Source organism: Petromyzon marinus, chromosome 31 (genome assembly GCF_048934315.1).
Source record: "Petromyzon marinus isolate PM22_M1 ecotype Great Lakes invasive population chromosome 31, UKy_Petmar_22M1.pri1.0, whole genome shotgun sequence".
NCBI lineage: Eukaryota > Metazoa > Chordata > Hyperoartia > Petromyzontiformes > Petromyzontidae > Petromyzon > Petromyzon marinus.
In genome coordinates this window covers 11,244,156-11,316,244 of record NC_133697.1, presented here as the reverse complement: position 1 = coordinate 11,316,244, position 72,089 = coordinate 11,244,156, and the positions used below count along the sequence as shown (strand labels likewise).

The 72,089-nt window shown below is 48.7% G+C and overlaps 1 protein-coding gene across 1 annotated transcript; it reads right to left on the bottom strand.

Annotated features, from left to right (window-relative positions):
* Nucleotides 1-28,043: 28,043 nt before the first annotated feature.
* Nucleotides 28,044-71,734, bottom strand: LOC116947852 (serine/threonine-protein kinase D3-like). The gene is made up of 18 exons (XM_032964056.2): nt 70,251-71,734; nt 49,694-49,832; nt 48,733-48,864; nt 47,940-48,052; nt 44,706-44,913; nt 44,321-44,398; nt 43,066-43,264; nt 42,719-42,842; nt 41,682-41,759; nt 40,362-40,773; nt 39,371-39,423; nt 38,651-38,723; nt 37,518-37,624; nt 36,286-36,447; nt 34,204-34,302; nt 33,405-33,675; nt 32,733-32,818; nt 28,044-31,771 (listed from the first exon to the last, which is right to left on the bottom strand). The coding sequence occupies exons 1-18, from the start codon at nt 70,611-70,613 to the stop codon at nt 31,559-31,561; spliced, it is 2,910 nt and encodes a 969-aa protein (XP_032819947.2). The 5' UTR covers nt 70,614-71,734; the 3' UTR covers nt 28,044-31,558.
* Nucleotides 71,735-72,089: the final 355 nt, after the last annotated feature.

Sequence of the window (72,089 nt, the reverse complement as noted above, 5' to 3'; positions counted from 1 at the left end):
GAGTGTCTAGAGAGGCAGGTGAGTGTCTAAGAGACAGGTGAGTGTCTAATGAGACAGGTGTCTAGAGAGACAGGTGAGTGTCCAGAGAGACAGGTGAGTGTCTAAAGATGCAGGTGAGTGTCTAAAGAGGCAGGTAAGTGTCTAAGCTGGCAGGTGAGTGTGTAGAGAGGCAGGGGTGAGCATCTAAAGAGGCAGGTGAGAGTCTAGAGAGACAGGTGAATGTCTAAAGAGACAGGTAAGTGTCTAAAGAGACAGGTGAGTGTCTAAGGTGGCAGGTGAGTGTCTAAGGTGGCAGGTGAATGTCTAAGGTGGCAGGTGAGTGTGTAAAGAGGCAGGTGTGAGTGTCTAAAGAGGCAGGTGAGTGTCTAGAGAGACAGGTGAGTGTCTAAGGAGGGTGGTGAGTGTTTGAGGAAGGAGACCAAATCCCCCCGGTGAGGCTCAGGAGTCTGGACCTCGGATCCGGGGGGGCCTCCACGGAGCAGCGGATCGCTCCCGAGGAACAGTGCAGCCCATTGTTCGACTGTGCAGCGCGCGTGGTGGATTGAGTCGCAGCGAACGTCCTGGATGGTGGTGCGAGGAGGAGGGAGGAGGAGGATAGAGGGAGATGGGTGGATGGATGGATGGAAGAGGAGGGTGGATGGAAGAAGAGGGAAGAGGTGGGGGGGGGGGGGTGCGAGTGTGGATGTGGATGGAGAAAGAGGGGAAGAGGAAGGGTGGACAGGTGGGAAGGAGCCAAGATGAATGAATGGGCGACGAGATGGAGGCGCGAGACGGGATGGGTGGCTAGGAAGATGTATGTGTGTGTGTGTAGGAAGATGTGTGTGTGTAGGAAGAGGTGTGTGTATGTGTGTGTAGGATGATGTGTGTGTGTGTAGGAAGAGGTGTGTGTAGGAAGAGGTGTGTGTATGTGTGTGTAGGATGATGTGTGTGTAGGAAGAGGTGTTTGTGTGTAGGATGATGTATGTGTGTGTGTAGGATGATGTGTGTGTGTGTGTGTAGGAAGATGTATGTGTGTGTAGGAAGAGGTGTGTGTGTAGGATGATGTGTGTGTGTAGGATGATGTGTGTGTGTAGGAAGATGTATGTGTGTGTAGGAAGAGGTGTGTGTGTGTAGGAAGATGTATATGTGTGTAGGCAGATGTGTGTGTGTAGGATGATGTGTGTGTGTAGGAAGATGTGTGTGTGTGTGTAGGACGATGTGTGTGTGTTGGATGATGTGTGTGTGTGTAGGAAGAGGTGTGTGTGTGTAGGAAGATGTGTGTGTAGGAAGATGTATGTGTGTGTAGGATGATGTGTGTGTGTAGGAAGATGTATGTATGTGTAGGAATAGTGGGGGGGGGGGGGGGGGGTAAAGAATTGAAGGATGGAGGTGGATGGATGCGAGAATGGAGGTGAGGAGAAGGGGGTGCGTTAGGAGAGAGGGGGGGGGGCTACTACTGTAGCTGCTACTGCTGCTGCTATCGGCCATGGTGCGTGAGATGGGGGGGGGGGGCCCGGTCTGTGTGAATCCGCTATGGTGTTGTCTGCTTCGCCTGCCGAGCTGATGTTGGGACGAGGTTGTGATGGGGTGGTTCGGGGGGGAGGGCGGTGGTGGAGGGGGTGGGGGGTGAGAGTGGGAGGAAGTGGGGGGGGGGGAGACTGGATGAGGAAGGGGAGGAGGTGGGGGGGGAGGAGGTGGGGGGAGCAATTACGCTGTCAAGGATTTCTGAGGCTGCAAGCCTCGCTGAGCGCAGGCCACGCATTGTCCTGAGTGCCCCCCCTCTCTCACCAACCCCCCCAAAGCCCCCCAGCCCCCAGCCCCTCCCCGTCACCCCACCTTGACGCCCGTGTCCACGCCTCGTCCCTGTGAGCACGGGGACAAAGCGCCCCCTCCAATGCTCATTCGCATCCTGCGGTGTATCCGTCTCTCCGCATGAATGATGACAATGGTTGTTGTTGTGTTTGTTGTTGTGTTTGTTGTTGTTGGTGTTGTTGTTGTTGTGGTTGGTGTTGTTGTTGTGGTTGTTGTTGTGTTTGTTGTTGTGTTTGTTGTTGTTGTGGTTGGTGTTGTTGTTGTGTTTGTTGTTGTTGTGTTTGTTGTTGTTGTGGTTGGTGTTGTTGTTGTGGTTGTTGTTGTGTTTGTTGTTGTGTTTGTTGTTGTGTTTGTTGTTGTTGTGGTTGGTGTTGTTGTTGTGTTTGTTGTTGTTGTGTTTGTTGTTGTTTGTTGTTGTGTTTGTTGTTGTTGTGGTTGGTGTTGTTGTTGTTGTGTTTGTTGTTGTGTTTGTTGTTGTTGGTGTTGTTGTTGTTGTGGTTGGTGTTGTTGTTGTGGTTGTTGTTGTGTTTGTTGTTGTTGTTGTGGTTGTTGTTGTATTTGTTGTTGTTGTGGTTGGTGTTGTTGTTGTGGTTGTTGTGTTTGTTGTTGTGTTTGTTGTTGTTGTTGTGGTTGTGTTTGTTGTTGTTGTGGTTGGTGTTGTTGTTGTTGTGGTTGATGTTGTGTTTGTTGTTGTGTTTGTTGTTGTTGTGGTTGGTGTTGTTGTTGTTGTGGTTGGTGTTGTTGTTGTGGTTGGTGTTGTTGATGTTGTTGTGTTTGTTGTTGTTTGTTGTTGTTGTGTTTGTTGTTGTTTATTTAACGCAATGGCCCCACGCACAGCTCCTTCTGGCATATTCATTGCTTCAGTGCAGGCAACGACGACAACCCCCGTACCCGTTTCGTATGCATGGACGCTCTAGCTGTCAAACCACACGGCTTACCCCGCATTCTTGTACAGGGGAATTGAGTTTCCAGGCCCATACGGCGTACAGCCGTTTCAATACGGGCAAAACCTAAGAAATGTCTATTTTCTTTGTGTTTCTCCCTTGTGATGGGACTTTGTAGGATGAACGTTGAGGATTTATTTATAAGCGCACGGGACAAGCGCGGTTCGTGCACTCGCAGCCGGAGATGAGAAATTATTTTTCTCATTAACAAAACTGTTGAGAAAAGGGTTTTCCCATTTTTTTTCTGGCAACAAAACAGTTGCGTTGAGACATATATATTCTTGGTTCTTTCGGTAAAGTCACGTTGAAGGGAAACAATAAAATAAGAAAATATATATAAAACAATTAAAATTCTCACGACGTTTCGACTGCAACACAAGCAGTCCTCGTCACACCTGATGATGACTGCTTGTGTTGCACACCTGATGATGGCTGCTTGTGTTGCAGTCGAAACGTCGTGAGAATTTTATTGTTTTATATATATTTTCTTATTTTATTGTTTCCCTTCAACGTGACTTTACCGAAAGAACCAAGAATATGAATCACTGCAGTCACGAAAGCTTTAAATCAAAATTTAGGCGCTAAGATGTTAAAACACCAAACTGAAACCTTTTACGAGGAATCATCTCTGCATTAACCACAACGCTTGTGGTCAGAATGTAAACAAGAAACATACTCTGATAATATATGTATTGTCGTTGAAACTGATTGGTCCACAACACCTATTTTGTTGCCAGAAAAAAGGTGAAAACCTATTCTCGTATTTTGGCACTGACATTATGTAGCAAAACAATACTGTTATAACGCAAGTTTTTTAAAAAATATGATTATTTCAACGTGAATTCCCCAATGAAGATAACATCTTAAGTTGTTCGCATTACAAACCCGCTGCTGCAACGCCACGGTTTGATTTGTGCTGCCGCGGGGAGGCGTCCTCCGGGTCAGGGTCAGAGACATTTCTCGATTTGAGCTTCCAGCGTTGCGACCCAATGCAGGGCGCCGATGAAGACGCCCGTGGCTGCGATGAGACGATGTCACTACGAATCGAGCAGCTCCACGTGTTGTTTTTTTTTTTTGGCAGCGTCAAAGGGATTTTTTTTTGTTGTTGGTGAGTTGTGCGGCCTTGAGGGTCATGGGGACAGCTTGCGAGTGTTTTTTGTTGTTTTGTTGTCATATCTCCATAAATGTAAAAGGCAAAGTTGTGAATATGTGATGTTTAGCGTACTTTCCCGACCATGCTACAAACTTGAAATTTGCCATGTGGGTACTTTCCAGACTGTACACCATGCGAAAATTATAAAAATACATTTCTTTGATTTTTTTGGGGGGGGGAGGGCTGGGAGCTCAGTAATGTATTTATTTTTTGCACGGCAAGTGAGCTGTGACGTCAAATCTGTCACGTGACCCGCGCACGTGGAAGCGTCACGCATTGTAGTGTAGTGGTTAGCGCGCTGTGTATGTGTCTGTGTGTGTGTCTGTGTGTGTGTCTGTGTGTGTGTCTGTCTGTGTGTGTGTGTCTGTGTGTGTGTGGATGCGTAACGCATTGTAGTGTAGTGGTTAGCGCGCTGCGTTAGGAACCCGGCGACCCGAGTTCGATTCCCGCTCACGGCCACCACCGCTGACGATTATTTCAACCGCTCCTGGGCCTCCCCTAGGTCGACTCAGCCTCAAACGAGTAACTGCTGTGGTGTGTGAACATCGCCGTTGGGGAGACAAAGGCGGCCGGGCGTGGCGAATCCAAGTCCCGGGCGAAGCCGGGGTAGTAGTTACAGCTAGTTGCTGATCAACGTCTAGAGTTGGTAGACGAGACGGTGTTATGTCATCTGTCGCGGGACAGTCAGGAACGTCACGAGGTTTTTATTTATTGACTTAAAGCTTTCGTGACTGCAGGAATTCGCATTCTTTTCGGGGTCTTTCGGTAAAGTCACGGTCGCAACACCAAACGGTCCTCTTCAAGGCCGCTTGTTGTTGCGATCGAAACATCGTAGCTTTTTTGTCGTTATTTTGTTATTGTTGTCTTTGAACCTATCCACGTGACTTTACCGAGAGACCCCCCCCCCCCCCCCCAAGAATGAGGTTTTTATTTCTTCACGAGAACGCCGCCCGTTCACAGGGGTCACGCGCGACTGCCCCATCTGGCACGGGGTGACCCGACAAGGTCTGAATTGGTCTGCAATGAGGTAGGGGGCACTGATTAAGGTCGGAGGGACGTCCATAAATGACGTCACGCGATTTTTGACGATTTTTGATCACCCCCCCCCCGTCACGCGGCGTCACAAAAAGTCAGACCCCCTCCCCCCTCAAATATGACGTCACAAAGCTCAGCCCCCCCCCAAAAAAAATTTCCATTTTGAAAATAAAACATGCTTCAAATTGTAAAGTCACGTTGAAGGGAAACAATAAAATATTAATATATAAAACAATATATAACAATACATTTATTTATTATTTTATTGTTTCCCTTCAACGTGACTTTACCGAAAGAACCAAGAATATGAATCACTGCAGTCACGAAAGCTTTAAATCAAAATGTATGCTTCAAATCGCTTTAAACTATTGTCATTGTATTCTTGGTTCTTTCGGTAAAGTCACCAAGTAGATAGGGAAGCAATAAAATAATAAAAATATGAAACAATAAAATTCTCACGACGTTTCGACTGCAACACGAGCAATCATCATCAGGTGTGAAAACCACAGCAAGAAAATTTGAAATCAAAATTTATTGCCATTGTAGTGCGTATTTAATGTGGCGCTGCACTCTGATGCTGTAGGAGTGTTGTTACAACAATTAGTGTTGTTACAACAATTCTATATTTATTTAAAGTTGCGCATTTTGATGTGACGTCACATTTCTGAATTCCCCCTCCGCCTAGGTGCGTGACGTCATTTATGGACTGCCCCTGAACGTGCGTGTCGTTTAGTTCAGTTTATTTTGGTATAGCCCTGCGAGCCATTCGGCTCTTGAATCGGGTGCAACCGCGCAACAAACAAAAAAAACACGGGCAAGAAAAAAACATCTTAAAGTGATAAATAAAATCTTAAAGTGACTTTGTAGTTGAACTTCTTTCGCGCCGTACGTAGCCAACGGCGCTCGTCGGAGGCGCGGGCGAGGAACTGAAACATAAAACGCGGCTCTAAATCTTTCTCTCTCTCCTCTCTCTCGAGGGTTCCTCGGGGAAACAAAGAGGCGGAGGGGAGTGGAACTCGACGCGAATGATAAGAATAGTTGGAGTGATGGAGATTCGTTACGATTACACGATTCAGCACTGTCAGTGTAACACGTGGTACGCATTGGCGAGCAATATTATCCATAATAGAGGGGGGTTTTGGGGGGGTTTGATCGCGTAACTTTAAATGCGTCGTTAAGATCCCGCCCTGCGCTCGACGCAGATAATTGGCTGTGTGAATATATAAATGTAAATGTGTCCGACACATTTGTATGTACGCGATCTCACAGCCAATTAGCTGTGTCGGGATTAACGACACATTTATATATGTTCACATTTACGCGATCTAACACATTAAAAAAACCCTCTTTTGTGGAGTATAGTACTGGATTAGAAGCAAGTTTTGCTGGCTGGCTGGCACGCAAGGTGTGACGTCACCGCGCAACATCGGCGTGATGACGTCACCCGCGTCGGGGTTCGTGCGTCGCGTGGTGACGTCACGCCCCCCCTCTATCCCCCTCGCCCCCACCCCCGCTAGTGCGGGGACTATAGCATCATGTTATAAAGTGGCCCTAAACAAAATAAAATAAAAACAAGTTAATATTAAAACACATACATTTTTTTTTTACCTGCATAGTAAAGTTATTGTATGTTTTAATTTGCTACACAGCCAGATAATGCGACAAATCGCGAACCTTAAACACCCGGTGGTTCGTAAAAGTTGAAGGCGGTATAGTACTATAGTAATAGAGCAAGTGCAGAATCACTGAACCGGGATTGGTAGCTTGAAAGCGTTTAGCGCGGCGCCCTTGAAAGTGCGGGGCCCGTAGCTACTACATATGTAGTACATACTACAAATGTAGTATGTAGTAGCTACTACATATGTAGTAGTATGTAGTAGCTACTACATATACATATGTAGTAGCTACTACTACATACTGTATATAGCTACTACATACTACACATATAGCTCTCCTCTCTCCTACATACTACATATATAGCTCTACTACATACTATATATACTTTTGCTACGAGGATAATCCGGCAGTGTCACTGACCAGACATTTTGCTCCCCTTCCCCTGCCATATTTCTCTCTCTTTTTTTATTTAAACAACAACACCAACAAAAATCTACATTATTATTATGATGATTTTCTTACACTTCTGGGGAAGGTCATCATTTCAGCAGCAGTCGGCTCAAACGCAAGCGTCACGTGGGCAGGCAGTCAGCTGGGCCTTTGAGTCAACGCTGTCACGTGACGTGGCGTTTTCGACGCGCGCGGGGACAATGGGGCCCCAGACTCTTTGGCGTCTGCGGGAAACATTCACAGTGGCCAGGACGGAGATCCGAGCCGACCTGAACCAGGCGGCAAACCGAGGGTGTTTGCGGGAGCAAGGGCCGCATGCGACCGTTGGTCAAGGAAGCCGATTGATCGACCGCAGGTAGTAATCGATTGTTTGTTACGATCGATTATTACAATCTTTCTGTTGCCCATTAACTCGGTTTACTTTTTTTTTAAATACACCAGCTGCCCCCCCTCCCTCTCCCCAATGTCTGTCTCAAGAAGGCGGGAAACCCCCCCAACCCTTACAAGCCACGCCCAGCGCGACACGCTGGCGCATGTGACGCCGATGGTGTGGCCACGCCCCCGCCTACCGACCTCCCGTCCAGCGGCACACGTGGAACCGCTTAAAACAATCGGAGGTGCTCTGCTCGACACGGCAGTCCGTAATCATGCGAGCAACAAATGTCAACATCATCATCATCAGCAGCAGCCAGCCAGCCAGCACGCAGCAAACGTCAACATATCATCATCATCAGCAACAGCGGGCGGCAGCAATAACACGATCAGTGGCCACACAACAGGCTCTTCATGAAAACACAAATGGCAATTCATGAATAAGTCACTCGCGGCTTTGTGTTTTCTGAAATCGAAGCGGCCGTGTTGACGCTAGCGATATCCGATATTTAATGGGAGAGTTGGTTTGGTGGTGGTGGTGGTGGCGTGGGGGTGGTGTAGGGGTGGTGGTGGCGTGGGGGTGGTGGTGGTGGTGGTAGTGTGGGGGTGGTGGTGATGTGGGGATAGTGGTGGTGTGGGGGTGGTGGTGGTGGTGTGGGGGTGGTGGTGGTGGTGGTGTGGGGGTGGTGGTGGTGGTAGTGGTGGTGTGGGGGTGGTTGTGGTGGTGGTGGTGTGGGGGTGGTAGTGGTGGTGTGGGGGTGGTTGTGGTGGTGGTGGTGTGGGGGTGGGGGTGGTATTGCAATGCCCCCCACTCCTCTACTCCCTTCGAGGGTGGCAAAAATAGCAGCATTAACACCGACGGCGATGTGTGTGTGTGTGATTTGTGTGTAATTTATGTGTGTAATTTGTTTGTGTGTGTGATTTGTGTGTGATTTGTGTGTGTCGGTGATTTGTGTGTGTGCGATTTGTGTGTGTAAATGTGATTTGTGTGTGTGTGAGATTTGTGTGTGTGTGTGATTTGTGTGTGTGTAAATGTGATTTGTGTGTGTGTGAGATTTGTGTGTGTGTATGTGATTTGTGTGTGTGTGTAAATGTGATTTGTGTGTGTGTGTGATTTGCATGTGTGTAAATGTGATTTGTGTGTGATTTGTGTGTGCGTGTGATTTGTGTGTGTGTGTGTAAATGTGATTTGTGTGTGCAGCGGGCGTCGGGGTCGGGATCGAACCCACGAGCCTCCTTGCATACCAGGCGAGGGAGTTCACATCTCCTAAGCACCGCGGCGCCTGTGTGGAGTCACCACCGGCAGTGTCGACCACGGGCAAAACAACAAGGCTTAGCTTAGTGTCGAGTCAAGTGTCTGCTCTAGAGACGCTCGCTGCCTATATCCATTCGCGCAATCAGTTGATGTTTGAAGCCACATTCCATTTTTGTTTTCCTCTACCCGCAAAAACAATGTTCCCCATTAAAACGCGAACGACATTTGCAGCGTGACACGCGACCGCGGTGGTCTTGTGCTATCATACGCACGTGTGTCATCTAGAGTTGCACGGCTTCAGGAAATAAAAATCCTTGTTAGCGTTTGCCTCCCTATAGTGGGGTCCCGATAAGAATCTTTCTGGAGCCATTAGGGGCTTTGAAGGACCGGACCCGTGCCGGGTGTCTATCCCGAACCGTTCAGAGTCCGCGTGGAGTTGCGCTGCCCCCGTGTGGATTTGGAGCGAACTTGCAATCATAATCTTGGTTTCGATTTAAAGCTTTCGTGACTGCAATGATTCCTCTTATTTGGTTCTTTCGGTAAAGTCACGTAGAATGAGAATAAAATAATATTATTGTGTTATTTTATTTTATCAATTTATTATTTTATTCTCATTCTACGTGACTTTACCGAAAGAACCAAAGAAGATAATCTTGGTTCTTTCGGTAAAGTCACCACGTAGAAGGGAAACAATAAAATAATAAATAAAAATATAAAACAATAAAATTATCACGACGTTTCGACTGCAGCACAAGCAATCATCATCATCAGGTGTGAAAACCACAGCAAGAAATGTTTTTTTGTTATTGTTTAATATTTTTATTACTTTATTGTTTCCCTTCTACGTGGTGACTTTACCGAAAGAACCAAGAATATGAATCCCTGCAAGTCACGAAAGCTTGAAATCGAAATTGAACTTGCAATTGTTAAAAGCGCCCTGCACCTCGCGAAGTTTGGAACGGAACGGCATTGATGCACCACGTCCAATAACAGCCGTCATCACTGCCATAGCCGTGTGCCGTGAGCCGTGGTTGGTGTAACGGTGCTATTTCAGGAATATTTTGATGGCTTTTTTTCCTGGATTTTCTGTTTGCAGAGTCACATAGTCACTTTAAGGTTTTTTTTTTCTTGTTCACGTTTTTTTTTTGTTGCGGTTGCACCCGATTCAAGAGCCGAATGGCTCACAGGGCTGTACCAACATAAATAAAAACTATGAAACTGAACTATGAATCCACTGCTGAATGAAGGGCTCCTGGTGGTTCTTCGACAGTACTTGGTTTGGTGCATGGGAGGAGGCATCGACGGAGGAGACAACGCAAAAAAACCGGTTTCGAGATGAGGTGAGCGCTCGCCCACTGGACGTTAGCCGTGGCTGGGAATCGAACTCAGGCGGGCCGGGTTCGTAGCGCAGTTTGCGAACAGTCGCACGTCCGCTCTGCCCTGCTCACGGGCAAGGGGCCGTCCATAAATGACGTCACGCACCTAGAGGGGGGGTGGGGTCAGACATTTATGACGATGTGTGATGAGGGGGGGGGGGGGTTTGAGAAATGTGACGTCACATAAAAATGCACAAATTTAAATTAATATATTGTTATATTCTTGGTTTTAAAGCTTTCGTGACTGCAGTGATTCATATTCTTGGTTCTTTCGGTAAAGTCACATTGAAGGGAAACAATCAAAAATGAAATATATATTTATTATTTTATTGTTTCCCTTCAACGTGACTTTACCGAAAGAACCAAGAATATGAATCACTGCAGTCACGAAAGCTTTAAATACAAATTTTATATAGAATTGTTATAACAACATGAATTGTTATAACAACACTCCTACAACATCAGAGTGCAGCGCCACATTAAATGCGCACTACAATGACAATAGTTTAAAGCGATTTGAAGCATGTTTAATATTTTTTTGGGGGGGGGGCAGAGCTTTGTGACGTCATATTTGAGGGGGGGGGTCTGACTTCTTGTGACGCCGTGTGACGAAGAGAGGGAGGGGTTCAAAAATCGTCCAAGATAGCGTGACGTCATTTACGGACGGTCCTCAATGCTCAAATTTAGATGGAGCAGAGGCTCGCACGGATTGCCGGGGCGAGGTCTGTTAGTTAGCGAGCGCCTATTAAGGTTGCCACGACGCTGGTGCTGTGGCCAGCGACACGCAAGGCCGCCTTTGTCTCGCCAGTGCTGGCCGTTCACACAAGGGACGCATTTGAGGCCGAATCGATCGAGGGGGGAGGGGGAGGGATGTCCAGGACTTGATCAGATTCGCCACCGATGTTGGCCGTGGGCCGGGAATAGAACTTCGTGCTCCAGGTTCGTGGTGGAGTGCCACTACACCACTATGCTACCACCCCCTAACATCCTGATCTGCATACACAAAGATAAAGATTCCCCCCCGTGTAGCCTTAGCGGACTCAATTCTCTTTCCGCAGCTCACGACAGACATTTCACGATTCGCTGTGTTTTCTAAATGAGCTTCTGGTGGTGGTGGTGGTGGTGCTAGTGGTGATGGTCGTGGGGAAGGACTTTTGGGGCAAGTGCTGTTAGCGAGCACCTGCGAAGGTCCGGCACTGTGGCACACGAGGGGGTAGGTGGTCAACACCACGCCCGGCCGCCTTTGTCTCCCCAGTGGCGATGTTTACACACCTCACCAGGTACTCATTTTAGACTGAGCCGACCCAGGCAATGCTCAGGACCGGTTCTGATCATCGTCACCGGTGTTGGCCTTGAGCGGGAATCGAACTCGGTCGCCGTGTTCGTAGCACAGACACACGCACGAACACACAGACATATACACACACAGACACACAGACACACAGACACACACGCATACATATACACACAGACACACAGACACACGCACACGCATACATATACACACGCAGACACACAGACACACAGCCACACACACGCACACGCATCCGTTATTTATTGAATCCAGGTCAAACAGGAATGAGTAAGGTTTCCAAAAGGTCGCTGCTGTATTTGTTCCGCCAATGAAATAGCTTCACCCTGTGTGCTCCTTGAGCTGAATAGCGGAAGTGAGAGGGTGGGGGGGGCACGGAGGAGGAGGGAGGGGGGGGAGGAGGTCAAGGGGTGGGGGTTAATGTTGGGTCAGAGATGCCCCAGGTCAAAGTGCAACAGCAAGTTCATATCCAAAGGGTCACTTTTGCTAGAGACGATAGCCGTGGCTCACGACCAAAACTCCTCCAGTAAAGTAACATCCGGCGATCCGATTAGGGTACTTGCTACGACTTTAGAGTCCCTCGCTCGACTCGTCCGTACGAAAGCCGCTGTATCGAATCTCCCCACTCGTTTTGTCTTGTCCAGTGCCGTACTGAGGTCCACCTCGCTCTGAAAAAGCAAAGCAAGCTTCCCCGTGCGGAAACTTGAAAGCGAATTCGAAAGAAGCTCCCCAAGCACGCAGTTGCGGAACGTCGGACGAATGCCGAACAACGCGCCGTAGTCACGAGCCGCGACCCCCACCGATGTGAACGCTTGGCTACGTGGGGTGCGAAAGAAGTTCAACGTGCATAGAAGCACGCCGGAGAGGTCTGCTGTACACACAGAGGTCAGTTCCAAACGCGCTCCGCTAACGCAATAGACTCAGAATGTTTATTTGTACCGCAGGAGAAATCCGATGAGCTATAAAGCTCTTTTTTTCACAGATATCCAGTCGGGGCACGGGGTCAGGATAGGCCAGACATCCTCTCAGTGTAGCATGGAACCTTTCTTCATGAAGGGAGGTCTTGGGACTCCTTCCTGACTGGGTTTAAAGGGCTTTGCTATTATTATTATTATTTTCTTTTTTTGTATGGATATGATCATCAGTAGCAATGCCCGGTAAAAAAAAATCGCATGTATAAATACAACACTGAAACTGATAAGGGCGCAATAATGATAATTTCAGGACAATTATATTTCGTGGAAGACCAATTCCCGCTCAAGCTGTTCGGAATCGCTGCTGCGAGTCACTGCGTGATAAATGTTCCATCAAATATCCCGAAAACAATTTAGGCGAGAGAATTCCTCGAGAGAGGGGGCGGAGGGAGACATCGCACAAACACATTGCTGGCACCTTCGCTTGAGAAATCCTGCCCAATTTATCACGATCGCCGTTTTTTTTATAACCGCTAGAATGTTAAGACTTTTCTTTTTTTCAATTATTATTTTAACCCCCTATTGTTATATATATTTTTTTTCTTTCAAACCTAAGATTGTAAACATTTATTTTTTGTTTGTTATCACAGGAGGAAAAGTGAACAGCTTAATGGACTGGGTTCGAGGCAAGGGTTTGGATGTCCGGGTGGTCTGCCACTTGTCAGCCTCATTCATCAGAGTCAGAGATGTTCACCTTGGCACAGACAGACAGGCATTAGCAACTGAAGAAGATAGCTGAGCGAGCGGTAGAAGCAACACTACTCCTGAGTAGTAAAACCCCCGAAAGGAAATGGATAACTGAGAAAAAGCCTTTGGAACTAGGCTAAAACATATCAGGGTGCCGCAGTGGTGAGATGTTAACTACCTCGCATGGTATACAGGAGGTCATGGGTTCGATCCCAACCCTGACGCCTGCTGTATATTTGGAGCTTGCGTCTCTCTTTCTCTCTCTCTTTCTTCCCGTGGATTTTTCTCCGGGTCCTACGGTTTTTTTTCTCTCCACATTTAGAATGAACATCACGCGTTTGGAGTGGTTGGCTGCTATCAATGCGCACATGATAAGCCCACTTTGTTGAGCCATCATTACGTGTGGGCCAGGTCGCTTCTGAATAAAGAGCCATCTATAGCTCAGTGGGCTTAGCTGAGCTAGTATCGCTTGCATTGCTCAGCTAACATCACGACCACCCACACCAAACACATACCGCCTCCACTACCACCACTGCCATATATATACACGGGAGTTAAAGTGTGTGTGGGTGTGTGTTGCTGGGGAGCGGTAGTACAGCGGTTAGCGCGCTACGCTACAACCCGAGTTCAATTCCAACACCGGTGACGATTATCTGAACCGGTCCTGGACCTCCTCTAGGTCTACTCAGCCTCAAATTAGTACCTGGTGCGGTGTTTAAACATCGCGACTAGGGAATACAAAGGCGACCGTACGTGTTGCTGGCCACCCACCTCTTGGTGTGCCGTGCCGGCCTTCACAGGTGCTCGCTAACAACCCCCTTGGTCCTTCCTTCCCCACCGTCAGCAGCAGCCTCTCGTTCTGTTTTATTAATCTGCGATTTGTCACCGCATTGCACGCGAGTGGCCGGCGGTGATGCATGGAGTGCGAGGCGAGAAGAAAGGCAAACACTGCCGTGGAGAAACTTCCAGGGTCAAGATTCCTCCCCCTGTCACTTGCCCCCCCCCCCCCGCGCTCCCCCCCCCATACCCCCAGCCTTCTTCATCCCCCCCCCACCCCTCGTAAAAAATGATCTCCGACCCCAGCTGTAACCTCTGGAGTGGCGTTGGGGTCACGGTTGTTGGTGAACCGTGCGCGAGAGATGTTCGGTTCTGTTCCACATGTCGGTGTTAAATTGAGAGTGGTTGCTGGCTTGCCACGCTAGCAGTGGAGAGGAAGGTCGCGAGGTCAAGTGGTGGGTGAAGGGTTCGGCGGTCAATACTACTACTACTACAGTGCTGTGACCAGCGGTCAATACTACTACTAATACTACAGTGCTGTGACCAGCGGTGGATACAACATTAACGATGGGGACAAAACGCAGGCATGGTCATCCTCATCATACGTCGATGCACGTCATCATAACAAACAGGCGTCGTCGCGATAAATCACAATGATATCGATTTAAAGCTTTCGTGACTGCAATGATTCATCCTCTTTGGTTCTTTCGGTAAAGTCACGTAGAATGAGAATAAAATAATAAATTGATAAAATAAAATAACACAATAATATTCTCACGACGTTTCGGCCACAACACAAGCGGCCTTCATCAGGTGAAGGGACGAGACTGTCTGGTAGGACAGCGCGATGCGGCGACGTCTCCTGACGACGTCTCCTGACGACGTCTCCTGCCGGCGTCTCCTGACGACGTCTCGCCGTGCGATCCTCACCGGGGCCCCATTTGGGGCTGGATCCGAAAAAGCAAATTGGGGGGTGTGGGGGGGTGGGAGAGGTGGGGGGGAGAGGTGGGGGGGGGAGAGGTGGGGTGGGAGAGATGGGGGGAGAGGTGGGGGGGGAGGTGGGGGGGAGAGGTGGGGGGGGAGAGGTGGGGGGGGGAGAGGTGGGGGGGGGAGAGGTGGTGTTGCCGATGAGGAAGAATCTTTGATGGCTGCCGAATATGTGTGGGGGCTTAATGCCACATTAGAGGTGATGAAATATATATTCTTTGGTTCTTTCGGTAAAGTCACGTAGATAAAAAAAATGTATATTATTTTCTACCTACCACGTGACTTTACCGAAATAACCAAAGAGTATGGATTCCTGCAGTCACGAAAGCTTCAAATCAAGATTGATGAAATATTTTAATAAATTTTTTTGCACTCTTGATCACATTTGCGATGTCCCCACGCAGACCGGCCCGCTAGACCCTCGGGATGATGGACCGCGCCCCCACCGGGAAGTGGCGCCTCTGTGGCCGTCTGGAACGCTCTTCCTTCCGAGAAGTATTAGGAAGACACTGGAGCTATGCCCCTTTAAATCGAGATTGACAAACTAATTTATTTTAGAACTGTGTTTAGTTTGTTGTCCTTCCCACCCGCACTTCTGATTTGCAAGGTTGGCTACGTACGGTGTAAAATAAGTTCAACATACTTACGTAAGTAATTCATTATATTTTTTGCGCGCATGATTCAATGCATGTATCACTTTTAAATAACCCAGATTTTAAAAACTCATTAAGAACTTTCGATTTAAAGCTTTCGTGACTGCAAAATTCTCTGAGAATTTTATTGTCTTATTTTATTGTATTATTTTGTTATTCTCATTCCACGTGACTTCACCGAAAGAACCAAAGGAATCATTAAGAACTGTTTTTTTTCTGGTTTCGGTTTGTTAGTCCTTCCACCCACCCTCCGCGAACCTCCGATTATCATGGTTGGCTACGTACGGTGCGAAAGAGGTTCAACAATGCACGCCGACATTCTCGCCCCGAGGCCTGCACGGCTGCCTCGGGACAGATTCCCCGGCCGTTATCGAAGCGTCTCATCGGCCCCGGGAAATGAACTGCGGGCGAGTCGACAGTCAACAACACGGAGTCAGTCCACGCGCTCGCACAGCTTGCAAAGACAAAGGTGCCCCCCCCCTAAGTGAGCGCCTCCCCCCTTGTTTTGTATCAGAGCGTCGCGGGCAAAGTGCCGTCGGCGAGTATCATCAGCACCTCCCCTACGGCGCACGATGGGTGGCTGGAACAACCGCGCACGGTCGCCTTCGTCTCCCCGAGTTGCTGATGTTTCACACACGCCACCAGGTCGCGCGTTGAAGGCTGAGCCGGCACATGGGGAGGAGGCCCAGGGACGGTGGGGATAATTCGCCACCGGTATGGCTCGTGAGCGGGAATCGAACTCGGTTGATGTTGGTTCGTAGCGAGGCAGAGCGCAGCGCAGCCACCGGGCAGAAGTTGGCCTGCGTCTTACGACCTGAAACTATTATATTGTTGTTGTTGTTTTTACTTTACCAGGTAAGGCCCACTGAGCCACAGACAGGGTTGGGGTTTTTTTTCAGAAGCGACCTGGCCAAACGTAATGAGAGCAAGACCAAGTGGCTTATCGTAGCGTGGAAATGTGTAGCAGCCAGATACGCGTCAAGAGAATAATCCACGCGGCCACGGGGAGAGAGACACCGCATACTCCAAATATACAGCAGCAGCAGGCATGGTCAGGGTCGGGATCGAACCCACGACCTCCTGTATGCCAGGCGAGGTAGTTAACAGCTCACTACCGTGATGATGATGAGAGAGAGACACCGCAAACTCCAAATATACAGCAGCAGCAGCAGGCATCGTCAGGGTCTGGATCGACCCCACGACCTCCTGTATACCAGGCGAGGTAGTTAACAGCTCACCACCGTGATGATGATGAGAGACACGCAAACTCCAAATATACAGCAGCAGCAGGCGTCGTCAGGGTCGCGATCGAACCCACGACCTCCTGTATACCAGGCGAGGTAGTTGACATTTCGCCATCGCGGCGCGCACAAACATACCCACACGATACACCCGTCAATCACAGCGTGGCCTCAAACGGAGAAAGAAAGATGGAATGGGTCGACGTTTCAGGACAATGACCCTTCTCAAAGAACGTGACCCCCCAATGCTTCATTAATTACACCGTAAACTCCACTGAATAGGCTATTCTTGGGCGACACAATAAATTGATAACACGCAATAACTTAATAACACTAACTTAATAACACAATAACTTAATAACAATAACTTAATAACACACAATAACTTAACACACACAATAACTTAATAACACAATAACTTAATAACACACACAATAACTTCATAACACACACAATAACTTAACACACACAATAACTTAATAACTTAATAACACACAATAACTTCATAACACACAATAACTTAATAACACAATAACTTAATAACACGCACAATAACTTAATTACACACTATAACTTAATAACACACAATAACTTAAATAACACACTAAACTTAATAACACACAATAACTTAATAACACAATAACTTAAAAACACACAATAACTCAATAACACACACAATACATTAATAACACACAATAACTTAATGACACAACAACTTAATAACACACACAATAACTTAATAACACACACAATAACTGAACACAATAACTTAATAACACGCACAATAACTTAATTACACACTATAACTTAATAACACAATAACATAATAACACACAATAACTTAACACAATAACTTAATAACACACACAATAACTTAATAACACACACAATAACTTAATAACACAATAACTTAATAACACACACAATAACTTAATAACACAATAACTTAATAACACAATAACTCAACAACACACACGCGTTGCAAACGTTGGACCGGCTTCGACACTTGGGTATCTCATCAGCAAGGTCTCGGCCCGCCGCACTCCCCTAGACGTCTCATCTGGGCGAGACCCCCGACTCGAGATGTTGAAGCAAAAACGGCGGCGGGGGGAGGGGGGGTCGATAAGTCGCATCAATGGAGATGACTTTACAAACGAGAAGACATTCATTCATTGAGACCACAACAACAGCCTCCACCTGTCCTCCCGACAAAGGGTATAAAGCTCTCATCCCCGTTAAGCCTCCCGGATCGCGTGCGTGTGTGGGTATTGTGTGTGTGTAGTGTGTGTGTGTGGGTATTGTGTGTGTGTGTAGTGTGTGTGGGTAGTGTGTGTAGTGTGTGTGTGGGTATTGTGTGTGTGTGGGTATTGTGTGTGTGTAGTGTGTGTGTGTGGGTATTGTGTGTGTGTGGTGTGTGTGTGTAGTGTGTGTGGGTATTGTGCGTGTGTGGGTATTGTGTGTGGGTATTGTGTGTGTGTAGTGTGTGTGTGGGTATTGTGTGTGTGTAGTGTGTGTGGGCATTGTGTGTGTGTGTGGGTATTGTGTGTGTGTAGTGTGTGTGTGTGGGTATTGTGTGTGGGTATTGTGTGTGGGTATTGTGTGTGTGTAGTGTGTGTGTGTGGGTATTGTGTGTGTGGGTATTGTGTGTGTGTAGTGTGTGTGGGTATTGTGTGTGTGGGTATTGTGTGTGTGGGTATTGTGTGTGTGTAGTGTGTGTGTGTGGGTATTGTGTGTGGGTATTGTGTGTAGTGTGTGTGTGTGTGTGGGTATTGTGTGTGTGGGTATTGTGTGTGTGGGTATTGTGTGTGTGTAGTGTGTGTGGGTATTGTGTGTGTGTGGGTATTGTGTGTGTGTAGTGTGTGTGGGTATTGTGTGTGTGTGTAGTGAGTGTGGGTATTGTGTGTGGGTATTGTGTGTGTGTAGTGCGTGTAGTGTGTGTATTGTGTGTGTGTAGTGTGTGTAGTGTGTGTGTGTAGTGTGTGTGGGTATCGTGTGTGTGTGGGTATTGTGTGTGTAGTGTGTGTGTGTGGGTATTGTGTGTGTAGTGTGCGTGTGTGGGTATTGTGTGTGGGTATTGTGTGTGGGTATTGTGTGTGTGGGTATTGTGTGTGTGTAGTGTGTGTGTGGGTATTGTGTGTGTGGGTATTGTGTGTGTGTAGTGTGTGTGTAGTGTGTGTGTGGTGTGTGTGGGTATTGTGTGTGTGTAGTGTGTGACCTACATCTCTGCTTTATTGACCTGGTCAAGGCCTATGATACCATCAGTAGGCCTGGGCTCTGGGTCGTTCTTCGTGCTTTTTGAGTACCTGACCCTCTGCTCACGATCATTAAGGACCTTCATGATGGTGAGCGGGCCCGGGTAAAACTACGTGGCCGGGAGTCAGAGCCATTCCCTGTACACCTTGGGGTGCGACAGGGATGTCCTCTGGCTCCCACATTATTTAACATCTATTTTGACCACGTAGTTCGTGAAGCCTTCAATAGCTGTACCGGGGGAATCTCCATATGGTACAGATATAATGGGAGGCTAATCGATGCCCGGGTGCGGTCAAGGGATGGCTCCCTATTGCTCAACCACGTTATGTATGCTGATGATTTGGTAATAGCTGCTCAGTCAGAGGAGGAGTTGGAGACGCTGCTGCTGAGACTGGAGCGTGCCACTAAGAGGTGGGGCCTTACCATCAGCCCCACCAAAACTAAGCACCTGCCTGGGTATTTTGTACCATCGGACACTCCACCCCCACAACTCCCAATCGGTGATGGGGCAGTTGTGGAGAGAGTGGAGAGTTTCCCATACCTGGGCAGTGTGCTTATGACTGGCTCCAGTTTAACAGCAGAGGTCTCACTCCGAATCAGTCGAGCGGCAATATCTTTTCATCGGTTGCGTAACGCTGTGTGGAAGCTACCTGGTCTGTCGCTCCGCACTAAGCTTCAGGTCTTCTCGGCCACGGTCATTCCCTCCCTTCTCTACGCTTGCGAAACGTGGACCCCCCTGGTGGAACATCTTCGCCGGTTAGAAACATTTAGGCTGGCCTGCCTACGATCCATCCTGGGTTTAACCAGACTGGATTGTGTGAGGAGCTCACAAATCCTTGAAAGATCTGGGCAGGGTCCCATCGGTGAGCTCCTCCGGCAGGCAAGGCTGCGATGGCTGGGTCATGTAGCCCGCATGCCCAGCCACCGCATGCCGAAACAGCTTTTGTTTGGCCGGATTGAGGGGGCTAAGCGGGCGCGGCACGGGCTAGAGAAGAGATGGAGTGATGTGGTACAGGAGGACGTGGAGCTGAGTGGACTTGCCGATGACTGGTACCAGCGGTGTCAAGATCGGCCTCTGTGGAGGAGGCTCGTGAAGGATGCTACTGGGCAGTTGGAGGCAGTCGCCCTCCAACAACAACGGAGGGCGGAGGAGCGACGCTCACAACAACGAGCGGAACGCCGGGTGGCTAAAGCACAGCAGGTTGGCACAGTAGGGGGCACAGGTGGTGCATCAGCCAGTCATCTCAGTCAGTCGACCCGTGGCACCTGGGTCTGCCCAGTGACCTCCTGCCAGCGGGCGTTCGACACTTCACGTGGCCTCACGGTGCACATAGCCTGGCACAAGCGTCGTGGTGACGTCACCGCCACTTAGTGGCGAATGGCGGTTGTTGGTGTGTGTGGGTATTGTGTGTGTGTAGTGTGTGTGTGTAGTGTGTGTGTAGTGTGTGTGGGTATTGTGTGTGTGTAGTGTGTGTATTGTGTGTGTGTAGTGTGTGTAGTGTGTGTGTGTAGTGTGTGTGTAGTGTGTGTGTAGTGTGTATGTAGTGTGTGTGTGTATTGTGTGTGTGTAGTGTGTGTGTGTAGTGTGTGTAGTGTGTGTAGTATGTGTAGTGTGTGTGTGTGGGTATTGTGTGTGTGTAGTGTGTGGGTATTGTGTGTGGGTATTGTGTGTGTGTGTAGTGTGTGTGTGTAGTGTGTGTGTAGTGTGTGTATTGTGTGTAGTGTGTGTGTAGTGTGTGTGTAGTGTGTGTAGTGTGTGTATTGTGTGTGGGTACTGTGTGTGGGATAATGCGTGTGTGTAGTATGTGTATTGTGTGTGTGGGTATTGTGTGTGTGTAGTGTGTGTGTAGTGTGTGTATTGTGTGTGTGGGTATTGTGTGTGTGTAGTGTGTGTATTGTGTGTGTAGTGTGTGTGGGTACTGTGTGTGGGTATTGTGTGTGTGTAGTGTGTGTGTAGTGTGTGTGTATTGTGTGTATGTGGGTAGTGTGTGTGGGATAATGCGTGTGTGTAGTGTGTGTATTGTGTGTGTGTGTAGTGTGTGTATTGTGTGTGTGTGTAGTGTGTGTATTGTGTGTGTGGGTACTGTGTGATGAGGAGCGGTGGCGCAGTGGTGAAACGCGCACTGCGCTGCGCCCCGAAGCCTGCGACCCGAGCTGGATTCCCGCTCACGGCCACCACCACCACCAACAACGGCGGCGAGGATTTGAACTGGCCCTGAGTCTCCTACCCCCGGTCGACGTCGCCTTACAATGAGTGCCTCATGCGGTGTGTAAGCGTCAGCACTGAGGAGACAAAGGCGGCATTTAGTTTAGATTTATATTTGTATGGCTCTAGATTTATATTTGTATGGCTCTAGATTTATATTTGTTTGGCTCTAGATTTATATTTGTATGGCTCTAGATGTATATTTGTATGGCTCTAGATTTATATTTGTTTGGCTCTAGATATATATTTGTATGGCTCTAGATTTATATTTGTTTGGCTCTAAATTTATATTTGTTTGGCTCTAGATTTATATTTGTTTGGCTCTAGATGTATATTTGTTTGGCTCTAGATTTATATTTGTCTGGCTCTAGATGTATATTTGTATGGCTCTAGATTTATATTTGTTTGGCTCTAGATGTATATTTGTATGGCTCTAGATGTATATTTGTTTGGCTCTAGATTTATATTTGTTTGGCTCTAGATTTATATTTGTTTGGCTCTAGATGTATATTTGTTTAGCTCTAGATTTATATTTGTTTGGCTAATCAATACATTTCCACGCGCTGATAGGGCCAACTTTGGTGAGCTATCATTCGCGATAGCCCATGGTTGCTTCTGAAAAAAAGAGCCGTACAGCTCAGCGGGCCTTACCTGGCAAAACGTTAAAAAGAAAAATCGTTTACTGGTTTAGGTTTTGGATGCTAACCGTGGTCGGTTATCAAACTCAGGTGTGGGAACCTGTCGGGGCCTCGCAGCGCATGAACCAGAGCTGGCCCCGCTATCACCTTCCCACCTCCCCTCCCCCCCACATCCCCTAACCGCGCACGAACGATCCACTCCCCTCCTCCGCAGGGCTCTCGGATGAAATTCAAACAAGCAACGGCACCTGTGAAAACGTGGCGCGCACAAAAGAGGGAAAATAAACAAACCCCGCCTCGTTTGTTTACATCGCACGCAAGACGCCCCCCCCCTCCCCCCGTCAGCAGTAGCCACCACCTCCGCCTCTCACAAAAATTCACCCCCATCCGCCCACTCACTCCCTCGCTCCCTCCCGGTCGCGTGTTTGTCAATAAATATGAGCATCTTCAAGCCACTGCAAAAAGACAAAGATCTCCCGTGTAGCCTTAACAGACTGTTGGGGCAAGTGCTGTTAGCGAGCACCCTACGAAGGCCAGAACGGCACATGAGGGGGTGGGTGGCCGGCACCACGCCCGGCCGCCTTTGTCTCCCCGGTGGCGATGTTTACACACCGCACCAGGTACTCATTTGAGGCTGAGTCGACTTAGGGGATGCCCAGGACCGGTTCAGACATACACACACACACAGACACACAAGGGCCGCTGTGTATTCTGGCGAGCACCTGTGAGGGAATATCGGCAAAACACACGATGGGCTCTCGAGTGCTCACTTAAGTGCTGTGAAGAAGGGCTTTTGCTCGAAACGTCGCCTATTACAAACCCTGTTTTTCTTTGTAAGGCCACGGCGTTATTGACTAAATGAGTTTGTTGTTGTTGTTTGTGCACAACTGTCAGCGCAGTCCGATCAAAATAATATTGCATTTTGTAGCCCAAATCGACTATTGTGGGGGTAGGGTTTGCAGCCAAGTGCCAAGTTAAGACGGGAACTCATTTAAGGCCAAATCGACCTATGGGAGGCCCAGAGAGCAAGTTCCAATATCACTCGGCACCTGGCGATGTAAATTGCGGCCAAGAATCAATTCTCAAGAAGCCTCCTTTGCGAAACGCCGTGCAGTAAATTGAGACTCGTTGTTTGTGGACGGACAGATTTACGAGACACGTGAGGGACGCCGCGATGCCGGGATGTTAACTACCTCGCCTGGTATACAGAAGGTCGTGGGTTCGATCCCAACCCTGACGCCTGCTGCTGTATACTTGGGAGTTTGCGTGTCTCTCTCTCTCTCTCATCATCATCACGGTGACTAGGAGATGTTAACTACCTCGCCTGGTCTACAGGAGGTCGTGGGTTTGATCCCAACCCTGACGCCTGCTGCTGTATATTTGGAGTTTGCGTCTCTCTCATCATCATCACGGTGACTAGATGTTAACTACCTCGCCTGGTCTACAGGAGGTCGTGGGTTTGATCCCAACCCTGACGATGCCTGCTGCTGTATATTTGGAGTTTGCGTGTCTCTCTCTCTCATCATCACGGTGACTAGGAGATGTTAACTACCTCGCCTGGTCTACAGGAGGTCGTGGGTTTGATCCCGACCCTGACGATGCCTGCTGCTGTATATTTGGAGTTTGTGTCTCTCTCTCATCATCATCACGGTGGTGAGATGTTAACTACCTCGCCTGGTCTACAGGATGTCGTGGGTTTGATCCCGACCCTGACGATGCCTGCTGCTGTATATTTGGAGTTTGCGTGTCTCTCTCTCATCATCACGGTGGTGAGCTGTTAACTACCTCGCCTGGTATACAGGAGGTCGTGGATTTGATCCCGACCCTGGCGCCTGCTGCTGTATATTTGGAGTTTGCGTGTCTCTCTCCCCGTGGTCGCGTGTAATTCTCTCCGCGTCCTCCGGTTTTTCCCTCCACATTTAGAAACGTGCATTTAGAGAATTTGGCTGCTATGCATTGCCACGTGATAAGGCCACTTCGTTAAGCTATCATTTGTGATAGCCAGGTCGCTTCTGAAAAAAGAGCTATATAGCACAGTGGGCCTTACCTGTTAAAATAAAAGCAAATCGTTTGTAATAGTTGTTTATATTCATAACATAGGTTTTTTGTTTGTTAAATCACCTAAATGTGTGTCGTTAAACCCGCCTCTACCCGACAGCCAATTAGTAAGGTTTGTCACGTAAACAGAACATGCCAATTCGGGTTTAACGACACATTTATAGTTACGCGATCTAAGCCATGTTATGGATGATACTGGTCGCGAAAGCCTACGTGTTAAGTTGTTTATATTGTCTGCTTATCTATTTCCTTAATAATTAATAAACACACGTGGAATTCCGTCGAGTTAATCGCAATATTTAAAGTGTAGATCGTCTCGTGCGCAAGGCGCCGGGCGGATTTGGTCACATCCATGAGGATCGGTAAGGGAGTGGGCGAGCGGCTTTGGGGAGGCATTCATATCCAGCAGCGGACTGACCATGGCCGATGGTCTATGAAAGGATCGCCCTGGATCACAGCAATCACTGCACTACCACCACCAGTAAGAGAACTGAAACATGAGAGCTATTTGTATCGATTTTTTTTGGATACACAACCCCCACCTCCCCTATTATCGAGCATCAAATCTGCAGAGGACGAGGAAATCCATCATCTCAGTGAGCAATGTATGCACAGACACACACGTGGCGTTAAAAAATGATACAAATATCTATCCTCGCTATATCCCCCCCCCCCCAACACTCCGGTAGTAATGCGTCAAGTGAAATGTTTAGCATTGAGATATTAATCCAGGGGGCTTCAAAGGGACATTCAAAACATCTTCCTGCCGCTTTCATTGCGTCGTGCTGTTGTCGCGGCTATCACAGTGACGGTACGTCAACTCGGACGGGAACACCGCGCGAATTCAAATGCATTGCTGGAAGTTGTTACGGAGTGCCATTTTCAGCCCAGGTTACACTGGGGAGGGGGACGGGTTTTATTTTTTTTTAAACGCCGCGGTGTGAGCGGTGGTGCATGCAGCGGTTGGCACTCCGAAACCCGAGTTCCATTCCCAGCCGCAGTTTTAAAGAGGTTGGTCGTGGAGAGCTGAACGCAATCGCCGCCCATACACCCTCACCATCCTGCACTGGAGCCCGCGTGGTGAAGTATGGTTATAACCCCGACCCGCAGCATGAACGACCAAGCGCTGGATTGGCACGACGGTTGTGAATTACCGATGTCGTTTTTTTTTATATTTTTCCAAAGGCTCCGCTATTACAAAATTCCTAAATGAATCTGACGCGCGTAACTTACGACGCGTTTGGTGACACCGTGAATATTACTGTTTGACATCGGGGCCCTATGTGCGCTCTCCGATTAGCATGGTGGGTCACGTACGGTGCGAAAGAAGAGCGTACATATCAATAGCCTCCTTGTACCGCTTGCACCCCCCGTTGCGTGCATAATGAACACCGCAAGGTGGCCGTGTTAATAACAGCGCTCATAATGACCACGTCTCTCCCTCCCAATATAAAATACCACTTCATGGTTACCTGCCACGGTTCAAAGGAACAAAATATTTGATGAGGAAACACAATAACAGTAATCATCGTTCTTGTTACCACTACCATCATTATCATTATATATATTTTTTAAATCCCTGCACGTTTATCCAAGTTAAATCTGGGTACGCGTCTTATCATGGAAGTGTTTGGGTGATCGCGCAAAGCACGTGGCCTGACATGGAAGGACACAAAAGAAACATGTTAATAACTGGAGTGACAATATTTCTTCAAGAGACGGATTATTAACGCCGTCATGTTTTACGCAGCTGCCAGAGGTTAATGTCATGCTTGAGAAGTTCACTGGAAAATGGGGAGAATTCTTTAAAAAAAAAAGGTCTGAGAGTCTGAACAACAACAAAACGAGAGAGTTAACAGAAAAATAAATTCCATAAAAAGTGGACAAAAGTTGAAGAAGGCACACGCGACTCCCAAGTTCCCCTCTCACGTCTCAACCACGCTCTAGAAGTCGGAGAGAGAGATTTTACCGGTGACGATGCAGAAACGTGCGCAACGATGAGCGGGGTTCGTGTTCCTGGGATGAAATCCCGAGGAGGACATCGATGCAACTTTTTTTTTCCTCTTTCCCCCGGTCTCGGTTTTTTTTTGTACCGATTTTGTTGGCTCCATTGGGCCTCGTATCACGAGCAAATGGCGTGTGAATGTGTTGCATAACGGATAAATAATCGACTCACACACGCGCGTGGTCCAATGCGTGCGGTTGCCAGCGTACGAATCGGTTTCAATGGATAAGGCGACGCATCGTCACATCCTAAACTAAACTATTTTTTATTTTACCAGGTAAGGCCCGCGGAGCTAAATAGCTCTTTTTCAGAAGCGATCTGGCCACGCATAATTGATGGCTCAACAAGGTGGCTTATCATCACAGTGGGAAATTTATAGCAGCCAAATACTCTTAAAACACGTTTCCAAATGTCGATTGACCACGGGGAGAGAGACATGCAAACTCCAAATATTCCCGGCGTCAGGGTCTCTGGATCGAACTCACGACCTCGTGTATACGAGGCGAGGTCGTTAACATTTCCTAACTACCACGGCGCCCAGCGATAACAAGCTCGACGCGATTGTGTTTCTGCGATGACGGAGCGTTGACTACAGACACGAGGGCTGCCCCATTTTGACCACGATTCACATTCCATCAACTTTATTACAACAATCGACAAGACTACTCTCACAATTTTACACTAACACAACTCTAAATAAAATGCAGGTGGAACAAACAAACAAACAAAAAAAATGGACGGTCGTTTTTGGCAATGGTTTATACACGTAGATTGCACAGGTATTAAAGAGCTTATAGGTACAATTCTAATTTTCTTTTTTTTAAAAATTAACCACGGAACATCATCCTGCCATGTATTCCCAAAACGCAGTATTGCATAAATAGATGTACACGTGTGTCAACAAAGCTCCCAGGTAAGCGCGGGTGCCTTGAAGCAGCCGACTTGACATTTGGCAAAAAAAAGGCAACTTGGCGGTGGGCCGATGGGCAGTAATCGAGAGCACCACGCTGGCACGATCACTCCGGGCAGCATTGCTCTTGCCGTGGGGTGACCGACGGCTTCCTCAACACGCGGCGCTAGAGGGACATCAGAACGAGCTGCTTACGACGCCGCGCGCGAATAACTCCCCCCGGTTAATCCTGCCCCAACATCAGAAATGTTACGCCCACAACGCTTTTCCAACACTTCCACCCCCACCCCCCCCAACCCACTAACATTCTCCTACCCCTCCCCCCTTCCTTTCTCCCGTCTATCTCGAGCTCGATCTTTAGTTTCACGGCTAGGGAGCACGCGATGATTCCGCTCGGATTCGCCGATCACCGAGACGATGTGTACCCACGGTCTCGGCGTCTCTATGTATTTTTGGCGTTTAAACAAATATAAATAAAAAATAATCTCCTGCCTTAACCAGACGATGCTCGTGTGTAAAGTCGGGGTGGTAACAAACAAAACATTTTTAATATTGCTTCTCATTTAACCGATAAATGTCAGGCTTTGTAATGTCATGGTTGTGGTTTGATTAAGAGGGTAAACAATCACATTATCGCATGGCTTCTCAAATTCCAGTCCAGCCGACCAACCATAACGCGGCCATTCATTGTTTACCAATCATCAGACGCGTGCAATGTGCACGACACGATTTATCATTCACGTATCTTTAAAAAAAAAAGCCTAAACGAGTACACACAGAGAGGGTTTCACAAATTCCACTTGATGCACTTCCATCTCCTGTCCATCTCACGATTGGCAAGTTTGGCAGTTTCACCAATCTCGACGCGGCGAAACCAAAAGCCTCCCCCCCTCCACAGCGCCGCGCGACAAATTAACAGCAAGAGCCGGCCATGCCGGGCAGTGAATACACGGTGCTTTGGAGACCTTTGGTCCCTGCAACGTTTGTAAAAGTAACAAAAAACTTAAAGACGCAATCCACAAATACCATTGCGTAAGGTTTAAGTGGTTGCGCTGTAAGGCGGGTTAGCGCTTACGAACACGGCGACCAGAGTTCGATTCCCGCTCAAGCCCAACATCTGATTATTTGAACCGGTCCTGGGCCCCACACTAGGTCGACTCAGCCTCAAATGAGTGCCTGGTGCAGTGTGTAAAACATCGAAACTAGGGAGACAAAGGCGGTCGGGTGTGGTTTTGGCTACCCACCCCCTCGTGCATCGTGCCAGCCTTCACAAGTCCTCGCCAAAAGCACTTTTCGCCCCAACAGTCTATTAAGCCTAAACGAGGGGGGGGGGGTGGGGGGGTGGGGGGGGGTGGGGGGGGTGGAGGGGGCGATCTTTTGTCTTTGCTGTATAGCCCTCCGAATCTGTTAGCGGGTTATACAGCAATGCTGTTCGGCACGGTGTACGACGTTCCGCTTCCAGCACGTGGGACGCCATGCCGAACAACACGCGCTGTGCAGCCCGAACAAACGCGCCAGGCATAGAGCAGCAAATCCGTGAGGCTTCATTGCCCCCAGGTGGATTCCGAGAGCATTGTTCGCATTTTTACCGACCAGCAACCACGAGGAACGCGTTAACCACCCGCAGCCCGTGTTTTCTTAAAAGGTCATTTAGTTGTGGCTAAGGCTGGCCCCAATTTTGTTCGCGCATTGAACCCGAAACAAGTATTTGGCACATCTCTATAAACTGGTTCAAAATTCTGTTTCTTGTTGTTGCAATACGAAGCATCTCTTTTGAAAAGTTAAAGCAAAACAAAAAAATATCCCTCCGTTTTGCATATTAAGGAAAAAGATTTTTTTTGGTTCGTAGCTACAGATCAATAACGTCGGATAACTCGGCAAGGTCACCGGCATGGAGTGTTGCGATCTCACGCCGGGCGGTGCTGGGATTTTTTTCTGTGAGCAGCACATTCCTTCCCCCCCCACCTCAACAAGTTTGGCTTCTTGGGTGAACCGTCGCAAATTTTCGTTGGCCAGGATCGATCCATTGGTAACTTGGGTGGACAATTTGTGTTTTAGCGATGGACTCGTCGGTGACGCCCTGTGGAATTTTAGGTGGAGACTGAAAAGTTTGCGTATTTCGTCCGAGTCATTCTCTTAGTCTGGTCCACTAGAGCAGGCAAGCAGTCGAAGAGTCGCACGCTCTGACTTTAGAAACGTTGCTATGAGGGGCGTGCAAATTACACCCCCCCACCCTCCCCTCCTCAAAATTATCGGATCAGCCAATCGGCGAACTTGATACATCTTTTACTATAAATATATAACCAATTTACCAGCTTTGGTCAATGCATTTGCAGTCTCTTCTTCCTCTTTCATACAGCTGACGTAGATGCAGAGCAACGACTAGAATTTCACATTCAGGCGATGAAGCCAGGTAACCGCGGAGTAGTGTATCATCGCTGCGACGTCTCCCTCGTGATTGTCGATCGGGGCGTTACGTCGTTATACGGCCTGTTCTGGATGAACACAGTCACACACTAGAGAATTAAACTTGATAACATCTTTTCCTATACATATATCCAATTACCAGGTTTGGTCAACGCACCGCCGTCTCTTGATATCGTCACTAAAGTATCTCGGCCCGAGTCCTCGTTGAGACTCTGCCGATGGCGTCACCGTCCGTCCACGCTTTGGCGAGCGGCGTCGTAGCCGCCGCCATCGTCGTGATCGGCCGTCGATGACCAACGCTGGTCGACATCATCGTCGTTACCGTCAATTTTGTTAACTTAACACGGGGATCGATCGCGAGCAATTAGTTACCGGTGAGAAACCACATCGCTCACGGGGGGGGGGGCAGGTGTTTAACCGGCGCTGTTTCACACCGGCTTCACGCTACTAAAAAGGCCGCATCGCATGGTGGAATGTACAAAGTATTTTTCTAAAAAAATTAAAAGGCACGTGTTGCCACTTGTCCCCAAAGTCCCTTTTTTATTTTGTACAAGACGCAGCTTGGCAAAACAGTAGCCAAATGCAGAGTTTGTTAAGCTATCAAATAGTTTAAAGTAAAGAAAGTAATTAAGGAGTATTATATATATGCGCGCATTGTGTTAAGATCAAAGGTTTGTGCTCATTAAGCCGTTAGTTTAAGTGAAAATAAAGAGTGCATCTTAAATTAATTCATTTACAGTTAATTGCTTTCGCAACAGAACAGCCGCAGTCTCCCACTACACACGCGCGCACAGCTAAACTTTTACAGTTAAACAACAAAGAAATCGGGGAAAAGTTCAAGTGCATGAGTTAAGAACTACATATCAGAAGATGTTGGGTATTTCTACTTTTTACAAATTGGAAAATATATTTTTAAAAAAACATGGCGTGAAACCTGTAACAGATACACTGCATCAACAAATAGCATGAGAATACGCGTGGTTCACAGAGCCCTTCACTGCTCCGTCACAACTCTCAACGCCAACGACGGACGATGGCCGAAGCTTGCTCTGCCCGATCGTTGTGCCAGCCCGGTTAGCTACGCCCAGCCACGAGAGTCGTTGTCAGCCTCACCAAGAACTTGGCCGAGCACAGGGGTCGGAAAACCAAAACAACAACAACAACAAGAGATTTTCTTTTTTAGAATTCGGTAACAAAAGAGCCGCCCATGCGTTTGAATAACGTCACGCAGGCAGGTCCCTTCAAAGAGAGCCGCAACGCGGCTTACCGGAACCCGCAGGGGCTTGCAGACCCCCCTTGGCCCAGAGTGTGTCGTGACTTCACAGTAGCAGAGTTTTGTTTCATTATTTGGCACCGTTTTCTCTGCACACTCGCTGGGTGTCCGCCGAATGCTGCCGTTCAAGCTTCGGTCCCCTTCCCACTCTCTAGTTGTTGTGGCTCTCCCGAACGATTTTGCGGTCACGATTTCTCTCCCCCCCCCCCCCCCCCACATCGGTCGGATGCAACGGGTAGTCCGAACGAAAGAACGACTTAAAACAACGGGGTCACGTGGACTCCTCCTCTCCTCTTTCCGTCGCACCCAAAAAAAAACCCATCTGCCGTTCCCCCAAATCACGCAGGGGGGGCACTTTGGGAAAAAAAAGACGGCGCTGAAAAACTCCGCAAAATGCAACCACAGCAAAGACACATTTCAGCAACAAGACGATGAACACTTCAGCAGACTCAGCTTCCGACCCGCACGGATCTGCGACCGTAATGTCAGACATTAAGTGCGCGTGCGCTACGCGGACTGACTGTGCACCGCGGCCGCGGCCCCCGCCCCACCCCCCACCTCTTGCAGCAGAGAGGAGCGTTCTCACTCCCAATTTTCATTTCACATTGTCACCCGAGTCTCAAGCCTCTGCATTATCAGGAGGCGCTAGCTTAAGAGGATGTATGGCTCATTCCTATTTTGTTTTTTAAGGAGTGTTTTGGTATTGCGGGAGAGAAAAAATGGAGCACCCGGAGGAAAAAACCACCATTGCATTCGACGAAGGGATGGGCACTCCCAAGGTCCACACAGATGGGTACTGTTATCTTCTTGACCACCTACCCAGCCCAGCAGGAACGTAAGTCCCACAAGTCTACTGTCCACGACAATTCTGCAGGACACCACACCAACTCCCACTCCCCCTCCGAAGCGCTGGACCGCACGCACACAAGGTCTTCAGCCATCCTTCGTTTTCTGCCGAAGGTTCCTTTGGCCTTTCGGCGGCAGGCAGCCAGGCCCTTACCGGTCGCGTCCGCGACCCGCAAAAGACCTCCGCTACCCGGCGATTGATCGGTCTCGTCCGTCCCTGCCCATCGACCCATCCGTCGGTCGATCACAGCTTGCCCGCCCGCCCGCCCGCCCGCCCGCCCGCGTACGTGTCGGCAGGCCAACATTGAGAAGGGTGCCTCACAGCACGGTGACCCTGCTGCTGAGGCCCGAGAGGTCGGGGTCGTCGAGGTCGGAGTCGGCCTGGCTGGGCCCCGGGATGAGGTGCTGCGGGTAGGCGAGCTGGCGCTCGCGCGCGTACTGCTCCCAGCGCGCGTCATCACTCCCGTGCGTCAGGTAGCGCTCGCCGTATTTCGTCTCGAGCTCGCGCAGGTCCAGCCACGTGTGGAAATCCTGAGGGGTCGGAGGAGGGGCGCCACAGCGGCGAGATGTTAACTACCTCGCCTGGTATTCAAGAGGTCGTGGGTTCGATCCCGACCACGACGCCTGCTGTATATTTGGAGTTTGAGTGTCTCTCTCCCCGTGGATTCTCCAGGTCCTCCGGTTTTCCCCTCCACATTTAGAAAGACGCGTTTAGACCATTTGGCTGCTGTACATTTCCACTTGATAAGCCCCTTGGTTGAGCTATCATTTGTGGCCAGTTCGCTTCTGAAAAAGAGCTATTTAAGCTCAGTGGGCCTTACCTGGTAAAATAAAAAAAAATTGTTTCGTTTTAGTTTAGACGTTGGGACAAGAGGCAAGGACATTTGGTTTCAGTGCCATTATTATTCTAGCACGTCAGGCTCCAACGAAGGGGCCTTGTGTAAGCCAGATGGAACATCTCCAAGGAGTGTATTGCAGAACTGGCTAATGGAGGCGAGGGGAGGTAGATCGTGTCAAGTGCCAGGGTGGGTGCCAATTAACACGGAGCACACACCTCAACATCCAGATCAGGGGTGTCCTCAAACAAGTTGACGTAACCCATGGCACCTGGATATCACATGGTAAGTAATTGTCAGAAGTCACGCACGTGTGTGTGTGTGTGTTGTGTAGTGGTTAGACAACTGCGTATGAACCCGGCAGAGATCCGAGTTCGATTCCCGCTCATGACCAACACCAGTGACGATTATCTGAATCTGTCCTGGGCCTCCCCTAGGCCAACTCAGCCTCAAATGAGTACTTGGTGCGGTGTGTAAACATCGCCACTGGGTGAGACAAAGGCGGTCGGGCGTGGTGCTGGCCACCCACCCCTTCGTATGCCGTGCCGGCCTTCATAGGTGCTCGCTAAGAGCACTTGCCCCAACAGTCTGTTAAGTCATGGATTACGGAGCGTGCAGCCAGCTGGCGAATGAACGGAGCCCCCCATCCTGCGTACCTGAAGCCAAGGATGGCTGAGCGACTTGTCCACGCTGTAGCGCTTGCGCATCTTCACCTGCAGCAGGTTGTTGATGAGGTCGATGGCTGCAACGGGAAAGCGGAAACCAACAAACAATGCGATGAGTTTCACCCGGAGGCGGTACGCTTTCATTTTTTATTATTTTTCTAAACCCTAATCCGTCAAAACTGCACCGACTCGCGCGGTGGACTTTGCCGCCGCATTAACGTGGGCGGCGTGACCACACGTCACCGCCTGTGTGAGATGTCGTGGAATCGCCGTGGCCACCCTGTGGCTACGTATGGTGTGAAAGAAGTTCAACACGCATGCGTACATACTAGACTGGGAATATGGAAAGAAGTGGCGAACGGCGATTGTTGCTATCGTTGAGTGCGTGCGTGGGTGCGCGTGCATACTGAACTAAAAGTAAACGTTTTATTTTACCAAGTAAGGCCCACTGAGCTATACAGCTCTTTTTCAGAAGCGATCCGCGTACAAATGACACCTCAACCAAGTGGCTTACCAAGTGGAAATGTATAGCTGCCAAATAATCTAAACGCGTGATGTTGATTCTAAACATGGAGGAAAAAAAACGAATAACCCGGAGAAAAATCCACTCGACCACGGGGACAGAACCCACGACCTCCTGCGTAACGAGCGGCATCCAAGTACCGTCAACGGACGTCTCTCGCCAGGGGTTGGCCGGGTACATGAAGGCGGCGTTCTGGATCTGCTCGTTGATGTCCTCGTCCTCGTTGAAGGGGAAGGTGCCGCTGAGGCTCACGTAGACGATGACGCCCACCGACCACATGTCGAGCGAGCGGTTGTAGCCCTGCTTGCTTCGCAGCACCTCGGGCGCCAGGTAGGCCGGCGTGCCCACCACCGAGCGGCGGAACGACTTCTCGCCGATGATTCGCGCGAAGCCGAAGTCGCAGAGCTTCACCTGCCGGCGCGGAGAGAGGAGCAGGGGGGAGGTGGAGGAGCAGCAGGAAGAGGAGCAGAAGGAAGAGGAGCAGGAGGAGGAGGAGCAGGTGGAGCATGAGGAGTAGGAGGAAGAGGAATAGGAAGGGGAGCAGGAGGAAGGGGAGGAGCAGGAGGAGCAGGAAGAAGAGAAGCAGGAGGAAGAGGAGAAGGAGCAGGAGGAGCAGGAGGAAGAGGAGCAGGAAGAAGACGAGGAGGAAGAAGAGGAGGAAGAGCAACAGGATGAGCAGAAGCAGGAGGAGGAGCAGGAGGAGGAGCAGAAGGAAGAGGAGCAGAAGGAGGAGGAGCAGGAGGAAGAGCAGAAGCAGGAGGAGAAGCAGGAGGAGAAGCAGGAGGAGAAGCAGGAGGAGGAGCAGGAGGAAGAGGAGGAGCAGCAGGAGGAGCAGGAAGAGGATGACATGTGTGTACAACAACACCCAGCTCAAATGACGCCCAGTTCCCATGTGCACCGCTGTGAGAGGGCGGTGGGGTGCGTGAAGAGATGGCTCACTTGCGGGAAGGGTTCAGGGGAAGCCAGCAGCACATTCTCCGGCTTCAGGTCGCAGTGGACGATGTGCTTGGAGTGCAGGTGCTTCAGCGCAATGAGGATCTTTTGCACAGAATGAACAAATAAACGGTCGACGTCTCATTGATCCGGCAGTAAAAAAACATTGAGGGGTGGGGGTCAGGAAAAACTCGATAACCCACGTATAGAGTTTTAAGAACATCCATGGTAGCTTCATTGGAACACATACAATAAATGTTGTATCAGTATTCCATTATGACACTCTTCAGCATTATAGATTAATGAGAATAATTTCCAGGTTGGGTAAATAGGGTAGTGGATTGGGCGAGGCAGAGACTGTAGGAGGAAAACACAGATTAAGAACACATCACCACTGCAGAGACAAAGGTGGCGGGGCCGTGGTGCTGGCCACACACACCCCTTCGTGTGCCACATTGCCGGCCGTCATAGGTGCTACTCGCTAACAGCACTTGCCCCCCCCAGTTGGGGCACAACGCGCCCCCCCCCCCTTCTCCTTCTGTCTCCCCACCCCCTATATACAGCTGGGTCGCGTCGGGACGGTTCTCTACAACCGTTGACTCTCGGACTTGCGAGTTGTGCGACAGGCTGCAGCAACAACAAAAAACAGCACTTGCCCCAAAAGTCTGTCAAGGCTATACGGGGGTGGGGGGGAATCTTTGCCTTTTGTCTTGTGCGGGAGTGACAGCTGCACACGTGTGCAACGGCGAGGCACAACTACGACACGAGGAACGGCGAGGTCACAACTACAACACGAGGAACGGCGAGGTCACACCTACAACACGAGGAACAGCGAGGTCACACCTGTGACACGAGGAACAGCGAGGCACACCTACAACACGAGGAACAGCGAGGTCACACCTACGACACGAGGAACAGCGAGGTCACAACTACAACACGAGGAACGGCGAGGTCACACCTACAACACGAGGAACAGCGAGGTCACACCTACGACACGAGGAACAGTGAGGTCACACCTGTGACACGAGGAACAGCGAGGTCACACCTACAACACGAGGAACAGCGAGGTCACACCTACGACACGAGGAACAGCGAGGTCACACCTACAACACGAGGAACAGCGAGGTCACACCTACAACACGAGGAACAGCGAGGTCACACCTACAACACGAGGAACAGCGAGGTCACACCTACGACACGAGGAACAGCGAGGTCACACCTGCGACACGAGGAACAGCGAGGTCACACCTACAACACGAGGAACAGCGAGGTCACACCTACAACACGAGGAACAGCGAGGTCACACCTACAACACGAGGAACAGCGAGGTCACACCTACAACACGAGGAACGGCGAGGTCACACCTGCGACACGAGGAACAGCGAGGTCACACCTACAACACGAGGAACAGCGAGGTCACACCTACAACACGAGGAACAGCGAGGTCACACCTGCGACACGAGGAACGGCGAGGCACACCTGCGACACGAGGAACAGCGAGGTCACACCTACAACACGAGGAACGGCGAGGTCACACCTACGACACGAGGAACAGCGAGGTCACACCTACAACACGAGGAACGGCGAGGTCACACCTACGACACGAGGAACAGCGAGGTCACACCTGCGACACGAGGAACAGCGAGGTCACACCTACGACACGAGGAACAGCGAGGTCACACCTACGACACGAGGAACAGCGAGGTCACACCTACAACACGAGGAACAGCGAGGTCACACCTACAACACGAGGAACAGCGAGGTCACACCTGCGACACGAGGAACAGCGAGGTCACACCTACGACACGAGGAACAGCGAGGTCACACCTACGACACGAGGAACAGCGAGGTCACACCTACAACACGAGGAACAGCGAGGTCACACCTACAACACGAGGAACAGCGAGGTCACACCTACAACACGAGGAACAGCGAGGTCACACCTACGACACGAGGAACAGCGAGGTCACACCTACGACACGAGGAACAGCGAGGTCACACCTGTGACACGAGGAACAGCGAGGTCACACCTGCGACACGAGGAACAGCGAGGTCACACCTACAACACGAGGAACAGCGAGGTCACACCTGCGACACGAGGAACTTGGTGTTGCGCTCGGGCAGACGGCCGTGCTCGCTCGACAGGATCATCTCGAGCATGTCTCCGTGCAGCTTCTCCATGACCACGAAGACGCGCTCCAGCGTCTCAAACATGCTCTGCAGGTACACGACGCCCGGGTGGTGCAGCCTCTGTTGCGGTCGGAACAAAACACGCGACGTTGATATATATTTATGTTATTCAAATCAAGTTCAGTTCGGTTTCAGTTCAGTTTATTTTCACGTACCCAGTGAGCCGGGAAGCTCTTAAATCGTGTTTCATCACCAAAAAACAACACCGCCACCGCTTCTCCGACAAACGCAACAAGTCAGAGTAATTTTTTTTTTTTAAACAATCACGGATAAGAGAAAGAAAATTGCTAGTATATCATAATAGCAATAATAAAAAAAATCTCTTTTTTTTAGAAAATTAAGTTAAATATAGATTATCAAAGAAAAACCACGCTGTATCTAAAAAAAAAATTAAATCTGCCATCGTAATTATAATGCAGGTACAGCCTCAAACACTATGGCATTATAGTGAGAAATTTAAAAAAACACTGCATCCATAAAAAAAACCTAATGTAAACAATGCACAAAAAGTGGTCGCTTACAGGCAAATCATATTTATACCTCATCTAAATCTTCATCGATTTATGTTTGCGAACGTTTTTTCTATATTTTATTCTGTCAACTTGGTTATGTTTGGCTCGAATGATTTCTGTTTGGTTGTTTTCGCACCGATTACCGTTTGCTTTTGGCCACTGGTCTAGGGCAAAAAGCTGCAGAGGAGTGTGCAAGGAGGGGCACGGAGAGGTGAATGTTTAGAAGTATACTTTGTAAAATAAAAAGGAACACTTGGGATTCGAGAACATACGCAAGTTAGCAACATCTTATGGTCTGCCAAGAGATGATGGCCAGTGGTTGAGACTAACGACGGAGTGCCAGGCGACGGAGGGAGGGAACACGCTACCGTGGGTTTTTGCATCGTAAGACCATGGAGAGATGGCGATGGCTTGAGGAGGGCTTCATCCAGCAGTGGATAGATCGTGGCTGATGATAATTACGACTTTCACAGGAAGGTGGATTTATGCCGGGTTCAGAGCTAGAGCCAATAAAAGTTATCATCTCAAATGACAGACAAGTGGCTTCCGTCTCCGAAACGACACCTTCAGCACTGCCACCTGAATTCTAATCTACCACCTTTCCACCTCGTTCCTCACCTGCAGGATGGCCACCTCGTTCCTCAGCTGGCTCTCCTCCTTCGTCGGGAAGCGAAGCTTGTCGATGATCTTGATTGCGACGTCGCGGCCCGTCTTGCGGTGTTTACCTGGCGGATTCGAGGCAACAAATCGGTCGGCGGGCCGAGCGACACACGCGTCGGGTTCACCGTTGCAGGGCGCAACGGTGAACCTGGGCACCTCCGATCTAGTTGTCCTTCCCCCGCAACATCCAATTAGCACGGTTGGCTACGTACGGTGCGAAAAGAAGTTCAACATACATGCACCCAGAATTCGGAGCTCGCGACTGCGCGAGCAGATGACAATCGATCGCAAAAACACATTCCACTCAGGGTGTGCAGATGAGATGTAACACGCGCGACTTGAGTCGTGGCCACGGTGGCACGGATGGACCAAGACGAGATCGCCCTGAAACATGCCCGATCTTGTCGGACCTCTAAGTAAGTTGGCTTCAGGCCTTGTTAGTTAGTTAGTTACTTGGGTGACAGCAGGCTGCCTGGGAATAGCAGGTGCTGTAGGCTTGGGCTGTCAGATAGCAGAGGAAAAGATTCATAGCTCTGTCTGTACGGAATGCGGTGGGGGGGCGCGATCTGGACACCCCGGTTTCCTCGCGCAAGCCAAACACGTGTTGGTAAAAATGGAATTGGGCAGAAAAAAATTATTGAGACTCTTTTGAGTAGAAAAGGGAATTCTTATTTATTCTAAATAAGTGCATTATTTATTATAAATAAGTGCATTCATTATTATGGATGTTTGATCGTGACAATAATTACAATGCACATTTGGATGAGTTGGGGGAGGGGGAGGGGATGTTGACTGACCCGGCAGGTAAAACATGAAGCAGATAAAATATAAACATGGCGAGTAGAGATGTAAAGCGTGAAGAATGAAGGGAGGTCAAATGTAATTCATCTTAAGTGAACGCACAGAGGAGATTACTTGGCTGTCTGCGGCGATAATGAAAGTCACAGCGAGTGACCGTCACAAGACCGCTCGAAGCAGCTTGCCGCCAACGCTAAAAATCGAACAAAAAGCGAGAGGGAACAAGGCAGCAGCTGACTTCTGCGGTGTGGAGAAAAGGGGAGGTGCTTTGGGGCTAAAAGCAGAGGCCTTACCCCCGTACACGATGCCAAATTGGCCCGATCCCAGCACCTCGTCTGGGAAAATCTGATAGATGCTGCCAATGTCCTGCGCACCAACAAAGCAAAGTTAGACACAGGCACGCGGATAGATAACAGAGACAAAAATCCCAACACCCCTCACCCCCCTCCCCCCAGAGCCTTTAGAAGCATCTCGGGGCAAGTGCTTTTAGCAAGCAGCTTCGATTAGCACGGTTGTCTACGTACGGTGTTAAAGAAGTTGAACATAGGTACATACAAACTAAAAGGCTGGCAATGCACGAGCAGGTGTGGCCGAACTTCAAACCCAGCCGTGTTTGGCACTGCAGTGCTAATGTTTACGCACCACAAAAGGCACTAATTTTGTGGTTGAGTCGACCTAGGGGAGGCCAGAACTGGGTCTGACGTCTGACGTCACGTCAGTCAAGGTCGGGGAAACAAACCGAGGGTCATCCAGTTCGGGGCGCCAACTACTATTCCTTCAACGTCTGCACGGTGGGTATTCTACTCGTTATTTTAGACATGAATACATGATCATTTTTGACGTGTAGATTTTTTTTTTTTTAAGGCCAGTGGCTCCAATTGACCGTTGCGGATTCATATTTTAAAGTGGACTTCTGTAAGTATTGTGGGTTGCTCCCCCCACCCCCCCCCCCGCCATGATGCACATAGACGTGCCGACTCCGACGCGATCGTTAGCGTCGCACCGTCACTCACCACGTTCTCCTGTATCTGACAGTTTGACATGGAGAAGCTGATGCAAACTTCCTCTGTTGCGTCAAAAAACACACACAAAAATTGCCATTACTTCACACGTTGTCAGGCACATAAATACAATCACATGTCTCTGTATTTAACAGTCAGGCCTGTCAGGCTGAACGTACTTCCTAAACTATTCAAAATGTTTTATTTCACAGGGTAAGACTGAATGAGCTATACTAGCTCTTTTTCAGAGGAGACCTGGTCACAAAAGACAGCTCAACCAAGTGGAAATTTACAGCAGCGAAATACTCTAAAGCGCACGTTTCTAAATGTGGAGGGGAAAAACCGGAGGACACGGAGAAAAATCCACGTGACCACGGAGGGAGAGAGACACGCAAACTCCAAATATACAGCGGGCGTCAGGGCCGGGGTCGAACCCACAGCTATGTTGCTCAGTTGGTAGAGAAACAGAGCATGTCTGTAATTCAAACATTTTGGGAGGGCAAGGGCTGTGGATCAGGACGTGGAGTTAGGAGGTCTCTCACCAGTCCACGGAGTTGCAATATGGCCACGAGATTGTTTTCACGTGTTTTTTGGCATTTTGTTTACCTTTCTTGGACTTTGCCATGTTTCTGTTCTGTTTGTTGTCGTCACGTCCTTACCCCGTGCCCCTAATGGACAAGAGCTTAATAGCTCAGTACGAATATTCTGATTTAGGTGGGTTCATAAACCTGTATATGCAGAACTTTAAACGTTATTGGCTCGAATGCATGGTGTTTTTTTTCTTATTTTCCCTGTGCTCCTTGTTCCAGCTACACATGAAACGCTTCTTAAGAAGCAACTGGCAAAAAATGCTCTTGCCAGACCCTCCTGTAAAAAAAAGTCTGCAGCACAACTTGAAAAACCTAAGCAGTAGCCCTAACGAGTATTGTTCCGTCACTACGCAGCCTTCAACTCCACCACCCCCCACCACCTCCCCCGCCCCCCGCCCCGTCGCGCCGCTCACTCTTCTTCTCGCTGCGCTGGTTGTGCCCGGCGGCGCCGGCCACCCCGGCCTGCGACGTCACGGGCATGAGGGCCTGGCGGATCGCCATCTCCCACGCGCGCGCCACCTCCGCGCCGACTCCCGTCCCCGCCTGCGGCTGCCCGGTGCTCTGGCCGAGCCCCTGCCACTGCACCCGGCTCTGCCCCTGCTCCGGTCCCTGCGCGGCATTGGCGGCTGCGGCGCTGGCGGCGGCGTTGGCGGCTGCGGCGTTGGCGGCGGCGTTGGCGGCGGGGGCCGGGAGCGCGTCCTTCTCGCCGACGCAGTAGACGGTGCTCGCCGTGTGCAGCTCGAAGCAGTGCGGGGTGTTGTGCGTTCCGAGCGGCACGTAGCTCTGGGCCACTTCTATCTGCAGCACCTCGGAGAGTGGAATTTTCTGCGAGGGAAGAGGAAGGGCGTTGGGGAGGGGAAGTAAATAATTTTGTTTTTAACCGGTGGGGGATAGGCGATCGGCATGTCAGCGCCATTTGGAGCCAAGATGGGCAGTTCCACAAATTAGTCAACCTCATGGGAAACACATTCAAAAGTCATCCTAAATAGTACTTACAGAGTATGATATGTTGCACGTCATTTTATCTGTAGTTTTAGAAGATTTCTTATTTATGAAATAGCGTGTATAAACCGAATTCCTTTTGTACTCACATAAAATAAAAATATTATTTAGTCATTGTACTATTGTCGTTCCCAAACCACATTATTGTTCTAATTGTATTTATATGTAGTCCAAGAGCCAGAGCAGGATTCAGTTCCACTAGAGGTGGCAAATATTTACCGATACCTGTTTGTATATGCGGACATATAAAAGTACACTAAGTGATAACGTACTTATTATTGCATAATTCAATTCTCATGAGGATTTAAAGATTATTGGTACAATTCAAGTTTTGTGATCTCAGGTGGTACGTATCAATAAGTGAAGCATTTAGGGCACGTGGACTATTTATCCCTATTCCACAGTACATCTAACTAACTTCTAACTTTTTATTTCACCAGGCAAGGCCCACTGAGCCTACGTAGCTCTTTTTTCAAAAGCGAACTGGCCACAAACGATAGCTCAACGAAAGTGGCTTATCACGCGGAAATGTAATCGCGTCCAAATGGTCTAAACGCACGTTTCTAAATGTGGAGGGAAAAACGGGGAGTACCTGCAGAAAAATCCACACGACCACAGGGAAGAACACGCAAGCTCCAAATATACAGGCGTCGTCAAGTTCGGGATCGAACCCACGACCCCCTGCATACCGAGCAAGGGAGTTAACATCTTTCCATGCGCTGCCCTCCTACCTTGTAGTACTTGCTGCCAGATTCCGACTGGAAGAGCGTGATGCACTTGCAATCCAGCCGCCAGAAGTGCCTCTTCCTCTGTGGAAATCAATAACAAAACAAATCAAGACAATTTACGTAAAGACAAAGATCCTCCGTATTGGCCGTAAAAGACTGTTGGGGAAAGTGCTGTTAGCGAGCACCTGTGTAGGCGGGCACAGCACACGAGGGGGTGGTTGGCAAACATCATGCCTGGCCGTCTGCCTACCCAATGCTGATGTTTAAACACCGCACCAGGTACTCATTTAAGGCTGAGTCACCCTACGGGGAAGGCGCAGGACGGGTTTGAGCGGTAGTGTAGTGGTTAGCACACTGCTCTACAAACCCGGCGACTGGAGATCGATTCACACTCCGAACCAATATCGGACAATTTACACAGAAACACAAAGATCTCACATACATCCATACAGTCTGTTGGCGACAAGAGCTGATAGCAAGAACCTGTTAAATCTGGTACAGCCCACGTGGAGTTGTGTGACCAACACAACATTCGTCTGCCTTCACCTCCCCAGTGCTGATGTTCATGCGCTGCACCCAGCACTCATAGCCGAGGTCATCATCATCATCAGCCATTATCAATCCTAGCTGCCACCATCTCTCAAAGTCCTGCAATGCTACAATCCACCTAGCAAGTACACACAATCTGATTTACAGCCAAGGTACACATCTAAAAAATGTGATTCTCTCATATTCAACCCATCAATTTAACTTCTTAAGCAGTCAAACGTTTAGGCCACGCCTCCTCTGGGGGGTAATTATAACATCGCGTGCCCATGGGCTATAGGTACGCATTGGAGTTTCAAATTTTCCATTGTATTTGCCAGCTTGTTTCGGCTGGTATTTTAGGCAGGATCTCAAATTCTCGGGGCAGATTTAACTCTTAGAGTAAGTGAACACCGCTCAGACCGGACAACGCAAGCACGGTCGAAGGGACGGGGCTGGTGGGGCAGGACGGGCCGCGGGTCACGCGCCACAGGGCAAGCGCCGGTCTGCCTCACCATGTTGTCCTTGTCGGTGAAGTGAACCATCCATCCTTCCTGGAGCACCGCGCTATTCTTCCACGAGGTTTGCTTGAATTTCTGAGAGACGCGCATCAGCGGGATGTTGTTGCTGATGGTCAGCCTGTAAGCGGGGGGCGCGACAGGTGAAGAGATGCGGCGGTAATGTCATCAACATTTTCGGGTCTCTGGCACGGAGTGCGAATAATTCACGTTGCGTTTGCTGGATTTGCGTCTTCAACAAACAACGCAGCTTCTGTGAATTGTTGCAAAACTGACAGGTGGGATGGGTAGTTGGGCGAGCGAGCGGGTGAGCGAGCGGGCGAGCGGGCGGGCGGGCGGCTCACGCAATGGGTTTCATGAGGTCTTCGTCGCCGTCTGCGTCCACGTCGGCCATGTGGGCGTCCGAGATCAGGAAGCGCGCAGCGGGCACGGACGAGAGCGAGGAGTCGTCCATGTCCTCCTCGGGGAAGGAGCCCGACGCGTCGCCTGTACTACCGTCGTCGTCACCGCTCTCCTCCATCACCACGTCCGGACTCGACGGCTCTGCGCACGCGCCAACACAAAGATTCCTCCCCACCCCTATATGGCCTACACAGACCGGTGGGGCACGTGCCGTTGGCGAGCGTACGCGAAGACTTGCGCGGCACGCGAGAGGGGGGTAAATGTGGCCAGAACCACCATCGGGCTCTCTCTGTCTCCAAAGTGTTGGCATTTGCACACCGCACCAGGTACTCATTTGTAAGGCGAAGCTGACATGAGGAGAGGCCCACGACCAGTTTAGATAGCACTTGTCACGGATTTTAACCATTTCTCGAAAACAAAGTCAAGAGCGCTGGATTCTGAGCGTAGGGCGATGACGACTACACTGCTGCTCTCTCTTGCACACACTCACAAAGATAAAGACAAAGATCCCCCGTATAGCCTTAACAGACTGTAGGGGCAAGTGCTGTTAGCGAGCACCTATGAAGGCCGGAACGGTACACGAGGGGGTGGGTGGCCAGCACCACGCCTGACCGCCTTTGTCTCCCCAGTGACGATGTTGACACACCACACCAGGTACTCATTTGAGGCTGAGTCTACCTAGGGGAGGCCCGGGACCGGTTCAGATAATCGTCACTGGTGTTGGCCGTGAGCGGGAATCGAACCCGGGTCGGCAGGTTCATAGCGCAGTGCGCTAACCGCTACACGATCGCACACACTCACAAAGATCCCCCATATAGCCTTAACAAACTGTAGGGGCAAGTGCTGTTAGTGAGCACCTATGAAGGCCGGTAACTGTACACGAGGGGGTGGGTGGCCAGCACCACGCCCGACCGCCTTTGTCTCCCTAGTGGCAATGTTTACACACTGCACCGGGTACTCATTTGAGGCTGAGTCGACCTAGGGGAGGCCCGGGACCGGTTCAGATAATCTTCACTGGTGTTGGCCGTGAGCGGGAATCGAACCCGTGTCGCCGGGTTCATAGCGCAGCGCGCTAACCGCTACACTATCACTCCCCACACACACTCACACACACACACGTGTGGGCCCACAGCTCAATCCCCACACCCGAGGACATTGACTCAGCCACAACCACCAGGCGCCACAGAGAGCCCTCACCTCCGTTCCCTTCCCCATCTCCAAGGCAGTCGTTGCGCACTTTGTCAGCACACCGCTTGTGACAGTTGAATTTGCAATCTGCAGGCGATGGGGTCAACGCGCACACGACCACGCACACGTGCGGCCTCGTCAAAACTCTGCAGTTACCGACTTGTGTGAACTCTGACACGTCACCCGAAATCTATGATTGTCAAATGTCAATCACAGAATTAAAAACAGATCAACAAGTGAACTCATTACCCAGGACCATCTTTGCATCAGAATCGCAAAATTAAGTTTCGAGTTGTTAAAAAAAAAAAGAAGCAACGAACAAACGAGCGTAGCGGACGAATTACGTTCACGATCCCAGAGCGACATCACAGCAGACACAGCGGCCCTCTCTGACCTTTGCATTGTACGCCCTGCCGAAAGAGGCCCTTGAGCAGCCGCTTGCAGGACTGGCAGACGGTGGGGCGCGTGTAGGAGCGCACCTCGAACGTGTGCGGCACCTTCACCTTGGTGGCCACCACCCGGTCCACCCACACGGGGCGTCCACTCCACGACGGGGGCCGCTTGCCCCCCCACAACGGCGACGGAGATTCCGTCGGAGCCCTCTGCGCCCGTCACCCGCCACCGCCGTCGACATTGTTACAGCGCGTCGCAACGTCGAGGGGTCCCTCGACGACTCGCTCCAGCCGCGCGCTTCCCCCGGCGGTGGCAGCCGGGTCAGTCGCCCCTGCCCATCGCTCGTCCCGCGCTACTGTTCCCGTGAATTTAAAACTGTCACTCCGTTTGGCACATCAATCTCATATGGCGTGTCACGGGTCGTTTTCGAGTAAAATCGGGACTACACGCACGCCTGTATTTGTCACATGCACAGTACTCATATATTGTACTCATGCGTACACGTTTCCCTAGATTCATGTGGGCTCGGTTTGTGCGAATCCACTTGTATGCGTCTAACCCATTCTACCCAAAATTCGCTTTGCGATGCAGTTTGAATTAACTCAGACGAGCGCTATTCGGTCGGACGTGGGACAACATTGTGTGCGTGTACTGTGTGTATACTGTGTGTGTACTCTGTGTACAATGTGTACTGTGTGTGCCACTCGGCAGACAGGGGTCTCGCCCTTTTCTTGGAATGCATCTACCGCATAAAGCGAGGGAAACCTGCGCTTACGTGTATGTAACACACGTACAAGCGTATTGCATTTGTAACATAGATGTATTTAAAATAAACGAATCTAACTGAAGAGGCAGAATTCTGCCAAATATCCCAATGGAGGGCAGTCCTGGAAACAGTTTTAAGACTGAAGGTGAAGACCTTTTTTTGCCAGTTTCGAAGGATTAAAAAATAAGAATAGGTTTTACCCATTCTGGAAATAAAACAGGTTGTGTTCAAAAACCAAATAAAAAACCTTTTGCAAGGAATCATGTCTGCATTGACCACACACAGTACTTGTGGTGAACTTGCACAAAAACATGCTCCGATAATATATCCATCGTCTTCGAAACTGACTGGCCCACACCAGAGACGGCATTCCTTAGGGCCTAGTCTCAACCAGTGTCAGGTGGGCAAATCAGTTTCGAAAGGACAAAACCTATTCTTATTTTTTTAATAATTAGTGTGAAGCTTTGTATTGTAAATAAATGACAAATACACCATTTCCTTTTGAAAGGTCCTCAAAGGAAAAGGATGAGACGGTAGCCAGAGCAGCTTGAGGTCAACAGAGTTTAGTTTAAACAATAAAAAGTAAGGCATGATAAATTCCTGCGTTTCGATTTTTTATAAACTGAACACGTGATCCTAGGTAACACAAATTCAATGTGGCCACCTGTACTGAACACGCTTAAAATCATACATACAGGAAAAGCCTGTGACCAAATCACCCAGAATACTCCCAATATCATCCGATGTCGGTAGCTAAGCAGGGCTTAAGCCTGGATAAACAGTAGTCTGACAGCAGGGGGGTGATGTCTAAGCTTATTTTCTTACGCACCGTACGTAGCCAACCTTGCTAATCGAGATCATTCTTCCATGGGTGGAGTCATACTGCTTATAATAAAATTTGTGTTCAAATAATAGGTAGTATTCTAACCCCGTGGCCTAAATCCTATCTTGCACGAACCACTGCACACCTCCACCGCGTAAGAACAAGAACACTTATCGTGCCGTTTAAAAAGCAGCTCGCCCTCTCGATGCCACGGCGGTCGGCGCATTCTCGCGAGGGCAAGCGAGTGTTAGTGTGGGGGTGAAAGGGTCGCGATTACCTTGGCGAGATCAGCGAGGCAGAGGGAAGGGCAGGAAGCCCCGCAGGCAGAGTGCAAGACCAGAGGGCAGGAGGGCAGCGAGGTGAGGCGGGGCAGGCGACAACACGGGGGGTGGGGGGCAGACACAGCTGAGAGGCAGCACACAGAGAGAGCGGGAGGAACAGGAGACCCATGCGGATCCGGCGTGAAGACGGAGCGGAGTGAAAGACGACAGCAGGAACGAACCCGGCTCACGGCGTGTGAAGTCGCAGAAGCCGAAACAAAAAGGAAGGGGTGTTTAAAATGAACTCGGCTCCAACCGTGGTGACTTCAACCGGCATAGATTATGAACAAGCCGAAAGCGACGTTGGTTGGAACAAGATGATAAAAAACAATGCATGTGAATATAAATCGAATTAAAACAAAATCTGGCGCGAATTTTACCTGGTTCCAAAGTACGCGGCATAAAAACGTAAGCAACATGGCGTGAACTGAGATAGATGCTTGCGCACGCCACGCTAATACGCGTTCACTCTCTTGAAGAAAAGTTAACTTCGGACTCGCTGCTCCATACTACCTAAGCAGTGGGTTGGTGGATCATTACTGTAACACATGCTACTATTATTATTCTTGGTTCTTTCGGTAAAGTCACGTAGAAGGGAAGCAATAAAATAATAAAAATATAAAACAATAAAATTCTCACGATGTTTCGACTGCAACACAAGCAATCATCATCAGACTGCTTGCGTTGCAGTCGAAACGTCGTGAGAATTGTATTGTTTTATATTTTTATTATTTTATTGCTTCCCTTCTATGTGACTTTACTGAAAGAACCAAGAATATCAATCCCTGCAGTCAAGAAAGCTTTAAATAAAAATTTAACATCCTACTATTATCTTCTTTGGTTCTTTCGGTAAAGTCACGTAGAATGAGAATAAAATAATAAATTGATAAAATAAAATAACACAATAATATTCTCACGACGTTTCGGCCACAACACAAGCGGCCTTGTGTTGTGGCCGAAACGTCGTGAGAATATTATTGTGTTATTTTATTTTATCAATTTATTATTTTATTCTCATTCTACGTGACTTTACCGAAAGAACCAAAGAAGATGAATCATTGCAGTCACGAAAGCTTTAAATCGAAATCCTACTATTATTATCATCCCTTCTAGTGACATGCCCTGCCGGAATCAATACGACATCTGTAACTTGCATTTGTCAGCTTGCGTTCCGTTGCACCGTGTTTCTAATCCATGCGTCACAGTGGGGAATGTTCAACAATTAGAAACTTTCTTTTGTATGCACGGATGTTGACGTTTGGCAGGAAAAACCCACCGGGCTCTTCCATTACCACAGACATCGACCCACACCGCATACCAGCTCACCGGGCAGATGTCCTCTCGGCTCGGCGAGATGTTGGATGGGTGTCGTTTGCGAACGCCGCTGCAGTTGTTTGGGATCTTGAAGGCGCAGCGTTTGTGGTAGTTGAGACCACAGCCTGCGGGCAAAGCGGTTGTCAATATGGGCAAAACTGAAATAGTGACACAAACACGCATGTACACACTTACGTGCAGGGGTTAAAATGCATTACATTGCCTGCAACCAAATCACTGCAAAAAATGCATAAGATCTTGTCAGAACTGAGAAGCTGAGCTGCGTTAAGTCTGATAAATACTTGAATGGAAGACTGCCAGAGAATACTAGGTCCTGTAGGCCAAGGCTGCATTGTGGCCAACAGATGGAAATGATCTGTGCGCAGCTTTTCTCGAAACAGGTTTCAACCTTACAGGGGCTAATCAGCAAAATAAATACTTGCTTGCCAAAAAACACTGCCGTTCCGCCAGATGTCATTGGTAAGTGCTCTCTGACTTTTTCAGATCAAAGATCAAGATGTCACGATGGCCTGAAACCGTTGATGCCACCACACCTCACCAAGTCTATCAACCCCCGACGCCAGATCCTTCCGCAGCTGTCACACAGTAAGACACGCGACCTCCGAGGGTCTGCTCCAATGGCACCGTCCGCTCTCAGGGTCTTTCCCTTCGGTCGCCGGACTCGCGAGGACCGTTCCAACGCCCATTCTCCGTAACCGTCCGCTGCCCCCGACTCCGTCGCGGCCCTGTGAGGCGGCCGGCGAAGCGACCGAAGCCTCCTCGTCGAAAACGGGCCGCCAGTCACCTTCGCACTTGAGGCCCTGCCGCACGAGGCCCCACAGCATCTCGCCGCAGTAGTCGCAGAACGTGGGCGACTTGTACGAGTGCACGAAGAGTGCATGCGGCCGGATCTGGATGTCTTCAAGCGTCGCCGAGGCTGGGGCAGAAACGAGCGGGGGGGGGGAAGGGGTCGCGCGAAAACAACCACGAGCGGCGTCACCTGATGCGTCACGATTAGCTCGGGTCAAAATTCAAGGTCGCCAAATAGCTCCAGGACTAGACGAGCGATATTAAGTCGCCACGTGACGAACCCGTCGGTTAAAATGAGATGCTCATGGTACACATATGGAGTCGTGCGCACGAGAAATTTTTTTTTATTTTAATTGATGAATGGTTCTCGATTTTTTTTTATAATAATATATGTTGCATACACGCATGCCACAGTGGTTAGCGCAATGTATTATATTAACAACCGGCCGGCACAAGTCCGATTATCAGTCACGTCTAACATCAGTGGAAATTATCCTACCCGGTGCTGGGCCTACCCCGTAGGTAGACTTAAGTCTTGATGCGTACCTGGTTGGTTGTACAAAAACTGCCTCCATGCACTCTACCAGCCTTAATAGGTGCTCAATTACAGCACTTGCCCCACGGTCTGTACGGTTATATAGAATGCTTTTGTGTGTGTGTGTACGCATTTGTGTAGTCCAGCTCTCTTTTTTGACTCTGCCTCACGTAAATATCCTTCACAACAGTGTGTTTCCCCCGCGTCTTTTTCTTGAGCTAGATCTCACGGTCGAGACATATGGAGCCGCACTGATGTCGCGATTGGCCTTGTTATCGTGCGTGTGTGCGCGTCTTAACAAGTGCACGCGATCATCACTCTTCCCAACGGTCTGAATGGCTATGGGGGGCGGGGCGCGGAACTCTCCTTTGACTTTGTGTGTGAACAGAGGCGAGACCGGCACGCGCGCACACACACACACCTGATAAGACCACCTCTATAAGGTCGCCCTCCTGCACGCTGTCGCTCGGCGTGAGCAGCTGCAGGATGTTGTCCGACTGCAGGTTGTGTCGGAAGAGAAGGATCTTGTCGTACATCCCGAAGAAGCCGCACTCTGGGAACTGCCGCACGCACAGCAACAGCACGGATCTTTCATACGGCCTTTGACGGACTGCGGGGGGGGGGGGGCTCAGTGCCATGAGCAGTTAAGGTCGTCACAGCGCACAAGGCGGTGTGGTCGGCAGCATGCCCCGCCCAACTTTGACTCCCGAGTGCCGATGTTTACACACAACCAGGTACTACTCATTTCAAGCAGAGTTGACCTCGGCAGAGGCCCAGGACCGATTCGTATATTTGCCACGGACGTTAGCCGCCGCCGGGAATCGAACTCAGGCTGCCAGGATTGAAAAACACAGTACACTAAGCAATGCAGGACCGCCGCATCCAAACGTTGCTCTGTATATGGCGCGTGTAAAACTACACCACCATCACAGGCAGCAGAGCGGTGCAAGCCTGGAATCCAATACTTGAGACAAGGGGCGGTGCATCACACAGGTTTATGAAAGTAAAGACTCCCGATATAAAGCCGTGTAAGCGATCACTAGATGACATTACATCAAACTGATTATATATTGAACCCGTCTGTGCAGAGCTTTGAGCGTTATGCCTTCTTAAGAGTAATGGGTTTTCCCCCCTGATTAAACCAAACAGCCATTAATGTAACTGGCCAAGAATTCCAATGTGGGATCTTCTGAAAACAAGAGAGCCTTGAGACTCACCGAGCCTGTGGAATAAATACAGAGTATTATAAAATACCGGCTTTATACGAAAACTTTAAACACACATCGCTTAATAATGAATGCAACGCAATGAATTACAGTCAAGGGCTTTGAACCACAATGTTTGGCATGTTGTTCTCTGTAGTTTTATTACTCACAACCTAGAACTTGGCATGGACCCAACCACCCACTTTTACCATCACAACACCGTTCTACTCTTTCCAGATGTGAACACGGCCGCCCGAATATACCGACCGAGGCATTTTGCTGAAACGCAATACATTATTCTCGAATAAACTACGTCCAACTACAAGGGCAGCGGACTCTCTGTTCGTGTACTTTCTCAGTATTCTGGATTGACCTGTGTTAGATGAAAACAAGCTTGATCAAGAACACAGTTCCTCAAAAAAGTGAGTCATTTCTTGCTCAGATGAGCATTCAGAGTGTTGCTCAACCCCTCCTTACAGCCGTGCGCCAGGGCGCTGCAGTGGGGTAATGTTCAACCACCTTGCCTGGTACGCAGGAGGTCGTGGGTTCGATCCTGACTCTGACGCATGCATATTTAGAGTCCGCGTGTCTCTCTCCCTGTGGTCGCGTGGATTTTTCTCCGGGTCCTCCCGTTTTTCCCTCCACGTTCAGAATCGACATCACGGCGTTTAAGAGAATTTGGCTGCTATAAATCTCCACGTGAAAGGCCACTTCTTTGAGCTTTCATTTGTGACAGCCGAGTCTGAAAAAGAACTATATAGCTCAGTGGGGCGCCTTACCTGGTGGCATAAAATAAAACGGGTTTTTTTTTAAACGGTCGAAATTCCACCACTGCAATCGAGAGGGCGAATCTCTCGTCAGGGCAAGCACTTTGGACTTCACCACCAATTGATAATAATTTTACGGATTGTGCAGGGATGAGGAGCTTGGGCAACCCCCCAAGCAGAGCTTTAACTCGAAACCTTTCGATCGTTCTGGCCAATAATTATGGCGCCGAGACGCCTGGGCAGGTCTCTACCATGGCTTATTTTAAGGAATTTATTTTTTTATAGGGCTCTGTCAGTTATTCACGTAAGTATACAGCATGGTGTTACAGGGTACACAACAAAAGTTACAAAGCTGGATGCAGAGTTATGGTTACTATTCTTATTTCATTACTATTTTGTAGCTTTTACTTGGGACAAAGTCGGATTAACAAGAACCACCTTGGTCGTCACGTACAGTTAAAACACGCCTTGGTTTCTACAAAAATGAACCAAAACAACTTTCACTTTTCATCTTGTTTCCCCATTGTTGTTACGATCATGCAATCAGCACCATATCACTCACTGAAGACTACGCTCTGAACTCTGTCGTGCAGCGCTTCATCCTGCGCCAGAGCACGACCCGTGGAAGGAGATATCAGAGAACAACTTCTGAGAGCCCTTGAAGTGACCTCTTATCTACACTTATGGTGCTGCACTTTCCCACACGCCCCTGCTGCAGAGATACATGCTCGCCGCATGGAATATCCGCAACCGATGTTGTTTAATTCTCGGCTAAAATTTGTCTAGATCAAAATATGATACGTAAAAAATTGTATATAAAATTACTTTGGACCATGAAGTCTCTAAACTTGAGAACCTGGTTTAACCACAGGTAGCTAAAATCCAGAATCGATCTCAGGATGACTTCAAGAGATCTCAGACCGCGAGATCAGCACCCACCTTTTGTCAAACAGAACAGAGCATTATGGCTCACTGCAGAATGTTGAAAAGCTAGGTCTGAACCAATCGACAATGGATTATTCTCTTTTATGCAGAGCCACAAGACAAAGCAAATAGATAACATGGGCAAGAAGATTTCACAAATATGGAGGTGATAAATATTACACGGCAAGGAACACGCGCTGAACATCATCATATAGAGGAAAATCCGAACTGTGCGGCAAGAATGCTGAGGGCGACTTCTGAAGGCACGTCCTTGCGTGCCTTCGTCTCCCGCACTTCCGATTAGCACGGCCGGCCACGTGCGTTGCGAAAGAAGTTCAACGTAGAGCACATACATAACTTCACCTTGGCGATCGCTTACGCGAACCAAAAACGGCTCTCACAAATAGCGCGACTTTGCTCAGGACCGGCATGGCATCCTGAATGGTGGCGATTGGGTCGCGTGCAACCAGGTTAAAGAGAGGGGTGAGAGTGCGCCCTTTGCACTGGCGCGAGAGGATACGAGGAAATAGGAGCGGGGGTGAAGGGCGCGCCCGGCGACATCGAGGCTCACCGCCTGAATACGCCGCGGTAAACGTGCGTCGTTACTTGTTGACGCGGAGCCAGCGATCGACCGCAGTCACGCTGTCGTTATAACCTTCAGAGCAGAGATCGCACGTCGAGATGAAGACAGACAGAGCGCGGTGGCTCAACGCAGAATGTTCGTAGGCGTAGGCATATAAACGTTACGTTCCAAAGAGACGCTTAGAAAAGATGTTTGTGTCGCGGTATATATGTTAAAGACAAATAATGTTACCGTCATACTTTACATTTGTTCAATTTCTCTGGTTTACTTCGGATAAGTGAAACTCCTGGACATCTATAAAAAAGAGCTTTATAGCTCATCTGATTCCTCCAGTATAAATAAATATTCAGATTCTAATATACAGATACGTACAAAATTCACGTCAAACGACTCGGCAAGTAAGTGAGGGACTACGTCATAGGCAGCAGAGGGGAGTGCAGCAACATCAATTGCTCTCCTGTAATGCTAAAAAAGCTATTTTTAATCGACCAGGTAAGGCCCACTGAGCTATAAAACTCTTTTTGTAGAAACGACCTGGCCACAAATAATAGCTCAACCAAGTGGCTTATCACGTGGAAATGTACAGCAGCCAAATACTCTAAATGCGCGTTTCTAAACGTGGAGGAAAAAAAAACACGGAAGACCCGGAGAAAAATTACACGCGACAACGGGGAGAGACACGCAAACTACAAATATACAGCAGGCGTCAGGGTCGGGATCGAACCCAAGACCTCCTGTATACCAGGCGAGGTAATAAACATCTTGCCACCGTGTTCCCACGCTTGTGCTTCTCTCCACCTTCTCACGCAGTGAAGTATGGTCAAATACATCCACCCCCCCCGCCCACCACGACACACTGTGCGGCGAGGCCCTCATCTCGCGGTGGATTGAACAAAGCGCACTGCGTACGAACGATTCGTGTTGCTTGCTCTGGGTGATGTTTAATGCTCGCATCAAAAAGGGGCCATTGTAGACGGACGAATGAAAGAGACAAACGGGGGCGACACAACACAACGGCGGCGACTGTCTTGAACCCATGCCCTCTGACTCATCGTGCGTGCACTGACATTAAACGAATGACCTCACGCTGGCATGCACTGTGAGGGTGTGTTTGTTACGGAGGAAAGCAGTACGACAAAAAAAGTCATTGTTTGAACTGCAGCGATAATCGGAGCTCCGCAACTATCCCACCATGGCGGCTCATGTTCACCGATTACGAACAACATCGCCTCATCGAAAGACGATCAATTCTCACGAGCGCCACTTGATCCGTGCATCGTGAGCACAAAGGATACATGTTAAATCGACCCCACTGTCACGTGCCATTTTGACTCAAACGCCAATTTGCATTGTTGTTGCCCTCCACGGGCGTGCGTTCGCATAACACGCGAGCCTTCGGACATCAACCACCTGTGGCAAATGCCCTTCGTGTGAAACGAATTGCGATATTGCGGCAACCGCAAGCACCATGGCCCAAGTGTCACTTGTGCTGCGTGCAGCAACAATCACCATGGCCCAAGCGTCACTTGTGCTGCAAAAAGTACTGTGGCCCAAGCGTCACTTGTGCTGTGTACAGCAACAAGTACCATGGCCCAAGTGTCACTTGTGCTGTGTACAGCAACAAGTACCGTGGCCCAAGCGTCACTTGTGCTGCAACAAGTACCATGGCCCAAGTGTCACTTGTGCTGTGTACAGCAACAAGTACCGTGGCCCAAGCGTCACTTGTGCTGCGTGCAGCAACAATCACCATGGCCCAAGCGTCACTTGTGCTGCAACAAGTACCATGGCCCAAGCGTCACTTGTGCTGTGTGCAGCAACAATCACCATGGCCCAAGCGTCACTTGTGCTGTGTGCTGCAACAATCACCATGGCCCAAGCGTCACTTGTGCTGTGTGCTGCAACAAGTACCATGGCCCAAGCATCACTTGTGCTGTGTACAGCAACAAGTACCATGGCCCAAGCGTCACTTGTGCTGCAACAAGTACCATGGCCCAAGTGTCACTTGTGCTGCGTGCTGCAACAAGTACCATGGCCCAAGCATCACTTGTGCTGCGTACAGCGACAAGTACCAAGGCCCAAGTGTCACTTGTGCTGCGTGCTGCAACAAGTACCATGGCCCAAGCGTCACTTGTGCTGCGTACAGCAACAAGTACCATGGCCCAAGCGTCACTTGTGCCGCGTACAGCAACAAGTACCATGGCCCAAGCGTCACTTGTGCTGCAACAAGTACCATGGCCCAAGCGTCACTTGTGCTGTGTGCAGCAACAATCACCATGGCCCAAGCGTCACTTGTGCCGTGTACAGCGACAATCACCATGGCCCAAGCGTCACTTGTGCTGTGTGCTGCAACAAGTACCGTGACCCAAGCGTCACTTGTGCTGCGTACAGCGACACCGTTCACTCAACAACGCTGCCACGTTATTTTACGATCTCATGCCTTCTACCTTTGTCTTTTGGGGGGGCAAATTTTACCCCCCTCCTAACGCGAGCTGAAGAATACCGACTTTTAAGGATGGCAATTTCGAACGTCTGTATTGCCTCACTTGATCCGTCTCGTCGTTTGGTGTTGTTCACTGGTTCGCTGGCGTATCCCACCAACTCCGGTCATCCTTGCGGCGGCCTTTTGCCTAGCCATTGAACAAAGACGGTCACCGCATCGGACGCGCTTCTGCGGCCGTCTGTAACTCTTCTTTCCGATATCAGGAAGCCACTGGAGCTATACCCCTTTAAATCTAAATTGAAAAACGATTTCTTTTATAACTGCTTTTCGTTTTTAGTTTGTTGTCCTTCCCACCGCACTTTTGATCAGCAAGGTTGGCTACATACGGTGTAAAAGAAGTTCAACATACATTCGTTTCAGTTGCATAAAACTTACAGAAGTGATTCATTATATTTTTTCGCGCGCATGATTCAATGCATGTATCACGAAAGTAACAATTGATTTTAATCAATAAATAATTCCATGCCTACGGTTCAATGTAAAAAAAAACCCATCAGACGTGCCCTTTCAATATACGAGTAAGAGAGATAAGGGGTGGCTGATGAGGAATGTGCTCTTCACATGAAGATCCTACTCAAATAACCAAAAAATGTGGCTGTATATTGAAATTCTTTCACACCGTACCTAGCCAATCGTGCTAACCGGAGGCGCGGCTATATCAACCGTCCTCCAACCATGAGCTTGAGGCTTCATTCATGAGATTAAACACAAATGAGGCTTTACAGTTACGGTCCAGCATACTAGAATAGCATGGCCCTGTGAAATTCATTACATTGAAGAATTTTAATATACGAGAGCCACGGCATGCGGTGGCGTCGCTTCGAGCGCAGCGGCAGTGCTCACGACTCTTCGAATTTAAAGACTTTTTTACATCGCAAATGGAGCTTCAATCTCTGGTCGGGCAGACTGGAACACATCAACCTAGGTGGGCGTAATCTACACATCAAGGGCCGTTTCGTTTCTGGGGTTGAATTTGCGCTGCAGGTAAAAAGAAAACATTAATTCACGCTGCAGCTGTAGCGTAACAAACTTGAAAACGGTGGCAATTCACACCTTACGTGACACTTGCGCAGAAAAGTGAGCTACACCCAGCCAAAGGTGCCGGTAAATTTACCCTCCCCCGTGTGCAAATATTTTGAAATATCACAAATAGTTTTGCGCATGGTCACCCGTCGCACGCTTTGCATGCGAGCTGTCTCGCGGGAGAAGGGCATCCTACTTACGGCAATTTACCCCAAGGGTGACATGCCTGCTGCAGTACTTCCCACACGCCCCATGGCCTTCCGTGACGCTGGTGGCACACCCACACCTTCATTAGTAAGTGAATGACAGCGCTTTGTCAATCCACTGCTAGGTTGAAGGCCTCCTCCATGCCATGTTACTCGTCCCGGTTGTTTGGCTATACCTTAGTGTGGTGGGGGAACACTGCTGCTATCCTGAAGGCTGACACATTTCAGGAAATACGACTTTTAAGCTTATACATGGCGGTGAGGTGAGAGGGTAGAGGTCGAAGGGTTTGTGGAGGGGAGCAGAATGAGGTGAGAGTGGAGAGGTAGGCAGGAGCTAGCCCATGAAGCATCTTGAAGATGGTCAGCAAGATATGATACCACTAGGAGTCACAACCACCCACTGCACAATGACATAAGTGCCCCGTTGGGGTCATGACCTAAACGTTTTGGAAATGCTGCTTGGACAAGTCAAAAATCGGCACCCGCCGAAACTTGGGCCAAGTACTTCACCGTGTTTGCTCTCGCAAGGTTTTTGGCTGACAAGTGCAGCGGAGTGACCACACTCTCTATCGGCGTCCGGGCCGGAACCCCATGTGACCGACAGGAAAGAGGGGGAAGCAGACCCGGGGACATCAACAACCAGATGCTCAAAGAGCCGGGAAGTGGAGCAGGTTGCTTATGGCGCTAACGCAATCGTCTGCGTAGGCGTGCGAGCGTGGGCGGGAGGAGGCGGCGGCGGCGAGACGTGCACAAAATACGGTGGGGACGCTAAATAAAACAAAAGCTAAGTAAAATAAAATAAACTGCCGGAAGCCCGGAAACTAAAACATTTTAACGCCACGGCGGCACGTTGCGTGATCTTTTAAAAGGCGCTTTTTAAAAAAATAAAACTTCTCCAACGTTAAATGCGGCGATAGAAAAGGCAAAAACAATTTTGGTTACGGCGCGTTGCGAAAACAGGCGAATGCGTCAAACATGCTTCCTGGAACACGAAGACGGGAGAAAAATCAAAGAGAGAGGAAGCAACGCGGGATTTGGCAATTAGCGCGTTGCGGGATGGTTCTGGCGCCCGCTCGACAAACGAATCGCCGCCCTAAGAGAAGCGATGAACGGTCACGAAATGGTCGAAATTTCGATTCAGTGATCGACGATTCTTTATCTTGTTGGTGATACATCGTCGATTTGTTTCTCGTTCGTCCTGCGCTGTTTGCATTTCTGTAGACTTCAGTGACCTCAATGCAACTGGGAGGCGCATAACGATACAATTAAAAACTATTCTTGAAAAAAACGTGCTAGTGAGAATACATTTTATACTTTTAAGAATTATATGAAAATGATATCCTTCAGTTACATTTAGGTGAATGGAGTCAACAAAACTATATAATTGGACAGGAGATTCAAAATTGCGCGGTTTGTACATGCAAATGAGTATAAACCTATTAACTACATCACGTTCATAACTCGTGTATAATCGATTCTTGCACACACGTGTAAGTTCACCTCTTGCTTACAAAACTCAATTCAATCATCAAACTTTTACATCACCACGTGTCCAATGCTTACAACTGGCAGTTCAACACCCAGTTTGAGCAGAGCCGAGACAGGAGATCTGCCTATCGGCTCGCACATCTGCCGATGGAGCAAGGGGGGGGGGGGGCGGTGGCGTGGACGGAGGAGCCGCGGGGAAGAGGCTAAGCCAGTGGGCGCGCAAAGCGATTTCCTGCGGGAGAAGCCTCCCCACAGGACGTCCCACCTCGCTTTCCGTGTGGGGCCCAATGTGTGACAAACATGTTATTTTCCTGTCGGCCAGCCGGGTCCTGCCTGCCTGCCCACCCTTGTGTGCGTGCCTGCCCCTAGGTGCCTAGCCGCCTGGCCACATAAGTGCCCTGCCTTGCCCACTAGACACCCAATTTACTTGACTGACTTCCCATTACTTAAAGCACTGCCCGCACCTCCGATTAGCATGGTTGGCTACGTACGGTGCGAAATAATTTCAACATACATACATACAGACATACGTGACAATTGGGACCTACGACTGAAATCGCCCAATGTGCAACACAAATCTCAAATCACATTTCAGCAGCTAAGCAAAGCCGAGCCTGGTTGGCACTTCAATGGGAGACTGCTAAAGATAACCAGGTGTTGTGGGTCTGGGATGCGAGTTCGCAAAGAGATGGCAGCGCAGATATTTTATTTTTGCATGATTCTAAGCGGAGCTTTGATTGTTACCTCACAATATGCGTGTGAGAGTTTGCGAGGGTCATCTGCTTTCCTCACACATCGAACCAACCACTCGACGCGATTATCGACCAAACATCCCAATAGAGAACCCTCCTGAGAAAGATTATGGAGGCTTGGCTTGGTAAATAAACAGCATTATTTATGTATTAACTATTTCATAGGACCCATATAGGGGACGGCTGGGGATTTTGTGACAAATGTGGTGCTGGCGAGTGGAGAATGGTGTGTGTGTTATTGAAGTTCTGGCCTTTTCAAACTCAATTTAGCTAAACACCACAACCACCATCCAACTATCCACATTTGTACAGACATTTAATTGTTACACGTTTCATGTGAATGGTGGCTGGGAAATAGGGAAACCTGTGCCGTGCCGACATATGTGGACCGGAGTTTGAGAAGCCCTTGTGAGTAAAGACAAAGACAAAGATCCCCAATATAGTCTTAACCACTGTTAGGGCAACACCTACGAAGGCCGGCACAGTACACGAGGAGGTGGATGGCCAGCACCACGTCCGGCCGCCTTTGTCTCCCTAGTGGTGATATATACACACCGCACCAGGTACTTATTTGAGACTGAGTCGACTTAGGGAAGGCCTAGGACCGGCTCAGATCATTGTCACTGGCATTGACCATGAGCGGGAATTGAACTCGGGTCGCTGGGCTCGTAGTGCAGCGTGCTAACCGCGACACTACCACTCCCCCCCACGTGTGAGCAAAGCACACACATGCACGCGCACTCTCTACACCCAGCGCAAGTTTTTTACTCAATGCTGTATCACTTCCCTTCATGCGTATTTTTTCCTTCCTATCTGCAGTTAAATGTGCGGATGTGTGATAAAAAAAATGAAGCTCACACAAAAATAACCGATTTTGAGAAAGTGACAATGCCACTGAAGATCCTGACGGCGCGTAATGCGTCACTGCGGGAGTGTGTGCAATGTGGATGAGTTCCCACGACATGCCAAGGGGCTCTTTTCGTTGCAACATCAGCCACGCGTGCACCCAACGTCTGTAGCAAAGTGTCCATACGACAGTTGCCAAAGCAAGTTGCTTCTAACCGATTATTTTACCCAGCAAAGCCTGATTGAGTCAACACATTTTCAGCAGGGCGCCTGCAATTAGAATGATTGACCAATAGTAGCTTTGTGTGGGAGGAAACCAGACCACTTGGAGAAGCCCTTCACATACAATAATAATTGACATTTGTAAGGCCCATTTCATCTGTAGAAATCTGATGAGATGGGGCACATTAATGGTGATTTGGTTATCAGCGAGCATCCCCCCCTTCCCCCGTATCCAAGTTGGGGGAAATGGGATATAATCCACGAGGCATGTAATAATATAAACATTGAAAAATATTATTTACAATTATAATAAATGCATTGAGTCATGCATAGAATTAAATATTATTTACAATGAATGCAAATTATACCTTTAGGTTAACGGAACGAATGAGACACAGTAAGGTAGCTCAAACAAGACGGACAGCACAAACGAGACAGACAAGAAAAAATGAGACCGTACAAACTAGACATAAAAATCAAGCGATTCTCGACACTAACTGTAACTTCGAATCATGACGAATCATCGCCTCACCAGGGGAGAGTGAATCATTGCATCCCTGCCATCCATTTGCGTTGCAAAGCCTCCACTCTAAAAGCCATGCTCCCGTTTTTTTCCGTGAAAAAATTTGTATCCATTTTTTGTTGTTACCCGACACAACGGAGAGCAAACATTTCCACGCCTTGGGGAACGCAGGCCATGGCTGTCGCCATCAAAAGCGGAATATACCCCAATGTGTGTGTGTGCGCGCATTTCACTCTGCTGGAGGTATGGGTGGCGCATACATTTGTATGCAATAAACATTAATCTGCAGCAAAAGGGAGCAGTCGGTCATCTGGAAATTTCTTTCTCCCCGCCCCCGCCCCTCCCATGAAAGTGATGCGAAAGTGAAAGACTGTCTCTCATGTCGGTTACATTGGAGGTCATGCCACCAACGCAGCCAGTGGAGTGGCAACCAAGAAGAGTAGACCAACCAATGGGGAAAATCTAAAGATGGCCAAGTGATGGTGATGATGATGACTTTAAGAGTGGTCCTTGATGGACGCGTGATGACTGTGCAACAAGAGGAAGACCAAAAGCGAGAGCCTGGTGTGGTGATGATGATGATGATTAGAATGTGGTAGTGTGTTTGTGATGGGTGGGGACATGTGCGCAGGATGGAGGAGGGCTGGTTGCCGAGGTGGTCACTCGAGTGGCACCCAGAGATTGGCGACTGAAGGTGGAAAACCTGAAACAGCCAGCGGTGTCACAATGAATAACAAAGGGAAGACCATTGTTATTCAAGCGAGACGCTGGTGATAATGAGAATGTAATAGTCTGTGTACATAACTCGAGTAGAAAAATTAGAAGTTGCCAACCCCGCATCCCCAACATCCCGTATCCATGCTTTCAGACAAAACTAGAATTGGCTGCCAATTCAAGAGAGGGCCCCTGAATCATCCCGGACAAATTATTTTGAATTTTGATTTAAAGCTTTCGTGACTGCAGGGATTCATATTCTTGGTTCTTTCGGTAAAGTTACGTAGAAGGGAAACAATAAAATTATAATATTGTTTTATTTTGTACTGTTTTATATTATTATTATGTTATTGTTTCCCTTCTCCGTGACTTTACTGAAAGAACCAAGAATATAAATTACTTTCAGTATCTCAAGACCTGGATTCCAACATCATATTTCAGGCTGAGCGGAAACACGTTTGCAAAAACAGTAAAAATGTAAAACGTTCTACACGGTGCCAATGATTAGTCTTACATCTGGGGTAGTGACCTGACCAACTGACGTGATAACTTGAGTAACTCGGAGAATTATGCAAACACCACTTGTTTTTTTTACACACAACTCGAGACTGTTCACCCACGAGTTATGGGAGAAATCCGGCCTACTCGGCTGGATTTGAGTCGACTCAAGTTGTCCGTTCACGTAGACTCGTATAAGAGCGGACCTTGGGGGTCAGGTGTTGACTTTGCAACAACTGCACAACCTTGCAGAAGGGAGGAAGCGACGATTAGAAGTGGTGGTCATAACGACTTCTCACTTCACTTCGACCAAAAATGCACGCGAAACTTGTTCCCGTTCTACAAGATATGGTGCCGCACTCTAAATAGGAAACACGGTGTTGCCAAGTGCCCTTTGATCTTCGCCAGGGTCCCCCATACTGCCCAGCTTGAGGGAGATACACTTCTGAGAAGAACAGAATTCAAAACGCCTGTACTTCCAACGGCAGAACAGCATCGACGCTCACGCTGCCGATGACCAAACGCCACCTGGGGTCACAATCAATGGACCCCCATTCATGCGACGCCGCACGTGCTTGCGGGGTGCCAGGGATGAATGCACAGGCGGGCTAAACACAGTGCGCCCTGGTCTCGCTTCAATCTGCCCAACGTTTTGACAAACAACAACAAAACGCGGCTCTTACGATGTCACCGTAGGACTGGGCCAAATGCAACTGGAGGTTCCTTTCTTACATCGGGCGAGTCCTTCACTCCACTGCACAATGCTCCGACATCTCTGGCCCCTGCTTTTACCAACCGGCACCGACCAGCGGGTGACGTGTGGTCAAATAACTCTAAAATGACCCACACCGCATGGAAAGGCCCTCATACAACAGAGGATGGTCAAAAGGGTCGTTAAACAATCTCTGCTTTAGAAAGAAGTCAAAACGAAGGACTATTATTTTAATAAAATTGTGAAGGAAATGAACATGGGATCATTTTTTATCCTCCCTTTACAACACTGAGCCGGGTAGTAGAAATTCCATATTCTTATGGCGAGAGTGAAGCTAATCCATGAACTACCGTGAATCTTCGTGAAAGCGACACTCTTTTTTTTTACCTTCAGGGCATAATGGAACGAATCAGTCCCCGAACAGAATTTGAACTCGCAACCTTCATATTGCGAGCATTTCGCTCTAACCGCTGGGCCACATGGCCACAATTTAACCGCGGAAATCGTTTGAAATCAGGCATTCAGGGTCTAGCACTGGCACGCAAAGGCCTACACCTGGAAACAATGTAAAATGGTCTGTAGAATCACCTAAATGCTTTATAGCTGACAGTTGGCTTTGGCAACAACATGGCTGTGGTGTTACATGGTGGGCAACAACAAAAATCAATCCGTAGAACTCGTACAAACCAGCGGGGTGTCAGGCACGGCACACCAAGAACCGGGCCACCCGGTTGACAAAATCCAGCTGAGCTTTAAGACACATGTTTTATACGTCCAACCGGTGCCAGATGAGAAAATTTTGCCGTGTGACAATGCTGCACCTACGCATCAATTTAACGCAATTCTAACGCTCAAGATACATGCGTTGAACGATGCATGGGATAATTAAATGCTGTATAACCAAATTTTTTGATGATCATTTGCGCATGTTATATTTAGGTAGATGGAGTGAATAAAAACTGCACTAGACATAAATAAATACATAAACAAAACTAACAAGATGAGAACGAGATTAAAAGAGAATCCAATCATGAATTTAATCATGACCTTGAATCATGACAATTCACCAAATTGAGTTGGGGGGGGGGGTGCGGGGGGGCTAATAGTTACCGGCCATTGTGGAAACCACAAAGTGGATTTATTTTCAGGCCTTTAACAATCCACTGCTGAATAAATGCGTGCCCACACCATGTCAGTCGTAGGGGTCGTTTGACAATACTTCACTGCATTGGTTAGTGCAGGCTGCAAAAGAGGCTACCTGGGACCAGTTCAAATATTCACTTGCCACGGACGTTAGCCACGTCCAAGAATCGAAATCTGGTCGCCAGGTTCATGGCACGCCACACTCACCGCCAGGCTGAATAAGCTCAAGCTGAATTATTCATGAATTACTGAGCTCACTTTCCTCTTCCCCTCCCTCTTCTTTTACCATTTAAAACACGGCGCTGTAAACGTTGCACTGTGCTTGACACAGCCAAAAGCGCTGCCCGTTACTCTCTCAATGCCAACGCTAAGCGGCTTAGACCACAGATCCAATAAATAAACATCCGTGTTGAACCGACGGTCCCAAAAATCATTGACGTTAGGTACTATACCACAGGAAACTTACATCATGGCATAACCCTTTCCTGCCTGGACAGACTCCAACAGCTATGTTTCTAATTGGTCAAGGATTGAAGGCGCCTCCTCTTTGGTAGCATACAGCCTCAATGGACACACATGTATACACATACACACGTGTATTGATGTACAGTACAGAATTTCCCTCTGAAAGTTGCATGTCTAATTAATGTGTTTGGAGACGGAGGAGAGTGTGGGGGGGGTGGAAAAAAACCTCGGAGCAGGGATTTCGTGGTTACAAGCCCGTTTTGTATGGGAACAAACGCAACGCTTTTAAAGAAGCATGAGGAGGGCTGCAAGCGAGGGGCATCTGGAAAAAATTACACGGCAAGAAAACCTGTTTAAAGAATGAACTGGAATATGGCCATGGGAACGTTCACAGGTTGCAATGTGCATGCTACCCTACACTGTAAAGTGTACCTACACGTAATTTGTACGATATACAATTATTTTGGTTTTTTCCCCAATTTTATCCTGATTGCGCTATCAATGCCGTCTCACCAGACGAAGAATACATTCGGATCTATCGCATGGCAGTGCAATCCTTCCGTGTCGGATAACAGCCCGCAGAAGCGGATATCACAGAGCTACCTCCGAGGTCTATTTAATTAACGCAGTAGGAGGAGGCGACAGCGGCGGCACTTTCCCCAATCCATCTGTCACTGGGAATTATGTCCTTTGTTAAATAAGTGCAGAACAAAATTATGTTTATCTTTGTGGTTATTGGTGTCCGGGCTAAGAGCATCAACTACACCGGAGAAACGTGGAGCTTCTTGGATTTGAAGTTAGGATTTCGGCAATGCGAGCCCTCACTGGGGCACCTGGCCACCTAACAGTATCGCATGTTACAGACATATTGATTACTAGATTAAAATTGCTTTGTACATGCATTAAATAGTAGGCATGGAGAATGAACAATTATTGCAAATAATACGGTGTTACATTTAGGCTACTGGAACACACTAGACTGTAATAACAAGACAATTAAAATACTTTTTTTTTAAATAACAAAACAAGACGATAAAATTTAGATAACAAAAATTATCATTTACTGAAGCGAATCGCAATCCCAAATCAAGTCGATTCACTGAATCGCTTGTGGGTTCAACTGCTACATGGCTATTATACAATACCTGGCATTGTTACCAAACTTTTTTTTTGCTTCGGTCTGTAGCTCACGATTAAATTAAACAGTGGTTGCCAATTCGAAAAAAAAAACAGCGGCATGACACAGTGGGTGTGTGTTTCGTATGTATGTTGAACTTCTTTCGCGCCGTACGTAGCCAACCGTGCTTATCGGAGGCGTGAGGGGAAGGACAGCGAACTAATCACAAAAAGCGGTTCTCAATAAATGAGTTTTCAATCTAGATTTGAAAAGTGCATAGCTCCAGTGGCTTCCTAATATCTGAAGGAAGAGCATTCCAACTTTGGTGAGAGCCTCTCAATCAAGTCCATGCTTTCTGACAAAACATCTGATTCAGTTGGGTTGAGTTCAATGCTGGCCATGTTAAAATAGTTCTTCACTCTAGGCATCGCCCATTTTTCGACACAAGCACAACTTATTATGTGTATGTACGTTGAACTTATTTCGAATCGTACGTAGCGAACCGCGCTAATCGGAGGTGCGGTGGACGTGTTATCGTGGCCTAACCATGTGTTTTTGTCCCACCATCTAAGGCACCAACTTTACTTTCCTGATCCATGAGAATACACTTATTATGTAAGTTGTTCCACTCTGGCACTCAAGTATGTGGTCATTTTAGGCGTTGACGCCGATCGTCCCGCTCACCTACAGTACGATATAAATATATTTTACTTGTCCAAATTCGTGGTCAACACCCACAGTGTCCGAACAGTGATTTATGTGGTGGCTGTCATTAGGAAAAAAAAACAACTCCTCACTGAACCTCTTGCAGAATGACATAAGGGCCAGATAAATTAAGCATGGTTCAAGCTACACATTGGATCCGTATGCCATGGACCACTTCATGTGTAAAAAAAAATATGACTTTTAGAGGGGTGGAAAATGTGGTTGCACCTGCAGAAATAATAAAAAATAATTTAGTGCCACACGGACCAGTAGAGCCTGCTCGTTTAACTTTCACGGTACAAGAGCTGTCACCATTGCTCTTGACTGTTTATTTAAGGTATAATACAGAGCAATTGTGGCTCTTCACCATCCACACTTATGGTTGTTTTATGTGTCAATAAAGGCATGTGTGCATCCCAATTACAAATTAAAAAAAACATTCCACGACACGGCAAAAATGTAACCTTAAGAGTGACGCTCATGATCACACTATGTTCAATCAGCTATTTCAAATACGTTCAATTCCACAAAATGTAATTGGATGTCACTAAGCATAACGAAGGTTGAGTGGGGAGAGTGGCGAAACTGTGGTTTGTGTGGTTCACAAACTGCCCTGCAAATCCAGAAGGTTGTATTCCATTCCTGTCCTAGGCTAAGTTTGATTCAATTTACCACGATAAATTAAAATGCAACAACTCCCATGACCATCCTGGCAAGGGGGTGGCTTTCACCCAGCAGTGATCTAACAAATAACTTTAAATTATTATTAATAAGGTCCCTAATATGCATTGTGAATATTCAGGGTTTTGGAGAAGCGTTGCATTAAATATTAAGTTATATTCCGTAGCAACTGTAGATGTTGTTGAGAGGCCACCGTTGCATTCCAAACCTATTATACTGGACCTTGCGTATAGGAGCAATTTACCGCTCACACGAGCGTGGGATGGCATTTATCTCCCATACACAGCTCTGAGCTACTCGTGGGAATTCCACATTCTTATGGCAGTTGCCAGTTTATCAATAAGACCAAGCACCAGCCTCTTTTATCACAAACCGATATTGTAATCATATTCTTAAATAAAAGTCGAAGCAGGTTTCGCTGATCATACAAGTGTGGTGTGGCTCCGTGCCCTTCTTTATACAACTGTGCACAACTGGTGGACATTCCGCATTGATATAGCAGTGGCCAGTAAGGGCGCATGTCACCATCCACTGTTGACTTGTCACAACGTGGTATGCAGTCTTCAAACAAAGCCATACGAACAGGTTTGAAGTGACATGGACGGTATTTTCCACTCAACAATTATTGAGTGGCAAACAAACCCTGCGAGACCGTGACTGTGTAAATAAGATGGTGTTTGCCGATAACACATTGCGGTATCTGCTAATGGGAAAAAAACTGATAGTATATCATTTCAAAACTGTTTACATCAGCTCCTTGCACAATTTTCAAGGCATCAGAGTAAAAAGTGCGCTCTCCACCCATAAGCAGCTCGATCTTTGAAGGACCATTACCTGAAACGTCAGTTTATACGTCTGTTATTATTAAGAACATAGCCCGAGTGTTCATTCGGCAAGAGTACTCCAACGTGAAAAAAAATCCCCAGAAACCTTTATATGGCGTTGACGCTTAAGTGTTTTTCGACCACCAACTATAGTGACCAGTTACGTACACACCACGTTAAGCAAATATTTCCCCTAGATTGAAACGACTTAATTGGAAAAATTCCCTTAATTTACAAGAACACATTCGTTTACATTGGTATAGATAAGAAACCAACATAAATATTCACTCGTTGTTTAGGCCAGTGAACCCCAGGATGACATCCTGCAGCCGCATTTCAGAGGTTTGCTTCAATAAACACCTTAACTTGAAAAACAAAGGAAATGTAATTTTAACGCAAGTTGTTTTAAGTCAGACATGCCAGTGGCCATATGTGTAAAACAACTCAATTCATTTTCCCCCTCATTCACGTCGACTGCTTTAAATGGCACATTAAATACATGTACTGCATTCCACTCGACTTATGCCACAGACCCAGAGCAGATTCGAAACGATCACTCGCTCACCAACTCGCCAAATCACTCAACGTGTGTTATTGAAACCACTTCAGATTAACTATCGACGGGACCTCTTTTTGCCAGTATCAAAAAAAAGCTGCATTGTCTTTCGACTGTTCGCCTTTTGGCGCTCTCTGATCTAACACTGGTGTAGGCCAATCCGTTTCATAGACAATGTTAATAAAATGATCAGAGCATGTTTGTGTGCATGTTTTGCCACAAGTACTGTGTGGTTAATGCAGACTTGATGCCTTCCAAAAGGCTTATATTTGGTGTTTGGACATCTTAACACTTCCTCTTTTATTGCCAGAGAGGATAAAAACTTTTCTTAATTTTACTTGAGCTTACGTTGTTTATTTCATAACTCCCAGTTTGTTGAGGAGTCGCTCACTTTCCCATTCACTCGTCACTAAAATGAAACTAATCCAATAAGTTATTTAGGCCACAGATCCCAGCAAAATGTAACGCACCTCACCCATTCGCGCACCATCACCATGAAACTATTTCAACTTGAGGTTTTATGCCCCACAGATCCAAGCAGATTCCTAAGCACCACTCACAATCACAATGAAGCTATATCAACATGTTTTTTTATGCCACAGTTCCCAGAACATCCTTCAGGGCTAACCACTCACTATGACCATGTAAAGAGGTGATATTGACATTTGTGCTCAACATCACCATGGAACAATACGAAACTGGAAATGTTACTTACATTACGGTGGTATATACAGTAGCGTGTACCATATACCCATCAGAACTTTAAGAGCCACCACTCACCATGAAACGACATCGAAATGTCATTTCAATTGGTATTCCAAAGAAGCCGGCAAATTCACTATCAACAGAAATCCATTTGAGTTATACCGTACACAGACAACAGAATATCTTTAAGGGCCCCTTACACATCAATTACTGGACATGTGTGAAAAAGAGCTTTATAGCTCATCGGATTCCTCCAGTATGAATGCATATTCAGATTATGACTTGCCTACCACACAAACATTCACTCACCATCACAACCACCACACGTAACTACCTCGCCTGATATACAGGAGGTCGTGGGTTCGATCCGGACCCTGACGCCTATATATTTGGAGTCTGCGTCTCTCTCCTCCCGTGGTCGCTTGGGATTTTTCTTCGGGTCCTCCGGGTTTTCCCCTTCACATTTCGAATGAACACCACAACAGAGTATGCCGGCATCTAGAAATGTCCACGTGACGATAAGCCAACTTCGTTTGAGGTTATAATTTGCGATAGCCAGGTCGTTTCTGAAAAAAGCGCAACACGGTCTCGGTGGGCCTTCACCTTGGTAACATAAATAAAGTTTAGTTTGCAAGTTTAAATAGTTTGTCCAACACACAACTCACATTAACCCAGACCTGCAACCCCCTTATCAGTGCCTACAGTACCTCATTACAGACCAATTCAGACCTTATTGGTCACGCCGTGCCCTTATAAATCTTAACGTTCATCCTAAAAAAAAGTCACATCACAAGAGAGAAACACAAACTAAGACAAAAAATTAAAACTCAATTTCCCTGTACAAGAATACGGGTTAACCCGTTTGGGTTGACAGGGTATGCTATATTTTGATTTAAAGCTTTCGTGACTGCAGGAATGCTATATCTATGGATCTCTATGTATCTCTGTGGGTCTCTATGGATGTCTATGGATCTCTGTCTATAATACCTGTCAACCCCTTATCAGTGCCTGCCTTATTACAGACTTTGGTGGTCACCCCGTGCCCTTATAAATATCAACGTTCATCCTAAAAAAAAGTCCCATCACAAGGGAGAAACAACTTTCAATTTAAAGCTTTCGTGACTGCAGGGATTCATATTCTTGGTTCTTTCGGTACAGTCACGTAGAAGGGAAATAATAAACTACAAAAAAATAAAACAATCAAATTCTCACGACGTTTCGATTGCAACACAAGCAATCATCATCATTAGGTGTGAAGAAAACCACAGCAAGAAAATTGATGATTGCTTGTGTCGCAATCGAAACGTCGTGAGAATTGTTTTATTTTTATTATTTCCCTTCTACGTGACTTTACCGAAAGAACCAAGAATAAGGGAGAAACACAAACAAACAAACAGGACCAGTCACAAGCTAATCACTCAACCATTTCAATGCTAAATCATATGCCAATTCCTTTGTCAAGGCGCTTTGTTTCTTCTCACACAGCTTAAAGGTCGTGATCTGAGCGTGGCTTTTTCACTCCAGCGCTGTCCTCCAGACAGTCTCGTCCCTTTCACCTGATGAAGGCCGCTTGTGTTGTGGCCGAAACGTCGTGATTTTTGTTATTTTATTTTTTTACCTACGTGACTTTACCCAATAGAACCAAAGAGTAAGGACACATTTTTCTTTGCCCGTATTCAAAACGTCTGTAACGCTCGTACAGACCTGAATTGTGTTTTTTAAAACCTCAATTTCCCCGTGCAATAACACGGTGGGGGTGGGGGGGTGGGTGAGTTAAAAACTCCCCGCACGTGTTGACGCGGACATCTCAAACCCAGACCTTTTGATCGACGACGGCGCAGGCGAGATTCCGCACGGCCGATGACCCCGGGGGCTCTGCAGAGTCCACGGTGACCGTCTCTCGGGCCAGGCCGATCTGCAGCTGGAAGGAGACCCCCGTGGCTGCCTCCCTGCCCGACACAGCAGTCACCGTGGCTGGCAGGGCACTGCTGCTGCTGCTACTGGCGCTGTTGTTGATGGTGGTGGTGGTGATGGTGGTGATGGTCGACGGGTACCGGTTGCACGGGGCCATCGTCAACCCAGGTCCTCCGTTGGTGGCCCTTCCGCTGGAGAGAGGGCCCGAAACGTTGCTGCTGCTGCTGTTGTTGCTGCTGGTGGTGGTGTTGGCGGTGGACATTGCCATGGTGGCTGGCCGGAAGGAAGGTCCACGTTGGACGGTAGAGGGAGTTTGTCGCGTTTTGAGTGTTGCCGATGATGTTTGTTGGCTTTGAGATGTCACTGGAGTGAGTGAGTGTGTAGTTAACGGTACCCTTCCTCACCTTCGTCCTGATGTCCTCTTGCCCAAACCTCCCTTTTTGTTATTATTGTTGTTAATATCGATGGCGTTTTTGATGTTCGCTGCTGCTTTGCGTTTGATGGCGAAGTTGACGCTGCTACCCGTCAATGTTTATACGCGGCCCAGTGCCGTCACTGCTGCTACATTTGATTCTGTTTTTCGCCGCTGTTGTTGCTATTCCTGTTACTGCTGCAAATCTCGCCGCCACCGCTGTTACTGTCGAAGTTCCTGTTGTCGATGTTACCACTGTACTTCTTGTCGCCGCTCGTTAAAGTTCAACTACAGCGCAGCTTGCTGTTGCGACTGTTATTGTTGCCAGCGCTGTTACCACGATTACTACTGCACGATATTCACTAAAAACCACGAACGTCAACTCGGCAAATACCACCGTAGAGCGAGACGGCAGGCAGGCAGGCAGGCCCACCGCCCCCCTTGTCTTCACAGCCCCGTGCCGCCCACACGGATGAAGAAATAGACGCAGCAGTCGCAGCCATAGGGGGGAAACATCGCGGCCATGTGGTGGTGGTGGTGATGGTTGTGGTGGTGATGGTTGTGGTGGTTGTGGTGGTGGTGGTGGGGAAGGCAAAGCGCGGGTCCGGCCCGGGTCCAGCCCGCGCGCGCTGCCAGTCAGCGACAACTCTCAGTCGCCCTCCCGTCTCTCTCTCCTCTCCCCTCTCGTCTCTCCTCTCTCAGTCGCCCTCTCCCCTCTCTCTCCTCTCCCCTCTCGTCTCTCCTCTCTCGGTCGCCCTCTCTCCTCTCCCGTCTCTCCCCTCTCTCCCCTCTCGGTCTCTCCCTCACGCCGGCGATTCGCGCTTCAACTCGCGCGCTACTGCAAACAGCAGCAGGGGCAGCAGCGACAACCCCCAAGATGACGACGGCGGGGGAGGGGTTGGTGGTGGTGGTGGCAATGAGCGGTGGTCCGCCAGCCGACAGAATGAAGAGCGAGCGAGGGAGCGAGTGAGGCACCGTCGCTATTGTTCTCTCGCTGGACGGGGCGATTCCACTGCCCCTCCCCCTCCGCCTCTACCCCCCCCCGCCACCACCGTCGGCGCTGCTGAGTTGGCACCCCCCCCCCGACCTCCCTCGCCCCCCCCCTCCACCTCCCCCGCCCCCCCTCCACCTCCCTCGCCCCCCCCTCCACCTCCCCCGCCCCCCCTCCACCTCCCCCGCCCCCCCTCCACCTCCCTCGCCCCCCCCTCCACCTCCCCCGCCCCCCCTCCACCTCCCTCGCCCCCCCTCCACCTCCCCCGCCCCCCCTCCACCTCCCCCGCCCCCCCTCCACCTCCCTCGCCCCCCCCTCCACCTCCCCCCCCTCCACCTCCC

Bases quoted from the DNA above. Each gene is read 5' to 3' on its own strand.
- LOC116947852 (XM_032964056.2), bottom strand. From the start codon at position 70,613: ATGGCAATGTCCACCGCCAACACCACCACCAGCAGCAACAACAGCAGC. The intron at 44,914-47,939 runs GTGAGCTGGTAT...TGACGGGCGCAG, and splicing joins GCCGAGAGGACATCTGCCCG to AGGGCTCCGACGGAATCTCC. The intron at 43,265-44,320 runs GTGAGGGCTCTC...GCGCGTGCGCAG, and splicing joins AGATGGGGAAGGGAACGGAG to AGCCGTCGAGTCCGGACGTG.